This window comes from Alosa pseudoharengus, unplaced genomic scaffold, assembly GCF_046254945.1.
Source record: "Alosa pseudoharengus isolate Yale_2024_CS ecotype anadromous, Long Island Sound unplaced genomic scaffold, YU_APseudo_1.1 YU_APseudo_1.1_scf_9, whole genome shotgun sequence".
NCBI lineage: Eukaryota > Metazoa > Chordata > Actinopteri > Clupeiformes > Clupeidae > Alosa > Alosa pseudoharengus.
Genome location: NW_027468881.1, coordinates 15,258,743 through 15,319,690, shown reverse-complemented (window position 1 = coordinate 15,319,690; position 60,948 = coordinate 15,258,743). Strand labels below are relative to the sequence as shown.

The 60,948-nt window shown below is 41.3% G+C and overlaps 1 protein-coding gene across 1 annotated transcript; it reads right to left on the bottom strand.

Moving 5' to 3' along the window:
- Positions 1 to 1,533: 1,533 nt before the first annotated feature.
- ngfa (nerve growth factor a (beta polypeptide)) lies at positions 1,534 to 30,336 on the bottom strand. Its single transcript, XM_076276016.1, has 3 exons — positions 30,142 to 30,336; positions 3,342 to 3,465; positions 1,534 to 2,700 (listed from the first exon to the last, which is right to left on the bottom strand). The coding sequence occupies exon 3, from the start codon at positions 2,687 to 2,689 to the stop codon at positions 1,838 to 1,840; it is 852 nt and encodes a 283-aa protein (XP_076132131.1). The 5' UTR covers positions 2,690 to 2,700; positions 3,342 to 3,465; positions 30,142 to 30,336; the 3' UTR covers positions 1,534 to 1,837.
- Between the last annotated feature and the right edge of the window lie 30,612 nt (positions 30,337 to 60,948).

Genomic DNA, 60,948 nt, shown 5'->3' with positions numbered 1-60,948 from the left:
CATAGAGTCTCAGTTCTGACTCTACATAGACATATGGATTTACATTTTTGTAGTAAGTAATCAATCAGACAATTCAAAAGTCACATACAATCAGCAGAAGTAAATCAGTTACAGAGATTATTTAAGCCAAGACGATTTAAAAGCCAGATGATTGAATATTTATCATTCATTCAGGACCAAGCCATTGACACCAATTTTAGCACTTGCAGAAATTGAGGGCAATAGATCGCTTCTCCATGCACCCTGATCTTGACAGATGTCTTCCTCTTCTCTAAAAACACCCAGTTGTGTCTTGCACTCAACTGTCTTTGGTGAACCTATTTTGTAAACATCTTCATCATTGAGGCCTTTGCTTTGAAACATGGCTTATCAGACACACTTCACAGATCCTCAAACAAGACAGTCCCTTCCCCCAATGTCAACTTCAGACTCCCCCATCCCCTATCTCCACCCAACATTCCCTAAACCCCTTCCTCAGTTTTCCAGATGTTGTCTCCAGTCCCATTCCTGCCGAGTGCACCTGACCCCATTGGCACGGCTGTGGCTTTGGTTTACATATCAGCTCCATGGCGATGGTTTCTCTGCGGATCCATTGCTGGATGATAATCTGTCTCCTTCCTATTGTATATTTTGCCTGGGTGACCTGCCTGACCCCTGCGCTGCCGCAGAGAGGTTCCAACTGGAAGAGCGTCCCTGTCAGATCCTCTGTTCTCACAAGCAACCAGCTGAGTGTTTTTACTATGTACGTTCTGGCTCATTGGTTGGGTTCATTGGCCAAAACAAAATTAATATAACACACACATGCGCACGCAGGCATACAGACATACACACACATAAAGGTTTGTTATGATCCTTGGAATGTGGTTTTGAGATGAATGACTAGATGGGATTGCAGTAAGTCCCTTTATAGGCTCACCCCTTCAATATATTCCACCTTGGTACTTTTGTGGTTTTTGAAAACAGCATGCACAAACACTTTGAAAAAGAGTACTCTAATTTTTTTTTTTTTTATCCAGGCTCTGAATCAATTGTTTTCTGGGGACTAGGAGCGCAGGTAGGATAATTCCACCATATGTTTGTCACTTTCCTACACTAAAGACAAATGTATGATGTGCCGCAACATAAAAAACAAAAAAAACAAAGACAAAAGCTTCGCTTAATGGTCTCGTTTTCACCTTTTATGTCTTGGCAGATGGGACGTTGGCTTGAGTGACCCTGTCAGACATGGGATCCTGGGCCTAATGCTCAAAATGGCTCACTGTATAAGTTTGCAGTCACAGAGACCCATATAAAGGGATAACTGAGTGATGAAGAATGCCTTAATGGACTGCTGCTAGTCTCCATGGCTGAGCCACACTAATGGACCTCTGTTTCACAATGGAAATCCTTCAGCGAACCCTGAAAGTTACAATTCGTCCAGAAAGGAAAGGAACAGGTAACAAAACAGACATAAGGAGATTACCTAATACACATACTGAGGTGTTTAATAAATAACAACATCAATATCATCAACAACACAACAAAAAAGCGGGATTTCTTTTAAGCATACTGTATATACACATATATATATATTTATAATTATATTTATATTTTGACTGTATAAACTATATAAATATGACATGCAGTCCTCATAACTTAAAACGACCAATAATTTACAGTGTGAGGTAGGGTGTGGGGGTAGGGCCTTGGAGGACAGGCGTGTGTTGCTTGATGGGACATGTCCTGGCCAGATTGGCAGTAAAGCTGTGGTGATTGGTAGGTGAGTGAGTGATGGAGGGGGAGGGGAAAGGTCTGGTCTTGGGGAGGGCTGCAGCAGCAGTGGTCAGCTGTCCTGATCTCAGCCCTTCCACGATGTGCGGCTGATGACGCACACGCAGGCTGCGTTGATGCGTATGTACCGCCAGGTGATCTGGTTCTGATAGAGGGTGAGTGCCCGCACGAAGGTGTGCGTGTTGGTGCAGTAGGAGTTCCAGAAGCGGGTGTCGATACCCCGGCAGCCCCCGGAACCTGTCCTGACCCTGCCTTGGTTGCCCTTACCCCCTTTGCCCTTGCCCCCTCCTGCTCCTCCCTTTCCCCCACCCCCGCTGGGCCGGGTGCTGGCGAAGCGGCACGATGTCTCATAAAAGAGCTGCTTCTTCACCTGGTTGTTGATGCGCACGTCTGGCAGCACCGTCACCTCGTTGCCCGCCATGTCCGTGGCGCGGGTCTTATTGCTCACCCAGTGGTTCATGCTGTCACACACCGAGTACTCGCCGCGGTGCATGATTTGCTCGGCGGCCCCCCGTCGGACGCGGGGGTCCCGGTCCCACCCCAGCCCTTGCCCCTGGCCCATGCCGGCGGCCAGCCCGACTGACTCGCTGTCCGGCGGCACCACGTCGCTGAACAGCACGCGGGGCGAGTGGTAGCGGCGCTTCTTGAACAGTTTAGGGTCCACTGTGGGGATGAGTTCAGGCCTGGAGTCTGGGGAGCGGTGCTGGCTGCCACCACCGTGCTTTGAGTGGGAGTTTGAGTTTGAGTGGGAGTGGGACTGGGAGTGTGACTGCTGGGCCGTCTTGTGGCGTTGCTGCTGCTGCTGTTGGTGGTGTGTGTGGTGCGGGTGATGCATCGGCGGCGTCGGGGCGTCCTCTCCCATGTTCAGTGCAGCCTGGACGCTGATCAGGAAGAGCAGGACCAGCGTCAACGACCTCATGGGCACACGTCCTGAGCAGAGTCAGAATTAAAAAAAGAAAAAAAATTACATTTAATTCACATAAGGATTAGTACTAGATAAATCTGTTATCAAAAATTAGAATGACTTTATGACTTTTATTCATCCTAACAGAGTGCTTTCACCATTAGAGTCCCTCAAGCGTACTATGCCAGTCATTAAAGGCTGTCTGCTTAGGCCTGTATGAGATGCATGAGTGGCTATGTTTATAATGGACAACAATATTAACCTGATTAAAGCACAGAGGCAGGCTATATGTGGGGGAGTGCATTTCTTCTTTATGATTAAAGCACAATTTAATTCTGATTCATTGGGCAATTGGGCATTGTGATTTTAATTTGCATAAAATAATGTCCTTCAGTTTATATGCGGCTAATACACAGGAATACACAGGAAGATTACTGCACACCTTAATGCTATTGGAATTTTCACATTATTTTGTGACACATGGCAGTTGCCAACTAGAGACTATGCTCTTTAACATGCGAACAGGAATATGAATTGAATATTACATAAGCAACTGATGTAAACACCATGAGTGAAAAACTGTCTCATTTAGATCAGATTATTGCAGACAGTCCATGTTAACATAGTTAATGTTGTGTTGTGGTTGTGGCACATGTGGCTGGAGCACCTGTGGAATGTCTTCAGGTGAAGAGGGACCCTGAGGGCTCCTAGAGCCAGTATCCGGAACAGGCGACTCCCCAAGCGCCAGCCATCAGGACCACCCCTGCTCCTCCAATCTTTACCCCGCACCTCTGTAAGACACACACACACACACACACACACACACACACACACACACATAAATCCACAGCCACATGCACACACACGGACATACACACACACACACACACACACACACACACACACACACACACACACACACACACACACACACAGAATGTGTGATATTTAGCACATCATAAGATAATGTCAGCAGTGGCATGTAGACTTAAATATGTTTCATTCCAGTGAGGTAGTTTAACTGGCCAACTACAAATATGAAACGCTGGCTCTGAACAGAACAATACCATCTGTATGGTTCCAGTGACTGGAACAAACAATAACAAAAGCCAAAATCTGATTGAAAACATAAGAAATCGATTTTCCAAAACAGCCTCTCAAAATTATGAGTAGAATAACTTTGCTCTAATCTAGTCGTATGATGACAATATTGGATCACTGAAACATCTTTGGCCAAATTACAAACTGAAAACCTAACTGGAAACTGATGCATTCGTTGTAGGTCTTTCACTGTTCCAGTCTGGGTTAGATGCAGAAAGAGAACCTCTGGAAATAATGAATTTTACAGTACTGATCAAAGTCTCTCAGTCTCTCTCAGACAAGGCAAGATCAGAGCTTTTGTTAAATGCGTGAGGATTTCTCTCCAAAATGACAGATATATTTTTCACAATAATCCCTTGTGAGTACCATAAGTACTATAGTGAATACTGTAATAGCCATTTCTTTAGGGAGTTTTATTGTAAATCGGAATCTATAGCAGTTCTACACTGACTGCCTCAATCTCACTCATGTCTGCATGAGCACAAAACTTCTTCTGAAGACTTGAGGCATTTTCTATGAATCAGAATGACCTTTGAAGCAAGTTTGAATTATGTCATTCTTTTGTGGAGATCAGCTCTAAAAGATATGTATTGTGGCCTAAAAGTGACTTGGCTAGTAAAGTGTCAAAATGTACTAGCCAAGTATGTAAATTAGGGCTGTCAATCGATTAAAATTTGTAATCAAATTAATTACATACTCTGTGATTAATTAATCTAAATTAATCGCATATATAATTTTTGCTGTGAAAGTATTTTAAATATTTAAATTCAAATGAATCTTTGAATAATCAGCATTAGTGACATTAAAGTTCAAAAACTCTTTTATTATTATTTTCACTGTACAAATAATGACCATAATAATCTATGATATGACCTAATATGCTGAGAAAATAAATTCAAAAGTGCTTCGGGAAGAAGTTTTTTTTCACATACAAGGCATTTCAGGCCACAGATATAACCTAGGGGGACACAATGAAAATAAATGAACACTCCCCTCAATGTCAACACTATTTCTTTGCATTGATGTGCGACTTTAGAGTTGACAAACTCCGGTGATATGCAAATTCCTTGCTGCAGACATTGTAGAGGACTTTATTTTAATCAACACTTTATTTTTATCAACACCATCAGGCCGTTAAGTAAATGTTCCAATCAATGATCTAGGAATGCATTTTTCTTCCCTCTACTTCATTTTACAGTCTAATGGTTACTGACTAGAACGGCTCGGGGTCAAAGGTCATACGGAATCAATTAATCTGCACTATTTTTTTAATCAGTTATTTTTTCTCAAATGAATTAATCGAAATGAATCAGTTATTTTGACAGCCCTAATGTAAATATGTTTTGATGCAAATAAAATGCTATATGTTATCTGTCTGGCCATTAGCCAGTGCTGTGTTCTTATAACAATGCTTGCATTCTCTAGTAGCAGAGCTACTTTTATTGTTTTTCTATCTTGAGGTAGCAGTACTTTCATTGCAATCAAGATACTACATTGTGTCTTGTTTTTCAGTGAGAGTTGGAAATACAGAGATGATTTGAGATAATTGAGAAACCTCTCTGGGCCGAAAAAATACCTTCTACCTCGCTCAAGTGTGTGAAGGCCTGTTCATAGTCACAGCCTAAACCATTCCAATGTCTGGGCACCGCTTGCTGTTTATCGCCTCTTTCACCAAGAATGGGAAATGTGCATTTACTTCAAACTACCTCAAGTGCTTCACATTGTTAAAGAAATGCATCCTCTTTTGATAGACTACAGTGACATACTCTCCTTATAGGTTCTTGAACAGTTCTGTAACTCCTAGTAACTGTTTACTTGAATTTCAAAGGTGAAACAAAGTATGCAATATAACCTTCAACACATGAGTTACTCTTAGGTTGAAAGTTATAAACTTCTGTACCACCACTCTACAGAATCCTTACACACAAATGCACATAAGCTGTTGCCCCTTTTACCATATTCTATTGTATTTGAAATGATTTATTTTTTATTTGTTTTCATCCAATACATTTTGCTTCATGGATACATACCAAAAATATGATCTGCAGACGTGCAGTAGTACTTCTGATATGAAAACAGAAATGTCCATGAACACAGGGTAAAACATGGCTGATTACCCTTCCTGAACAAAAGCAGTACTTACTCAACATGTTCCATCTGTTCAACTTAGAGTCAAAGACAGAGAAATGATTAAACCTATATGGTTTCACATGGTTATAGCCAATGAAGGCTATAACAGTCTAAATCAAACAATAGATTGGATTTAAATTTAGGCAAGTTGACTTAACTGATTGTGGCACTTACGTATAATCACATTGAAAGATGAAAAAATAGTGGGACTTAAAAGCATAATGGTTCAGACTTTTGAACCTCCCATTCAATCCCTGGGAATATGTCAAAGACAGTTTAAAGAGAGAGTTTATGAGTTTTAAAGTGATATGTGTGATAAGAATGGACTCCTTAGGGGACACAGGCATTGAGATTAACTACACCCAACAATCCATCATCCACCCATCTGAGACTCCTCTTGTGTTGGACCATGACTTTATTCTCTCACAAGCTGAGCAAAAATGTGCACGGCCCTCTGTGTAGTATTTTGGATAGCCTCCTGCAAGTTTATTACCCTGTTGCTATCATTCTTTACGTTGCCTGGGAGAACACGTGCATTTCATCTTCTTCCATTCATCATTTAGAGCCCTTGGACACAGTTATGGGTGAACAGAGGCTCCCTCTAGATAAAGAAGATCTTCCTCGCCCTCCGAGACTTTTTTTAATTCATGGCCTTTGCCTTTTGCACACAGAGTACAAAATATGGGGGTCCTGGCTTGAAATATTGCCAGTAGCGCAATCCTGGCCACCCACAGGCAGTGACCCTGACCTCATTAGTTCTAATGGGCCTGGTTCGCTGAATGCCATCTGCCAAGACTGACAGCCAACCCCAAGTGACACAAAGACGCTATACGCCGGTCCCCAAACGGTTCCCCGAAAGACCTGCGCCACATTCATATGGTAAACCTCACACACAATCGCAACGCTGCGAGTAACCCAAGCCATGTTCTCTCCTCTGACCCCCAACTCCCCCCCCCCTCCCCTTTGAAGAGGCTTGGGCCCGAGGGTCAGCGTTATCGGTGGGCCACTGGCGGGTTTTAAATGTCAAAGTGCAAGCCGCTTACCTCCTCCCCGAAAGCCAGGCCCTATTCATGGTTACCTTCCTTTGGGGAGATGAAAGCGGCACACTGAACAAGCGTCCGAGGCACAGAGAGATTGCGTGCTGTTGCATCGAGATCTTTGGCTTCACGCTGACTGGGAAATCCCCAGAAGTTTGATATGTGTCAAGGTATCAAGGTGACGAGCTGAGCTTGCATGCGCTGTATGTGTAACCCAAACACTTCCCTCAGTCTTGCTGTAGGTGCCTGAGAATGCATATCCCAGCAGTGTTTTTCCGTTCTCCTGAGTAGAAAAACAGAGTAGAGGGAATGCTTCTTTTATGCGTTCTTGTGCTGGTGATCTGCCCCTGAGTCTGGAGATGTTGTGGGTGAGGGTGTCTCAGTGTGTGAATGTATGCATGTTCCACTGGTGGATCATTTAATGTATGGGGTTGTATTATACTTAAGAGGATAAAATAAATAGAAACAAGTCTGCCAATAGAGGGCAATGTCGACCTGAATTCCTTGAATACCTCAAGTTTAGTTGTGAAGTTCATTGCTATTCTCTATCTAATTGAAGGAACGTGTGTGTGTGTGTGTGTGCTGCATACCTGTCGAACCGTGGCCCCGATTGATGTGAAACTTGGCAGGTGTCTCGATGCGGGCACGAGTAAGTGCAGCGCCAAGTTTGACTTTGTTGTAAGATATTGGTAAACATATCAGTAAAATAGGCACACATTTGCTTTCGACACCCTATCATCCTATTTTTAAGGCAGGCGTACCTGCAGGCATGTAGTTGGGCTACGTTTTTTCTACAGGAAGGGCATGTTTGAACGGGCACTGCACTAGTAATCACAAATGAGAAGATTTATGAAATACCAATGCTCCTATGGATCCAGCCGGGTTCTTCCTCTCTGACAGGAAATCCATAATCCAGTTCAGAGTTTCTTTTGTTTTACAGACTCTTTGCAGACAAAATATTAATTTCAGCACTGATATCTTTCCAGAGACATTCGGAAATCAAGAAATTGGATACAGTTTGTATGTTTTGAACAGATTGATTTGATCTTGTTTCTTATTAGGGTGATCTGACACAGATGCCAGACTGGCTGAAAATGTTCAAAGCACTTATACTGGGAAATATATAAGATTCTGACATTGCAGTGAATAGCTAACATATGGAAATGAAAAATGTAATATTTTCTATGCTAATAACATTGTCTTTATAGTCCACATGTTTACAACACATGTGTCATCGGTATCAGAAAGACTATGAAGTATAGTGATCGTATAACTGACAGACTTGCTGTGCACCACATGTTGCGCCACACTCTGTAATTGCATAAGCTGTTTTGAGAATAAAATGAATAGCAGACACCATCACTTAATAACATATTCATCCTTCACATAACAATATTAAGGATATTCATCGGAAGCTTGGAAGGGAACAATGTTTCACTTTCCATACAGTATGGTGTTACATGTCAATATGACATTTTTTGAGAGATGTGAAAGTAGTTAATTTTTACAATTCCCAGTGGTTAGGTTTTAGTTTATTTAGTTATTGTTTTTCTATCTTAAGGTAGCAGTATTTTCATTGGAATCAAGATACTACATTTTGTCTTGTTTTTCAGTGAGAGTTGGGAAATACAGAGATGATCTGAGATACAGTAACTGAGAATCCCTCTGGGCAGAAAAAAGGCCTTCCCCTCCCTCAAGAGTGTGAAGGCCTGTTCATAGTCACATCCTAAATCATACCCAAGCGCTGCTTGCTGTTTATCGCCTCTATGTCACCAAGAATGGGAAATGTGCATTAACTTCAAACTTTACCCCAAGTGCTTCACATTTGTTAAATAAATCCATCCTCTTTTGATAGTTTACAGTGACATACTCTACTCGTAGGTTCTTGGACCGTTCTGTAACTCTTCGTAACTGTTCACTTGAATTTCAAAACAATGACCAGATTCGATGTCAGTTCTGGTCATGCAAGTAAGTAAGTAAATAAGTCATATTTTTAAAATTTTATTTATATATCTTTCTCTTCACTGGTGTCGAGTCATATTTTAGGTGCTTGTTAAAAGGTGTGTTGTGAAGGTGTTGTACCAATAGACTTTGCCAGTGCTCAAGGTGGTACAAGCTCAAGTGTACAAGCCAAGTGTGGAATGTAACCCCATATTTGATTCTCTCCCTCACACTTCAACTTTGCTTTTTTTTGCCAGAGTTTCACATCGACCCTCACGAAACGAGGAAGAGCCCCATGCTGTTTCGATTATAGGTTTCAGCAAGCGCTGCAGGATCAGCAGGTATGTGGTACAATCAAATGCCTCAGCGATCAAACAGCGCCAGAGCCCATGCCGGAGACAGACAGCCGAGTTACAACAGGGGTGCAACTCAAGCGTTCCGTTCGAAGTGCATTTGCTGCAACAATTAGCTTCTATTGTAATCACTTAAACTGGCTACACCAGACGTGACAGCGCATTGCACGTTAAAAAAAAGGTAGACCAGTCTTCTAAAACCAATTGTTACGCTTGGCGAATGGGACGCTTCAGTTGTATGCTCGGTGTATCCCTACTGTGAGTCTGCCTGTCCATGGCCCAGTTAGGTAAGGACCTGAACCCACCCTCTCTCTGATGTTATGTGGTCAAGTCTCCACCCAGAGCTGTAGTGCAGAGGAGCTCCCCTCCACATGTGCGCCTGATGTAAACACACACTCACTTGATTGATACAGGATGACGAAGGGGACCTGCTATTTACATTGCCTGGAGTGCGCTTTGTATTTTAATGCTAAAAATATGTGGTCTATGCGCTCCAGTGGGTCGCCTGTGTAAACACTGCCCAACGTGAACACTTAAGGTCAGAGAGGTTGAGCGGAGCAGGTTTTGACTTAGTGTTAATGGCGCTTTCTTGGTATCTGCCCGTTCCAGTGCCTGGGATAGAGCCTTGAGGCTTATGTTTTTAGTGTTTTTTTAGATGTGAAAAGAGTAAAATGAGTCAGTCTATCCTCAACACACACACACGCACACACACACACACACACAGAGAATATATTTAGACGTAAAAGTCACAATGTTTCCCTTTCTATGTGCTAAGGAAAACATGGGTAGGGCAAGCTGGCGGTGTTGTGGCTAACACTCTTATCCAGTTTCATCAGTGTTTATGCTTCCTGACATCAAGACCACCCTCTTTGAAATCTCCCAGTTACCATGTTTCAGCTCACCTTGGCATAACAAAAGGGTGTTAAGTCTGTTAGATATCTGCTGGTTTGTCACACATTTCAGATATTGACAAATGAGGACATCACAGCTCCAAGTTAAGCTGAAATTAGTATATACTTTTTTTTTATCACACTGGAGATGTCAAATGCAACAAGTTGGTCAAATAGGGCAAATTGAAACACTTTAATGGAAATACACCTTTCCTTAAAAAAATTATGCCAATTACATATTGATATATTGACAAATTAGGTTATCTGACCATAAAGTTAAACACAAGCATTTAGTGGTCTTTAATAATGCTAACAAGAGTTTTCATCACAGGGCACAAGAGTGTCAAATAAAAAAGTGAATGGACATACAACTTCCTTATAATCAAAGGACATCTCAGATTTGTATATTTCTAGAAATTGAATGTTCATATAATTTTATCATGTGAATTTCTGAAAATAAAAATAATGCAGTCAATGGAGAAGAATAGGTTTCGCGGTTAGATTGAAATGGGGGAAATGCCCTGGATAGATTATCATTGTTTAGCATCAGCGTGCAGTATGGAATCTTGCAGCCCCCTAGGGCCTCTCACTGTAAATGAGAGTTTGATTTGGGATGTTTGCAGAACTGCCTTTCATGGTTTTAAAATCATGCTTTCTTCTGTGGAAGATGACAATCAACTGAGCCATATGGTCCATGTTTACTCCCTCTATTTACAGCACGCAGTAAATCCATGGTCACAGTGAGTTCAAATTAACAGAACTGAGGAACTTGTAAAGCAGAATATTAGATGAGAATTGTACTGGGAATCTGGTGATGCACGGAAAGATTGTGTCAGTGTTTGCTTTTGTGAATGTGTGTGTGTCTGTGTCTCTGTGTGTTTCATGTACATGTGTTTGCATTTGTGCTCAGTGGAGTCCACACTATGCATACAGTTAGGCCTAGATAAATCATATTCCACTTCCTAAAGGAAACATGGCAAGGGTGCCATGATGTATTTTATAATGGCAACAACAGCCTGTTAAAAGATTTGGCCGCATATGTCAACAGTATGTTTTACAAAAGTACACACCTCTTCACTGGTGTTGACAGAGGGAGGGAGATTATGAAGCAAAGAGGTGGATGGCTACTTCCTTATCACCAGGTGATTGGGGGGGGGGCAGTTAGGGAACTACAGAGAGAGAGACAGCAGGAGAGAAACACATGGCCCTTCTACCATGCTAACAATAACTACGCTCTACCTTATAAGAATGACATCGTCCTAATTGTACACCACCCGTACAACGACTACATGAACAATATCTTTGGGTATCACTTTCAGAGAGAGTTTGTCAATAGTAGAAATGCTGATAGCCAACCAGACTCCACTGAATTGAAAACATTACATTAATGAACATGAAGAATATTCCTGAGAAGGACATTCATATCATTAAAGTTACAGGTTTATTTATAGTTGTCATTAGGATGGCCAAGACCAGACCAGATAGTTGGTCAGTGTGGACTACCATATCTTTACCATATCTTTATAGTTTCAGTCTTGTGTAGTTTAGTTTATCGTTTAAATAGCTGCACAAAGAGAGTAGGGCAGACAGACAGACACAAACAGTAAGACAGCAAAACAGAGAGAGAGAGAGAGAGAGACAGATATACAGACAGAGTGAGACCGACAGATAAAGAGATGTGGAATGAAAGAGAGGGATAAAGAGATAGATAGATAGATGCCATCCCTTTCTCTCTCCTTGCCTGAGGGAAAGCCCCGAGGGCAGAGGGCGCAGCTCTGAGCACACTGCTGTTTTCTTCGCCCCACTCATCAGGAGTAATTACTTGACCGTGTCGGCCACAGGGACCCTTCCTCACACAACAGTGCTGCTCTGTGGAGTGCTGCTCTGCAAACCTACTGTACTCCGCCGGACAATAGCCACTCTCATCCAGCAGCGCAATGAGATGAAGTTTCCCATTGTGTGTTTTGGGGGGACAAGGGGTGCGCATGGACCCCTGTCCGGAGCGGGGATGGTTATGTACGCCCCGGCAGACATTTGCGGACGTGTCACGCATGACACAATGTCTCAAGCATCGCCTCGGGATTCGCCACGCCAGAAGTTGTTCCGCACGGGCCCCTGATCAAAGGGGCCAAGTCAAAAGACGGAGTGCCCACAAATGTTCCTAACAGTGGCTCGTATGTCTGGATGCTCAATGACGATGAATCAAATGAGTTATCCTCCATATGCAGTTTACATTTGACATTTGAGAGGGCTGATTCTTCAGACTCCTCCATAGGGAACTAAAGTACTGCACGCCCAGTGACATTTCAATTTCTTGCACTGTATATTATGACCTGAATGCGTGCAATGCACACAAATGATAAATGATTTTCAGTCAGTGAGTTCCTCTGCATGAGGTCATGTGCAAACATGTGAAGTGTTCACTTTTCAAGACGCCTCTAATCTTTCTTTGTTGTCTTTCTTATTTACTTATTTACTTACATTGTCATTTCTGTGCTTTCAAGATTAGAACATTTCTGAACAACCCTGTACATAAACTTGGGATTGCCTGATATTGTCAGTACAGTTTAGATGTGGAGTTGTTTAAGGTCGTAGACAAACTTGCAATAGTCATACAGGGTGTGTGCCTAAGACTTTTTAAAGGTGCCATACCTGAAAAAACTCCTGCAGATGATTTGATAATGATATCTCTAAATCTCTGTGTTGGTGGTGTTGATCTGGAGCATAACTACAAATGTTATCAGCACAGTTCAATTACTGATTTTTATAGCAATTATTTATGGTTGAAAATGATTTCCACCATAAAACTAAGCAGTGATCCAGCCCTAAATTGCAGAATATGTGTATTTCCGGTACAGTAAATGATGCGTGCAGTTCACTCTCATGGTACTAAGCTCATTGTTCTCTTTGGCTATGCAGGCCACCATATGGTGTTTGCATAAACGACTACTTGAATATATTACATTTATTCAGTGAAAACTGTTATTTAATTGGCAACTAAATAACAGAGTTAAATTGAAGTAAACTAAAAATGTGTTTGTTCAGTTGCAGATTGTCAGCTATTAGTTTGATCTCTGACATAGATGTAAACTGAAGAGCTGTGGGTTTGGAATACAGTTGGAATACAGAATGCAGTGTTTGTCAACATGACTCATGTGTTTACAAGACGAGTCACAATGAAATATCCCCTTCACTGCATTCTCTCCTCCTTGTTGTATGCTGGTGATGCCCGCACTCATAGGAAGAAATCACAGGAAATTACTGATGGGTTTCCAGCAGACTGAGCTGAGTAAACTGCCTCTGGAAGCTTGTTAGCTGATGTTCATTATGAATCTGATGTAATACGAAGCTGGACTTTTTCACGGATAATATGTTTTCAATTTCCAAAAGCAAATTATCTCTGATGAGGGTTCAGCCCTTAATCAAGTCTTTTCACAAGGTAACGGATCAGTGAAGATCTTCTTGGATAGGCTAAATGAGGAGGAACAGATATTTCCCTCAGTTGCAGACGTGTCAAATCCTTATCACCGCTTGTGCCATTGTTAAATGATTACCAGACCTCCGCGTTCAAAGTCAAATACCAACAACAGCTCTAGAGCTCTGAGTCCCTCTCCGAACACAATAGCATGCCAAGGCAACACTGCCCAGCCAAGTAGTCGAAGATATTTCAGTAATAGCACTATAGGTCTCCTCCAAGTTAACCATTTCCTCAAAAGTGCAGTGCCAATTTTCATTTTAAGAAATGACAAGATTGGAAACTATGATACATCACATGGGTATAAGCTAACAATGAACTCATATTATAGAGGTCAGAAATTTAGAAAGAAACTCTTGTCATGACATAATTTGTGTTCAGCTGTCACACAAATTATATATAATCATTTTGTCAAGTCTTGCTAAAAGCCACATAATGTAGTGTAAGGCTTCCTGTTTTCCATGGGTGCTGAACCCCAGAGGCAGGACCTCCTATACGGCCCTATTCAGTGACGGACTGGGATTAAAAAACGGCCCTGGCATTTTCACCAACCAGCGGCCCACACGGGGACGCGCATGCACGCGCATGCATGTGCTCGAAACACATATAACTTCACATGCACAGACATAACACGTTTGTAGCCCCATTGGTGATGAACTCTAACATGGATATATTAATGCACAACTCCAAAAAAAATGAATGCAATATGAAATATGAAAATGAAAAAAGAATAGCCTAGAATACATGGATTTCTATGTAACGTCACGAAAACATGCGTGCGCAAGAGGCAGAAAGCAGCATAGAACAGTGCTCTCCATGAAAAGAACACAATAAGTTTTTGTGTTGAAAATTGCACCAATTCGAAATCACGATGGTTAGAGAATGTTCAATATGTTCAATATCCCTAAAGGAATGCATGTCTTCGCCAAAAATGACAAAATACGATGTTAATGCAAATGAATGGCAAACTCTGAAATATAGCCTGAAATGAGATGCTATTATCATTGAGACAAAAGGGGACCAGGGGTATATAAAAAATTACGATTGTAACTTACAGAAGCCGACTATTTAAGTCAAGTTTATAACGTTGTGGCACCAGGCGTCTTCTGCCCCACGGCTGCGCGCGAATGTAGTTTTGTTGATTAACGGGAAAACCATCAGAGCAGCCGCTCCACAAACGTGTCTTAATTAACGTCATGCATTATAGGACCTCTTTCTCTGTCGCCATCCGCATAAAGGCCTCCAAATTATCCTGTGACAATCGTGTCCTTAGGCGATTCTTGATGAATTTAAGAGTGGAAAAACTCCGTTTGCATGCCACTTGAGTGTAGTAGGAATTAATTGAACCATATATAGTTGTAGGCACAGGTAAAGAGGTCTAACTGCCACAGAAGGAAATAGCAACAGCTTGCACAATTCTTGCAGGTAGCACATTTCTTGCTCACCAGGTTTATTTCTGTATCTTCCTATATCTCTGCGGCATCATCAAAGTCCGACGCTTTGACTGTATAGGCCTACTCGTTTAGAGGAGACTTTTTCAGGCTGTCCCAGTGCGTGGCGAGATGTGTCAATTCCGACTGTAGATTTTCAACCGTAACACCTTCATTAAATTTAAGCAGACATTTTCTTATGTTTCGAAGTGCATTTGGGGGCAGTTTATTAGCTTTTATAAGGGGAAAATTCCGAGGATCAAGGCATGCTAGATTGGTAATTCCCCGTGCTAGTAGACGCATTCGGTTTTGAAATTCCCAGAAGTCCTTGCTTCATGTAGCCTAACTTTTGTAAACCAATAATAAAATAAAAGATACAGGCAGCATATTTATTGTATTCCAATTTCAAACGATGCACTTTTAAATCATATGATTGAATAAGGTTACAAAAGAATGTAGACTGATGTAAATATTGAGGGTCACCATGACTGTAGTGTAGAGACTCATGTCTGGTATAAATACTGATCAGTTTCCGATTGGGGAAGAAAAGGGAGTTGGAGATAAATGGCTTAATCGAAGCCATGTAACACTATTGATCCTTGATAGTGGGCCGAGAGATAAAACCGATAAGACGGAGTAAAACCGTCTTTACGATAAATGGGCAAACCCGACAAACATGCCGCTTCGTGATTGGCCGGCCCAAACGGCCCACGAGGGTCCGCGGCCCTTCTGGCATTGCCCAAATGCCCTATTCATAGCGGTCCAAACAAAACAGCTTACCAATCACACAGATGTCAATTGACAGGAAATGCTTGAAACCTTTTGCTGGCTATAAATCATTTTATCACCCAGTTCCAAGCTCTACTGTCAGTGGATTGCTCTAGAATATTTTCCTCACTCCTTACCGGTCGAGCACTGTTAAAAGCTAAAGGACAGCTTCCTGGATGAGTAGACTGTTAATATCATTGAGATGTTTGCTTAACAATGAAAGCAGATGGGTTACAGCAGACTGTCCATTCCCTGTCTTGGCCAGGTCCTCTGCCGCGGTCCATTGAGGATAATTCATCTCAGTCAAAGTTCCAGATACCATAGTGGACATTGCACGTGTTGTCCCCAATCAAATCATTGCATTATGTGTATGTCATGATGTGTTTAATTTAATGTGTATTAAATACACTGTATTTAAATGTTGTATCAGCGATTTCAGGCCCAAAAAAGGCCCAAACATAAACAATCACATTCATCTAATCTTTCCAAACAATCCGCTAGTTGCCTGCTCCATAAGCAGGCCGTCAAAAAAACCTGTCTTTGTAGGCAGCTTAGGCTCTGAGATCTGTACACAAAAACAATTGCTACCAACAAGGGTTGGCAACCCCTCAAAGGCAAAATAAAGTATTTCAACCAATAACTGACGAGATGCGCGTTTAGGAGAGTTTTAATTGCACAGGAGGGAGGGGGAGGGAGTAGCGAGCTTGCTCTCTGTTTTGTTTGAACATCAACAGAAGTGACGTATCCCCACTATCGCTGATACAACCTTTAATGTGTATAGAACGTAAACAGAGAGAGATGCTTTTTGTCCTCACATGCAGCAGGGTAGCTGCAAAATAGTGTCATGAAATGATCTGCTAACCTTACAAATAAAGCCAATAGTCTCTTAGTTAAATTGCTCAAAAAATTACAATTATCAGGAGATTCGTCATTCTTTGTTTGATTATCCAATTCATTGGAAGCATATTATTTTTCCTTCTGAAATCATCAGTGATTTGCTTGTGGTTCAATAGAGCCTTCATCGGAACAGGAGAAGGCAGTATGGGTTACGATAATAGCTCTTATGAGGACAATCTTGTTTCATTCTTAGGAAATGCATTGCATTGCATAACTTCATATGATAAAGAAGCTGATAACAGGATGTTCTATTGACCTACAACATATGCACAGTATGTAAGTGCATAGCTTAGAACACTTTATAGAATAGAAAAAAGTGCTCACACCCACACATATATGCTTTTTTGTACCCACTTGCAACCACATCAATATTTATGCAGGCACACACACACCCCTATCCCCTTGTCACCCCTGAGTCGAAACCATGACCTCGAACTCAAAGTTTGGAATGACAAATGGTGGTGCAGCCAGCCGCCTCTTTGTGTCTGAGGAGTTTTGTTTATCTAACACACACACACACACACACACTCTCTCTCTCTCAAACACACACACACACACACACACACAGACACACACACACACACACACACACACTCTCTCTCAAACACACACACACACACACACACACACACACACACACAAACACAAACACAAACACAAAGGCATGCACACGGATGGGTGCACACACAAACGCACACACACACACACACACACACACTCCTTGTAGGAATTCTTGTTAAAGTGAAATTCACATCTCCTGACAAAAATCATTTTTATTTTCATTTCTGGCTTGCTATTGTTGGGAAAGCAGCCAATACTACATGACTTATTCAAAATACGGCCCCATAGAGTGTATCAGTTTTCAAACAAACAACAAAATTTGACTGCTATTACAGTTTTTTTCTGAATGCTTAAACACAACTGTGATTCTTATAGCACAATTTCTAAAACTATTAATACTTATAGCAAAACTACTCACTGAGTTCGCAAAACTAAAAGCACAAACACTGCTTTGCACTCAGTTTGCAATTTTGTAACACACACTTTGCACAACTGTAGGCACAATTCACTGCACTTACACTATTTTGCCAACTCTCTGGCACACTTTCTCATGTGAAAACTGTTTTAGATAATTAGTTCACTTTGCAATCAGCCTAAGCACTATAAATAAGCCACAGGTAATGTACAATGGGTACAATGGAGGGAACAGGAAGAGTGAGAAGAGAAAGAAATAGCCCTTTTACAGCAAAAAAAAACAGTCTCATGTGGGGATATTGTCATGTCAGGCCAGGATACGTCATTCCAGAATATATTTTTCCCGGTGCCTTGGACTAGGACATTGCATGTGATGTAGACGGAATTTTGAGAGACGACCCGAGACTGATTTGTTTTGTCTCAGTGAAATTGCTATTTTGTGTTTTGACTTGGAAAAACAGACGTGTGTTTGTTTTGATGAATGTAAATAAACACCAATACTTACAGTAAAGTTTGGATCCCTGTATGTTTACAGAACTATGACAAAAGTATGACCTCAAACTGACATAGTCTACCTTGTGCACAGAGAAAGCAAAAGCCAGATGTGTTTTTTATTCAGACCATCAGTGTGTAGTTGGCACATTGTGTGCTTATTATTGTGATGGCTTGTGTTTACTGTTTGATACGAAAACACAATTTTTACGAAGGTGTGAAGAGTTAAGCAAGGTGTGTTGGCTTTTGCAAGAGAACTACGATGTTTTGCTGATTGGGTGAGAGGTTTTGCCATTTGTGTGTAGAGTTTTGCAAAAAAAGCCATAGTTACAAAAAATGTGCTTAAGCAATCAGAAAAAACTGTAGAGTGCATGACTGGAAAAGTAGACTTTTGCAGGAAAGAACACAAATCATGTAGGTTGTTTGAAAAGGACAGGATGCCAATACAATTCAGTCTTGTTACTGTAGGCTGTATCAAAGCAGGGCTGCAGTGAGCTATTTGAGTATTCTGAGTGGAATTGCTACAATTCATGCTATACTGTGAGAAAATGACAGATCAGATAAGATGATGCTAAGGTTACATCTGAAGTCTGGTGTGTAGACTAGCCTGTCAACAGATTATTTGTGTTACTGTAAATTAATCACTCACAAATATTTAAATGCTGGCTAGCGTTAGTTTTGGTGGTCTTTTGGCTGAGCTTGAAACATAAATCTTGCCCATAAAAATCAGTAGTGACACATGAGCAGCCTAATGTAACAACGTGCATTTTGAAATGGTACTTCCCAAGTAAGGGTACGTTCAGACATGGCGTCTTTTTCTAACAAGTCATGCAGACTACTTTTCCAGTTTAAAAAAAAAATCTGCCATTAGTTTTTTTTTCCACTAAAAGTTGAAAATTTCTCAACTTTAAAAACAGCTCCAAGCTGCAGAAAACGTCGCCGTGATCACATTTTAAAAGAAGCCGAGGATTGTTTTGAAAACACGGTCTACTCCATATAATTATAATGCAAAATGGACGCCAATATACTAACACATATCATATGATTTGTTGTGTGTTGACAAAGTCCACAAAACATATTACACATGTTTACTGAAAGAAAACTTCAGCTGCTTTCATTAGTATTTGCATGGCATCCATTGTATCCCTCTGTGTTGACAAGGGCATTTCACAAGGGCATTTAGCATAACATCCACAGCACAGGTGTTTTATGTTTTGATGATATCTTTCATCTTACTAATTGAATGTTATTGATTAATATATAATTCATTAACAGAATCCTCTTACTGATGCTTTAGATATGACTGCCTACACAGGTTTCCTTTAGTATCTTTATTTAGTGAGCAAATTGAAGGTTGTTCAAAACAATTTACCACTTAAATGAATGGCAACTATCAAATTTATAGACTTGATTTATTTGGTTGTGACATTAACATGTGTCTTTCAAACCATCCATAACTTGGGAGATAGGCTTTATTACAGAGTTATTAATTGATGAAACCATTATCGAAATATAATTTAATATCATCTATCCTCTAACAATAGATACGCTTATTGATTTAAAGATAAATTCTACGTCCACCTCAGCAAGAGGGACCTTGATATGGGGAGAGTGAAGAAAAAATGCTTTTGTTAAATCACACATAAATACTGGAAGTTCATAGATGCCTTATGTCATTTAAAATAAAGACTTGTTCTCTTGTACTGATAAGCTTAGAGATGTGCAGTTCACTGCAGTTTAGAATGTTTTAGATTTTTATATGAATTTATACATGTTTACATCTTTAATCAGAAACAAAGCCAATGACAATAACATCAAAAACAAAATAATTTTCAATGCTGCTGTATTGCTAGAAACAGCTGTCTCTGCATAGAGAAAAATACTCGGCTGGGAAATGCAACATTGGATAATTACTCTTGTATTTGGCATCTTTTTCTGTTGAAGTGCTTGCATATACGTTGTTAATAGATATTTAAGTGACTGCAATGCAGTCTGTTTTCTGAATTTCTGGGGAAAAAAAGTTTAACTTTTTTGGCTAAAGACAGCTGAAATGTTCTCAATAAAGTATTCATTAAACTGCATTTGCCGACTATTTCCAGAAATCTTGATTATCAAATGTATTCTCTAAATACTTGAGAAAAATCAGTAAAAAAAAACAAAGACAACGAAACAAACAAAAAACAAAATAGCAAAAGCTCAACTTCCCTCTTTTAGCCAGAACAGAGGCCACGCATTGGCTTGCTTCTCCCTACTGAGACATTGCTCAATAGCCTGTGAATTTCAGAAGTGTGACCGTGTTTAATGTTCTCTTAACAAACTCTCCCAGAGCATATCACAAGCCCTGAAACATAACCCAAAGGATGCCAGAGGCTGCTTTGGAACGGTTGAATCGTGCTCTTTTAGAGGTTCTTACAACATACCCCTCACCCCCACCCGTGCCCCCACTCAAAACGCTTTGTGGGTGGTGGGACCTTGAGAGCCTGTTGAACATCTTTTCCAGACTGCTGCCATTTCACGACCTTGACATTGAGCAATGTTCTCATGACAAGCGTGTTCGTTTTTTGGCAGTAGCTCTGCCATAATTCCCTGTAGCTGGTGAGAATTTTATCTTTCACAGTGGAATTGGGAGAGCGACATGTAGACAAGCATGCTCCCTGTGCACACTGTGAATGAGAGAGGAAGAGTGAGAAAAAAGAGAGAGAGAGAGAGAGAGAGAGAGAGAGAGAGAGAGACGAATGGTACCCTATACCTTCACTCAGAAGTATCTAACTTCTCCCACAATTGACTATTTGCCTTTTTTGGAGTTTTTAGCCTTTCACAGTGTAGCTAATTGAAACCAGTGGCCCTAGCACTCAGTCTCACCTTAACCACAATGCCCAACTTTACCATCACTACAATACATGCATACTAGAACTTCTCTGAACATGAAAATCCTCTGAGATTTGTGCTGCAGTGAATTCATTTCTGATCATTCTGATCCTAACATGCAAAGCATTTGCAGAGCCTATACTACTGCAATAACTTGATGTGATGTGACTCAAAATGTTATTATTATTATTTTCTTCTGTATTATTGTGTTAAAATGTCTCAAATGTAAAGCATGTTGAGCTGCATTCTGTGCTATACAAGGTGCTATACAAATAAAGCTTATTATTACTATACAAACTAGATGTACCGCAGAGCGGTACAAAATATGACGCCGCCCAGTCCAGCACATTTTTTCCACATAAAGAAATCACGCTGAAAGGCCTATATGATTCTGTCTCACTAAATTGCATTATCCACACTCAATTCTCACTGGTATCTGCTAGACAACAAGTACCAAAACATACATGTAAAATTAATTTTATACAACCCCACCTCCATCTTGCCTGTTCATAATTCTGAGAAATTCTTGATTGTTTGTGTTATGTTTATGTTATGTGTGTGGGTGTGAGTGTGTGTGTGTGTGCGTGCTTGTGTGTGTGCCTGCGTATGTGCCTGTGCATGCAAGCGTACATATGTCTACTGTGTGAGTATGTGTCATACGTATGATTACTGTGAATGTATGTGTGTGTGTGTGTGTATCTGTTTGTGCACATGTGTGCACATGAAATGGGTTAACATGACCCCTGGAGGCAAACATACGGAAAAAAATGGTCATCCTAGGCCCTACAGTTCTCAAGATATTCACAGAGAACTGTGTCTGCCCTACCCTCCTTTCGGGGGGTCCAGTCCAGCGGGGGGGCTACAGATCAAAACGAAAAATGACGGTTCCATGCTATCCATGTGGGGGTACATGCCCACCCAGTTTTGTGTACCCCGGTCTTTCAGTGTCCCGGGAATCCTTGTTGGTGTACGTCACTAAATGTACACATAAATTATTTTATTGTAAGGCCCCCCATGAACGAAAGTACACAAAACTTGGCATGCATTCGGAGGGTGTCATAATGATCCTACACTTTTAATCTCGTGCAGTTTTGACCTTGTCAGCCAGAGATATTGTGATGAAAACACCTAATTTTTTGCTTTTTAATTTTTAACTAGGTGGCGCTATACATGAAATAAGTGGTAATGGGATGGGTTGACATGCCCCCTTAAGACCAACATACATAAAAAAGGTGGACCTCCTAGGCCCTACGGTTCTCGAGATATTCACAGAAAACTGTCTCCGGCCACCTACAGGCCAGTTAGTGTATAGTAACATAAATTAATTTATTGTGTGGCCCCCCATGAACGGAATTCCACAAAATTTGGCGTGCATACAGAGGGTGTCATAATGATCCTACACTTCCAATTTCGTGCAGTTTTGACTATGTTAGGTCACAGATACCTTCAATTACAACACCTCATTTTTACTTTTTTGTGTTTAACTAGGTGGCGCTATACATGAAATGAGTGGTTATGGAATGGGCTGTGCGGCGGTCATAATAAAGCGTATTATTATGCTAGTGGTATGTTAAAGGAGTGGCTTTTATTTGCTGGTCCAAGTTTCTTACAAGCTTCTACAAACTACAGTATATTGCATTAGATGATTAACTAGATGTACCGCATAGCGGTACAAAATATGACCGCCGCTCAGTCCTGTACATCCGTTCCGCGAACATAAATCACACTAAGCAATTTGTATCCATCTTCTACTCCACACCCAGTCTTGAAACTTTGGTGTATGCTTGTTTGGCATGCCTGTGTGTGTGTGTGCGGACCGCACAGCAAGTAGCCTGCTGGCACTGCGAAGGTGAATAGATTTGTAGCACTAGCCAAAAAAACATTGTTATAAAACCTTTAAAATCTCTAAACAATCACAAGTAGGGCAGTTCATCACAGTTCATCCATTGCAACTGGACTGATGAAAGGTCATGTACACCTGTAGGCTACATTGTATTTAGGGAAAGCAGAAGGTATCAGTTTTACATTTATTTATTTATTTATTAACAAACAAAACAATCCCTGTCATTTCCATGCAGTTTTCAACAGCTATCAAGAAGAGAGGTCATGCCATGGATTTTTGTGAATGTTTCTTCTTCTACATATGCACGATTTTAGTCATCTTTAGTTCATATGATATTCAACTTTATTGTCAATGCACAAATTAAATACCAATAGTCTAAAACGAAATGCAGTTTTACATCTAACCAGTGGTACAAATAACTGACATGTCCAAAAGGGCCTTAATGAAATGCGTCGCTAGACTGTTCACATTTTAATAGGCCAAGTTGAGAGCTACGTCCGTTATTGTTCATGGGAAAAATACTGATGGCCGCGGACCACTGGTTGAAAACACCTGGCTTACAGTATCAAGCGGACTTAAGCTGCCACCTCTTGGTGAAAAGTTGTAATACATTTCACCCAGCTGCATGAATCACAGAAAGTGCGAATGAAGTGGCTACTTCACTGGGACCCACTGTACAGTAGCTGAAGGTCTGTGGCTAAAGCAGCCATAATGAAAGTGTTATCATTGTTTGGATACTTCCCCGCTTTTTAATCGCATAGACTGCAACTACCAAGCTGGAATCAAAGCACATCGATTTACCTCTCACAGTCACACCCTAAACAAACACTTCAAACAAACAAACAATCGTCTCAGTCTCACGCATGTATAGCCATAGGCAAAACTGTATCAGACGTAACGTTAGTAAATCATCCATCGCACAGAATGATTTTTGTAGCACGTGCAATAGGTACAGCCCTGCCCTGGATACATCTCTCAAAGTGCGCTCTAAAACATTTGGTTTAAATGGAGATCATCACTGGTGCGTTAATAAATCTACATTGTGATGAGTTGACACAAATGATTCACTTTGACGGATTTATGTAGTCTAGTCAATTACGTCGGTTCAGCCCTATGTTACTTTACTTTGAAACTTTCCAACCCACTTTAGATTAACTTCCAACAAAATTACGTCTCACTGCAATGATGCGCCATCTGGTGGACAAACGACTAAGTAACGCCAATACTGGAAATGCTGCCAAATGATGATGAATATTTGTTTTTCCTTTAATCCTACTGAATTTGTAATTATGTATCGGCCGTTCTAATTGCCGATACCGATAGTATGTGGGTGCCTGTGTGTGTGTGCGTGTGTATGAGTGTGCACCACCATCTACAGGCCAATGAATGTACAGTCACTAAATGTACATATTAACTTGACCCCCCCCATGGATGAAATTCTACGAAACTTGGCATACCCCCAGAGAATGTCAGGATAATCATACACATAAAATTTGGTGCAGTTCTGAACATCTTAACTGAAGAGAGGGGCGATTAAAGCAGAATGATATTGCATTTTCATTTTTTACCGGGGGGGTGCAAATCACAAATGAGTGATTATGGGCTAGGTTGATGTGGGCCCTTGAGACCAACATACCATAAAAATGTATTCATCCTCGGTGCCACGGTTCAGGTAGTTATTTAGGAAAAATTGCATTTTTTGGGTTTTGGGGGGCCCAGCGCGGGGGGGGGGGGGGGGGGGGGGGGGGAGTGGCCCCCAGGGACCAAACAAAAATTTTCCGTAAAAGTCTAGGGGGGCTACATACCCACCAAATTTCATGTGCCCCGGTGTTTCGGTGTCCCGGGTATCGTTGACCAAAAATTCAGGAAGTAGATGACAGAAGAAAAAAAACTTTGACAATCCCTATACCCTATATGACCGCTTTGCTAGCTGGTTAAATGAGCGGACATGCTTAGTCAGTGGAGACACGGTTGAGTCAGTCGAGACACAGTTGAGTCAGCAAAGCCTTGCTCACGTGAGCTGCTCTCAAAGGAGTGAGAGAGGGAGACCTGCTGTTTTATAACCCTGTAATAATACCTAATTAGACCTGGGTGGATGGAATCCATGATGTGTGGTTGGCTGCAAGCGCAAAAAGGTCACGCCATTTGAACAGTTACATATTTTTCGTACTGCAAAGAAATGTAAAGATCATTGCCATATGTTTGCAGTCAAAGATTCACACAAAGGGCCTTGTGCATTGTGAGGAAATGTTGTTGAAAAGGGTATGGTTTTTATATCAGGACATCCTCAGTTGTCAGAGTCAGGTCTCAGGGCTGCATGATGGGCTATGCAGGTCTCTCAGGAAGAGATTCGTTTATATTGTGTAATATCTGCTGGATAAGAATACAACTGTTGTATTGATGCATGCTGGGTTAAAGCCCAGGACCTGTTTTTTAGAAGTCTAAACACAATCTGGTTCTCAAGTGGAATAGAGTCAGTGTAATGCATTTGGCTCCGAAAAATGCTTTGGCTTTGTGGTGCACGTAACTAGACTGTGTAAATATTTGTAGACATAATAAATGTATACTGTATTAATAGCAAAAAAAAATCTTGTTTAAAACACAGAAAGACTAACTGTGGAGTGTACCCAATGCATTGGACTACTTTATTGCAGTGCATTTGGGAAAATATCTTTTTACGGTTTTCTAGCGGATCCTGTAGAAGCTACACATAATATGCTGTCTGTTGCGTCTGAGGATCTGCAATGCTCACAGAGAGAGAGAGAGAGAGAGAGAGAGAGAGAGTGAGAGAGAGAGAGCGAGAGAGACAGAGAGAGAGAGTGAGTGAGACAGCAAGCGAGAGCGAGCGAGAACGCGGGTGTCCTCTGATCCTTCTGACTCTGACTCACCTCACCACAGTTTTGCTTTCCCTGAAATGACAAGTCTGTGCATTGGCCCTCCATATCGGCCAAAGCCAGTCAACAGGAAAGGAGCGGCAGACTCAAAGCAATGGGCGTGTATACACGTGTGGGTACATTTGTTTGTGTTTATGTGTGTATGTGTGTGTGTGTGCTTGTGGGTGTATCGTTTGCATGGAATGTGTGTGCACCTACAGTATGTTGTGTGTGTGTCTGCGGTATGTTTGTGTGTTTGTGTGCATTGTGCACTTCATGTACAGGCAAGCAATACACAAGGTGTCATCATGAAACCGTGGCAAAGCAGATGGCTTGCTCAGACCACCGTTATGCGTCTGTGGTCACCATTCCATTTTGCATACACACACACACACACACACACACACACACACACACACACACACACACACACACACACACACACACACACCACACACACACACCCCTGCACACACACACACACACACACACACACACACACACACACACACACACACCACACACACACACCCCTGCACACACACACACACACACACACACACAAACACATCAGTGTTAAGTCAACACTCTTTCGTCTGAGGATTGTTATGATACCAGTCGTGCCAGACCAAATGATTTACCACTAATCAGTGGCTGGTGATGGGACACAGAAAGAGGACACCCCTGGGCTGTTGAAACAGACTGTATCAGACGTAACGTTAGTAAATCATCCATCGCACAGAATGATTTTTGTAGCACGTGCAATAGGTACAGCCCTGCCCTGGATACATCTCTCAAAGTGCGCTCTAAAACATTTGGTTTAAATGGAGATCATCACTGGTGCGTTAATAAATCTACATTGTGATGAGTTGACACAAATGATTCACTTTGACGGATTTATGTAGTCTAGTCAATTACGTCGGTTCAGCCCTATGTTACTTTACTTTGAAACTTTCCAACCCACTTTAGATTAACTTCCAACAAAATTACGTCTCACTGCAATGATGCGCCATCTGGTGGACAAACGACTAAGTAACGCCAATACTGGAAATGCTGCCAAATGATGATGAATATTCGTTTGCATGGAATGTGTGTGCACCTACAGTATGTTGTGTGTGTGTCTGCGGTATGTTTGTGTGTTTGTGTGCATTGTGCACTTCATGTACAGGCAAGCAATACACAAGGTGTCATCATGAAACCGTGGCAAAGCAGATGGCTTGCTCAGACCACCGTTATGCGTCTGTGGTCACCATTCCATTTTGCATACACACACACACACACACACACACACACACACACACACACACACACACACACACACACACACACACACACCACACACACACACCCCTGCACACACACACACACACACACACACACACACACACACACACACACACACCACACACACACACCCCTGCACACACACACACACACACACACACACAAACACATCAGTGTTAAGTCAACACTCTTTCGTCTGAGGATTGTTATGATACCAGTCGTGCCAGACCAAATGATTTACCACTAATCAGTGGCTGGTGATGGGACACAGAAAGAGGACACCCCTGGGCTGTTGAAACAGACCTAATAGTGATGAGACATACTGTTCGCAGGCCGAGTGATGTGGATGGCTTCCAAAGAAGGTTGTACAAAAGAATGAATGAAATGTGGGATTAAGAAAGTACAGTGATGTGCATCGGTATTTTTACAGGGATTAGGTTTTGAGGGAAGATGAAATTGTTCCCTTATTCAAACTATAAGACAGGTGATGTAGCATGCAGCATGATGGAGCAGCTTTGGAATGATAAAAAATGATGACAGATGAAACAGAATAAAGCAAAACATTATTTGAAGCTGTCTGCCCATGTAACAGTGCTCTAAATGCTCAGAATATTAGAGCGAAATGTACCATGTCAAAGAGCAGGTGTTTGTGCTTAAAAAAGACAATTGAGTTGTTGACTTTGTTAATGAGACACACTTTCTGAAAGAGAGCAGAATGTTTCTGAAAGCCTGTACAGATGGCTTACTTACGACAACACTACAACTCAGATTTATTATTTTTCACCTGACTTAATATCAAATGCATTTAATCTGAAATGCATTCAATCTGATGATAAATACATATTTATAGAAATACGTTTTGATTTAGAAAATAATGATAAGATAGCAGATACAACAATACAAATATGTAACACAAATATTTTTTAAGAGGACAATACTACAAATTTAAAACATGGATCTTCAAATTTCCGTAACACCTCATGACTGTCACATCCAGTAAATTGAATAGAGTGACAACTTCAGTCTTCGTCTGAATTCTTTTGTCATCCATAAGGCAGGCAGACCGGCAGGGAGGAACAAAAAATGTCCCAAAGAAGAGTAACATGTCTGGTAGTATTTCATTAGCTTTTCCCAGCCAGCGGTCCAGTGATCATCGCAGGGAGGGTTTCTCTGGCTTTCCCTCCCTGTTGACAGCCCCAAAGGCTCATGTATTCTCAGAGCCTTGACCTCTGTCTCAGGTCACCCCTCTTGACAAACACAAAGGAAGCTCTTTCCAAAAGGGAGTTTTTCTCAAAAGGGTTCAACATAAAAAATATTTTCCCTCTGTTTCCCATACATTTATCATTGTCTCTTTCTCTCTTTCTCTCTCTCTGTGCATACATTGTATTTAAAGTTGAGTGCGGATGGAAAGGGACATCTGATATCTTTGTCGCTCTGTCCACTGTAACTCTGAAGCCAGCACTGGTGCTCCCAGGTGCTTTTAGCTGAAGAGCGTTTGGCTGTAGTCCACGCGTGCCGGTGAAGACCTCATTAACACTCATTACTACATCCAGCATCGATTGTGCTCAGATAACCGCTCACCGCAGAACTGACCCAGCTCTGCTCTGGAGTTATACGCTGCCCATTTAGCACCGGAGCGGGGCTGGACGCGTGTACAGGTTGGGCAGCAGCAGTGCGGGATGGTACCAGAGCACTACAAAGGGAAAGCTTTAATTCAGGCTCAATGGGAAACCAAAGCTGGCTCATAAATAATAATTGCAGAGATCATTGTATGAAGGGGAAAAGGGCCACTGCCCATCTGCTGTGGATGAGGGGTGAGAGATGAGGTCTGCTTGGCCCTGATGACTTCAACATGTTCAGGCTCTGGGAAGGATGAGCTCAATGACTTAATAGGAGACTCATAATAATATTAACTTTCACTTGCAGTCTTTGAATTTGAATTTGTTAATTTTCAAATTGTTTTTATAGTTTTTAACGTTTTTTTCTCTTACAATGTTGCTAAATTCAAAAGGGCTGGGAAATGTAAACAAAAATATATAGCTGTACATAAGATCCAGTGACATAATTCATAGAAAATGTTTCAGAACAATTTAGAACATTTAGAAAGAGGCTCCAAAATGGCAGAAGAAAAGTTTGATATCTGGCTCCCCAGAGGCGTCTATTCCATTAAACTTAAGCACCGTTCTTAGTGGTAATCTAAAATGGATTTAGTTGTTTTTTCCTTTCCTCGTAAAAAGCTCTGTAACTCGCGGGAGCTGATGTTTCCCCCCGTTTCAATGCATGTGCAGTATTCCCTAGTGTGAATACCAGCTATGAAGCCGACTGACACGCTAACAACTGCCCCCGCCCAGATGAGTATGATAAAGACTGAAACGTGTTCCATGTCTGTGCTGTGCTTGGAGCAAGGCTGTGGCTCTGAGAGAGAGAGAAGAGAGAGAGAGAAGAGAGAGAGAGAGAGAGAGAGTGGCGGGTTGTGTAATATGAGGAGGCTGACGGTAAGATGTACAGCGAGAGAGAGAGAGAGAGAGAGGGAGAGAAAGAAGGAGAAAAGTAACCTGATGTCCCAGAGGTCTATCCCTTGAGAAGAATGGGTATAGGCAGGGGGTGGGGGGTCCATTGAACTCTACAGAATTGCCCCAAACAGCCACCAACCCCACTACCCTCCCCACCCTCCTCTCCAGCGCAGTGCAAGCACTTCCCAACCAGTAGCTTCTGGTGCACAGTTAAGGAGAAAGTCTATAAATTACTTGACTGTTTCCTCTCTTTTTAATGTCCAGTCCAGACTTCACTGCACTCTTAACTAACTAAAGAACAGAGAAAATGCAGTGTTCTACAACTCTTCCTCTATCTCTCTCTCTCTCTCACTCCCGTTCACACTGTTCACTGTCTCAGAAAGCTTGTCTCAGAACAGTTCCTATTCTGTTTTACCTATTAAAGAACTTTCTTCAGCACTGAGCTACAGGTATAAATACACAGACCGGGAAATTATAACTGGAAAAACACATTCGCTCAACTGACAGGTATACTGTACGTAAACCCTCTCTCCAACACAACTTTTCCCCTCACAAGCAAAAGTATTCCAAGAGCGAGATAGCATCAGTCACTCTTACCTCAGGTCTATTTTCAACTCTCGGGTGGGTCAAAGTCAAGTCCCAGGCAAAGTTTGGCAGTATATTCCACCTTCCACTAGTCCAGGCAGTGTATCCGTTCAACCCCAAAGCCCAAAGTCCAGCAGCTGACTCTTCTTCTACAAATGACCATCCAGGTAGAGTGCCATTCACGCAGGCTCTGCTCTCTGCTCCCACTCTCTGTGGGGAGATTGATTGTTCTGAAAGTTAGAGGAGAGGAGTCCCAGCACCCAGTCATCCACCTCCTCTGAGAAACTCCAACAGGTCCTAGTGCCTACCACTCCCTGACAGTGCCTCACACTCTCTCTCTCTCTCCCTCTCTCTGCTTCTCTCTCTATCTGTCTCGACCTCTCACACTAAAAAATAACATTGATGGAGACTCTTACCACTTTAGTCCATCTCCCTGTGAGTGTGTGTATGTGAAACTGAGTGAATATTTGTGCATGTGTATGTGAGTGTATATCTGTGTGCATGCCTGTGTGTGTGTGAGTGTATATTTGTGTGCATGCCTGTGTGTGTCTGTTTTTGTGTGTGTTGGGGGTGGGGGGGTGTAGCACATATCCATGGCTTTGTGAGGGTCCTCCTGTGTCAGTGATTCATGAGTGGTCGGCCTGACCCGCGTTAACAGCCCCACTCCTCTGACATTTCCTGTGGAGAGAGCTAACCTTAGTCATGGGCGCTTTACTTTGACTTGACACAGTTTGAGATTACAGGAGCTGAACCACATCCACCACCAGTACTGCTGCCAGGGATCTTTTTTCATGTGTGTGTGTGTGTGCAATACTGTATGTTATTGACAGATCTGATTTTGATTGAACTAATTTTGGAAGCACTAAGAAAATGTCAATCCCGTGAAGTATTTGATTTTTGCAGTTCAGTTGCGATCAGACAGGACACTGTTTTTGCAGTGAAAGGCGTCTTTTTTCCGTTCTTTTGTATTAGCAGTAAGCGTGTTGGCGGCTGCTTATGTACACTGGGTGCCTCACATTTTGTGGGCCTGCTGCACTTAGCGCTTTGGCAGAGGCGCCCTGAGCGTGTTTATAAAAACACAATACACCTCACATTTAACAAGTGGCAAACAGCCTCCTGTCTAATCCCGCTCTTAAACAGTATTACAGTGAGAATGTATAACATCACTTCAGTGAATTACTGTAGGCATTGATAAAAAGGCCGTATGACCGTCTTGGAGCTAATGAAATTAAATTTTGTGTTAAACCTAACACTGTATCACATTCAGAAGTTGTGGATTATGTCGAAGGAAGTGAAAAGCAGCATACCTCTGGAAGACTTTCTCACAGATGGATCAAAATCTGGTTTTAATAACGCTGGACGGGAAATTCCCATAAACACCCCCACTAACATACACTTTCCCTATGACCAATGAAATTGCAGCGTTCCCAATGCTTCTTTAATTATAAGATTACGTTAGGGTATTCAGCATAGGCAATGTTTGACACTCAACACCTGCTCTTGCCAAACACACTCTATATAACTTCAGTCTGTGGTTTTTGAGGGGGTAATTTAATTTCGAATAACCCCAGAATAGTCTACCTGAAGAATGCTGACGGCACACAGTGTAGTCTAATAGGTCTAGACCATAATGACCATACATACTGTGTGAACTTTGCCACACCCAGTATTGAACTGGGACGTGGTGCTTTCGTATCACAACACAAGGGTCTCAGAGTACATTTTTCACTTCACAGACTTGACTGTTTCACTCCCATCTAAAGGATATCCATTTTTTAGCCCCTGGCCCTTTGGACATCCACTCAAGGCAATGCAGAGAAATGGTGAAGAGGACACTTTTTCCTGTTATCTGCATATTTCATTTGTCAAACACTGATGGTGTGTCTAAAGTCACACTGGACATGACATTGATGTCATGGATGAATTTGACCAATAACCAATCTATTTAATTAATAAATTGTCATGTTGTCATGATGTGGCTGACAAAATAATATTTTCATTTGGTGATGGCATTTAAAAAGTAATTGAGTTTCTCTGTTGTTCTCTATTCTACTGAGCTTAAGTATAATGACAAAGATGTAGCCCTCCATATTTCATCCCGGTCTGCAAAATGTGTCAGCTCAATTAGGGTGTATGTAATTCTTAAAATCATAATATACTTGGCCATTAGATGTGACACCAATATAAGTGCCGCACACACTTTGCCTGCGGTAGGAAGCCTAAATGCTGGAGTCAAATGCTGTCATTTTGGATAGTTCATTCAAGTCACGTTCATTTGATAGCGCTGTCAGTGCTCTGGAACAGAGGCAGCATTTCAGTAAGGGTGGAACCGTCAGTGAACCGTGTAAACCTGGGTCAGAGAACCATGACATATGTTATGAGGGACATCTCACACTTACCTCACAGGTGTTGAGGTCTATTCCGTACAACACAGCCATTTGTGCCTGATGTTTTGACTAGTCTGACACAATGATTGTTTTTTGACTATGATGTGTTCCTGCTGGGTGTTCAGAAAAACGCTGTTTGAGCGTGCTCTGTGAGGACATTTGACCAGTGAAAATCACACATAAATAAATCACCAGATGAAGTTCATGACCATGTGTTTTATCTTGCATGCATTTCCAGAGGGTCTGCATTGCTCTGAAGCCATGCTAAAATGCCATGTGAACTGAGTGAAAATGTCAGGTGCATTTAAGACAGTCACACCTGACAATCAGTCAAGTTTTTTTTTTGATTGACTTAACCACATACATGTCCTCAGCAGGACATTGTGAAAACATTTGGTTGCTAGTAGCAATGGGGCGTGGCAGGCTCTGCTCTGTGCCCCGGAGCTTTGGGTTGTTCTGGTTGCGTTTTTTGAGTGATGCCCCATATCGCTGTGCCCCGTTTAGGTGTGTTTTCAACTCTTGTGCACCTGGCCCGCTGCCCAGAACGCCTCAGGGTGAGAAAGGGAGAGTCTTCAAAGCGGAATTTAGCGGACTGTCGGTTTCATTCTTCATAATGTCATCAGTCTGTGCTACATGTGTGGAATTTCTACATTTGTCTATGCACACTGACATGTGGTTGAATATTGTTGTCACTAGTAGTTTCTTGTTGGAAATGGAGATGTTGAAATTTTGAATGATTTTCATAGCAATCTGATATCCATATGGTAACAATGGGCAGAGTACACAGTGAGTCTTCATGTTACATGAATTACATGTAAACACTCTTATTAGAAATTCCCTTTAACTTTTTATGGAGGCCATGTTTTCCTCATTATCTATAACTTGGATTTACTAAACGTCAGTTACGAGGCTGACACATCCTGGGCACAAAGCCCACAGCCCACACCACAGAGATAACAGCTCGGCACCACAAGTCTATTCAGCATTCAACACCATATACACATGTCCTCATTATCTTCAGTGACTCACTGTACAGTAGCTGCTTTCCATTTCAACCCTTCAACCCCTCAACCAGCACTATTTGTCCAGCAGTCCATCTCAGTGAAGGACAGTATGGCTTCTCGTGGTGTGTATTGTTCAGGCGGCAATGCCGCCCACGCGCAAGCACACTTTCTCTCCGGCTCCATAAGGCTGAGAGATGACATATCCCAGCAGCCTCTTCACTCCTCACTCATCGTCTCGTCTTGTTTGTGCCTCCCACGTCGTACAGGCGAGCGAGCGACCAACGAGAATCCGGCCCATTGTCCTGCCAAGGCCGCCTATGCCAAGCAAACATCCAAGTCATCCAGTGTGAGCTGCCACAGAACACAAGGCCCTCACGAGGAACAGACTGCACAGAGTAAACATGGAGAGGTAGGACAGAACAAGAGAGAGAGCGATAGAGACAGACAAAGGGAGAGCAAGAAGGAGCAAGAGAGAAAGGGGGAGGAAAAGAAAGAGAGAAAAGAAAGACACATGGAGAGAAAGAAAGAGACAGTAAGGCACAGCAAAAGAGAGAGACACAGCAGGGATAGAAAGATGGAGAGAAAGTGAGATGAGAGATAGATGTGTGCAAACTCATTGTTTAATGTCACATTTGTTTGTTTGCTTCGCCATGTCACCAGAGCAGGATGTCACAAATGCAGTAGGTTCCGGAATTCATACAAGAGGACTTCATGTGTTCTTTACAGAAAATAAATTACGTTTCAAGCCTTCTGGTTTGGTGGCCTTGCAACACATCAGTATTTAATTATATGTAGATGCAGAGTATCCATTTCAGACTAAACTTTTAAAATAACCAGCAAAATCCAGTGTCAAGAGAAGAGCATTACCTGGGTTTCTTATACCCCTCGAAGACAAAGGCAATTGCAGTTGACGGACAACTTTTCCCATTAACCTTATACCATCAGTACTGTACATTGCAGGTTGCCAACTGTCATTATATAACCCACGCAGCACAGCAGTCTGGATCTTTTCCACACAGTTCTGCATTCTCAAACGACCATGGCACTTACTGTACTCCTCCAGGCTTCAGAGAAGAGACACAGTGGCCTCTCACAACGGCTCATTGCTTTCACTGTTGTCAGTTCATCAGCATTTTTCATAAACACAAGTAGGGTATTAACCTCTCAAAGATTTCATTAAGACAGCTGCCCAATGAGTTATAGCCATGTGGAATCATGCACTGTTCAGTCAACACATGTTTTACAAATGGGCAAAGTAGTAGAGTGTACCTGTACATACTGTATATTTCAGAACAACAGCTCAGTACAGTTACTCATACATGAAAGGACATTTTTGCACTGGCTGACCACATTAGTGTATCTGTTTACAAATAGGCAGAAGACATGTCCATAGATCCTGTGTGGTCCTGCCTATCTATGCCTGTAGAGGGCAATTGTAAATGAAAGAATAAACAGGGTGCTGGACAAATTTGTTTGTATCCATAAACACACAAAACACATTTGTTAAACAAATGAGTTCATGAGATGTGTTAGTTTGTGTAACTAACAGTTCAGAAAGGAGAGGAAATGCTTTGCTCCAATGGCCAATGCTCAGCTTTCCTTTGTTAATGAAAAAAAAACAAATAATTTCTCTCAGCAGCCTGTTCTCATTGTTCAAAGTTTCAAAGAAAGTGTCTCTCCTGCTGATTCGTTTTTATGAAGAAACGTTTTTTTTTTTACTTTTAGTTGAGCTCCATATTAACTGAGCTCCAGATTTTGTGTTGACTTATTCTAATTGTCTTGACGTGGAAGTTGATGACTAAATATGAGCAGAATTCATGTCTGCAGAGAAATGACATAGTTCCGATCACCATAACTGGAGAAATCCTCCAGCAAAAACACATTTTCTCTTAATTGGATAACCTGACTGTCACATTGGCATTCCCGTATTCATCAGTGCGTCCCAAAGAAAACAAAACTTGGCCTTTTTTTCTGTGTGTGTGTGTGTGTGTGTGTGAGAGAGAGAGAGAGCCTGGGAAAAAGAACAACTCCATCCAACTGTTGGTTCGGCTTAAGCAAATTTGAGGGTTTGGAGAACAAGAGTCTGTAATCACGGACTCCCAAGTTGAATATTGGCACGACAGACAGCTTGCCATTCTCAGGGGTAATGATACTAAGATCTGCAGTGATGACATGTGTGCTCTGTGTCAGGGGAAGCCTCCCTTTGTGACAGCACGGAAAATCCAAACAGCACATCATACCAGTGACGTCTAAAAGTGAGCAGGCGAACTTACTAGGCTGACTAATTCTCTTATTTTACGGACCAAAGGAATGTTTCTCTAACCTTTGAATGGAAATTCTTTCTTTGATTACTCCCTTTTTGTGTCAGTCAGTCAGGTAATTGAAGAGGTGACTAAGTCTTTGGAAAGAAGAGTTACCAGAATTGTGAGTCAACATTTCAGACACCTACATGCCTCAGCTTCATGAAGGAATAAGTGAACAGTGAGGGAATCAGTCAGGACTGGTGTCTTCATCTGAACTAAATTGTCCTCCGAGTGAAAAACTCTGGCTATTAGTAGCACCACTACCTTTACTTATCAAAACAGATGCTAACAATGCACAAACAAAATGAACTCACTCACAAAGTTTCCTCACTACAGTAATTTCCCAACTATTAGCCACGGTTTATACATTGATTTTGCAAAATTTCTTCAGCTATGAGGTTAATACACGGGTGCAGCTAATATGGTATTAATGGTTTCTGAGACGCCAGCTGGAGCTCAGAACCCAGAAGGCCCAGTCAAGTGAATGGAGCATTCTGCAGCATTATGAAGATGAGCCGTTTAACAATGTTCTGTACAAACAGACCAATATGACAACATACCGGTACCTTGATGAAATTGTGAGTTAGTGTTTCTTGTTTTCCTGTAAAACACCTAATATCCCTTAGAGGGATATCTTTGGTGCCTGTTACTCTGCCTCTGAGAACAGGGAAACATACACAGAGGTTTACACGCAAATTTACAGAGAGGTTAGGTCCAAGACCTGCAGCTGAGATTTTAATGAGTTTCTTGGTTCAGCTTTGAGTTCTTATGTCTGCATGTGTACAGTATGACTGATCACATTGTGTTTCAACTGCATTCTTGAAACATGATGTTTGCTGTGAATGTCTGTCTCAATATTAAACAGACAGTTGTGCAGTTGATTAAAATATGGCATATAGGCATGTAAGGTCATGTGTGCTGCTCAGTTGTCTGTGAAAATAATTATACACCGAGAGACAGAGCTCAACTCAAGCTCAAGCATCCTTTTGGCAGAATGCAAGTCCAATAAGCTTCATATTGTTGTTAAGTGACTGATCCTAACTTTTTCCTCTGCAAAATATGTGATCTTATCAGGAGACCTGATGTACTGTACATACCATGCCATGTTTTTGTGTGCACGTTGCAAGGAAATTACGCCTCAAGTGGGTGCAAAGGTGTTAGTACATCTAGCACAGACTATGTTGTTGACAATAGGTGTACATGCCATATGTTGTTCTTCAGGAAAAACATTGTTCATTAATATTTGTTTAACTCTTTATAATGTAGGGAGAAACATAAACAAAAATGTACATGTCAGTCAACATCGCACATCTGAGTGCTGCAACTGTGTATCCTGTACTGTAGAAGAATTGAATATTAGGCAGCAACAGGTACAGGATGTCAAAATGAGACAGACATGAGCAATCACAGACAAGCAGAGCAGGACTGGATGGTGCTGTAATTCAAGCATAGCTATCAAATGAGTGTGTTGGTATGAACATCAGGGGCTAGTTTCTAGAAAAGTTAGCTTTGCTCAGCCACCGTGGTACGACGCAACAACGACATTGTTACACCTGTTTCCAGGAAGCATCGTACCTGTGTCGCAATTCGCTACCTTTGGCGTTCGAACACTGTAGTTCCAACAACGTTGTTGATGATGCAGTGATACATATCATTGGTGGAAACAGTGGCAACGTGTAATACCCCATCCCCTAGAAATTCTCTGCCATGGCCTATGTCGACATTTTTCTCATTTAAATTTCAGCAAAAACCTAAACCTATTGCAAGCATATAAAGCAGTTAACTTAAGCCGACCAATGTGTCATTATTTGTGTTAAATATCTATGTTGGAGAAAATATATAGCCTACACGAATTTCCGGGTATTGCTAGTTTTGTTGACTATCTCATGGCTTAATGGCAGCGCGTCGGCGCTCTGCATGCTCGACTGGAGTTCGCATCCTATCTCTCCTTTTCACTTCTGAGTAAGAGTAGGTTAGGCCTACAATACACAACAATAGGTTTTGACCATAAATATTTATGCATATAGTTACTCTACATCGAGAGACCAATAGGTACATGACGTCAGTCAAAAACAATTGAATCCACATGTCACACTAGTTCACCAGCAGGTAGTGAGAAGCAAGAGGACAATCTCACTCCATAAGACAATCAAACCTACAACGCTGGGACAAGAAGTCACATGCTTTAGCCGCTAGACCAATTTATCACTGTGCTGATTTTAAGAGTCTGTGAAGATTATGGTTATGGTTATGGTTATGGTTATGGGATTTGGCAGACGCCTTTGTCCAAAGTGAATTATAAGATTATAATACTAGCCTATCAAAAAGAAAGTCAATACTCGAATTAACATAAATAGCAAGAATGAGCCAAGTAAGGGAGTCAGTCTCTTAATCAAAATTAAGCTACAGGATAGATTAATCATTGAGTCACAAGATAAACATCCACTTTGTATTTTTTGGTTAGGCGGTTGTGATTTTTGGTTAGGCGCTCCGGACACTAACTGGAACTACCAAGGAACGACACAAGTGCGACTGCCCAGGGGCAGTAGTTCAAACGACCAAAATGTGCGTCCTTGTTTGCGATTGAGAGTTCTAACTACCTTTTCTAGAAACACCAAATCCAAGAACGACAAAGCGACTAGCGAACTAAGGTTGCGACGCAAGTTAGCCAACTACGCTTTCTAGAAATGAGCCCTAGGATAGTTGGTGTATGTGTTTTGCTGTATCATTATCTGAACAAACATCGGTATTCTTTTTGAGTTCATCGCCATTGAACCATTTGGTATATGCAGATAAAATGCATTACTCTACTCACTCTACTCCCTGGAATAATTACTATAAAGCTTTAGTAAGAGAGCAGGGTCATTCTGACAGTGACTGGATTTTGGGTTGGGGGACCACATGGTCATGGACAGGTTACTAATTTCCAGATGGTGCTCAGATACTAAATCACTTACCTGTAACATAAATGATACACCTGGTCCTGGCCATGGTCAGCTCACATGACGGATTTGGTCACAGTCCGGTTTTCCCCTCACATTCTGGTGTCATGGCGTGACTGAAATGTTGCACACTCTTAAAGGAGAATTCCGGTGTGATATTGACCTAAAGTGTATTGAAACATGATACCGAGTGTGAACGTATGTCTCATAGCCCATCTCGGCTTGTCCCCTGCACTCCAAAATCTGGCGCTAGTTAGCCGATGCTACCAACAGCTTTTTCAATTGTGGTGCTTCGGCATCGGGCTAGCCTTACAAATAAATCACTGTTTTACACCATTTACGAGGCTCAATGTATCTCCACACTTCATTGGTAGACTTCCGAGGGCCCTGACATTTAAAACGAGACATTGAGAACTTTGAAAAAGCACTGGTAGTTTACTTACAAGACGATTTATACAGACAGTATCTTCACGAAGTTTAGCGTTTGCAGCCATCTTGAATTTAGTCACGATAAGTCGAGCGACGAGTAAGAATGAACAGGTATGATAAGGGATCAGATTCCAAAAATAATTCAGTGGAAATGCATGGATTCCAGTTGCTGCTACTGGAAGAACTCGGTTCACACTCGGTATCATGTTTCAATACACTTTAGGTCAATATCACACCGGAATTCTCCTTTAACCTTGTGTGAGTCAGTGCTATTTGAATTACCAGCCAATAAAACTTAATTAGATACAGTAACTTAGTTACTTTTATTTGTATGTAGGCTATAACATATGTTCAGTTCAAAAACAACCCTTGATTGTTACTCTCACAGCTCCAAAATCAATTTGGGGGAAAAAGGCTCCAAATAATAACAAAAGGCAGGTACTCCGCTGTGAGCAGGGATGGGCAGTAGCTTACTACAGTACTTGAAGCAAAGCTACTAGCTTAACTACATTACTCAGTAGCTTGGTGGTAGCATACACTGAATCAGACTCTGATTAGTGGCAACCTGGCAATCCGGAGCAGATAGCTACTGACGCAGCCATGCAGAACAGTGAAACACTGCAAAGTCATAATATTCCCGCTTATCTCTAAATACAGTCACACACAGATATACACAGGGACAGTACAGATATCATACAGTCATTACATAGAATCATACTTTTAGTATCAAAGTGACCCACTAATGAGAAATGCAGAACATTAGACCACATATTGGAATATTGGACATAATGTTCTACTCCACTTTCTCTCAATACTTAATGACCCTCCCTTTATGCGAGCAAAGCATTTTACAAGTATCAGTTACTTTACTTTTTGCCTTTGTAGCCTAAACCATGCTCTTCCTTACTTGAAACACCTTTGTTGAAATGCAAGAAATTGAAGACTGAAACTAGGGAGTAGTCTAGTGGGTGTTTGGGAATGAACGTTAGCTCAGATGCTCACATTTATTTTGTGTAGACTTTTTGTGGTTTTAATACAACATTTTACAAAGCACTGACAGGGCCACCAAGGACTGTGAGCGAGTCAACAGCAGAAAAACCTATTTAGCAAGCAGAAGTGTCCCAGCTCGATGTTTAGGATGCATCGTAGACAGGTATCTAAGTAGGAGGAGTACAGGAGCCTGGTGAAGGACTTTGTGCAATGGTGTAAACTCAACCACCTACAACTCAACACTGCTAAGACCAAGGAGATGGTGATGAACTTCCGTAGGTCTAAGCCCGCTCTACTGCCAGTCTCCGTTGAGGGGGTCAATGTGGAGTTGATAAACAAGTATCTGGGGATACACCTGGACAATAAACTGGACTGGTCAGCCAACACTGAAGCACTTTACAAGAAAGGGCAGAGCCGGCTGTACTTCCTGAGGAGGCTTCGGTCCTTTAATGTCTGCAGCAAGCTCTTCTGAATGTTTACCAGTCTGTTGTTGCCAGCGTCCTCTTCTATGTAGTGGTATGCTGGGAACACTAAGAAGAGGGATGCTGCTGGGCGACTGGAAAGGCTGGTAATTAAAGCTGGCTCTGTCCTGGGAGCTGAACTGGGGTGCATCACTTCAATATCAGATAAAAGGACCCTGAACAAACTGATCAACATTTTGGACAATGACTGTCATCCACTCCACAGCACTATTATAAAGCAAAAGAGCTTGATCAGCTCAAGACTATGCACACTGCCATGCACAACTGACAGACTGAGGAAGTCATTTGTCCCCAGTGCCATACAACTCTTCAATACTTCACAAAAGAGAAGAAGAGAGATAAACTTATCTGCATAGTCTGTCTGCCTCTCCACTACTTTCACTACCTCCTATAACAATGGCCCACTGTGTACACTGTTTACTGGCTATATTAGCCCATATGCACAACCCCTCCCTTCTTCCCCCAGCCTGGACTGAAGCCTAACTTAATACTTGACAAATGGCTGTAACCATTACCCTAACCTATCCTTGCACTGCTATAGTTTTTATATTACTATGTCAACATTATTCTCTTATAATGTCCATATTTAATGCTGGTCTCTAGACTTTATCCTTGCACTGTTGGACTTATTTGCACTACCACCATGACACACACTCTCATAGAGCACCTTACCATGCATAATGAATCACAGGGTCAGTCCCTGCCCTGTCACTGCAAGCGCCTCATGGTTATACATCTCTTAGTATATTCATGTGGATCTTTGATTTAGTATCTTTTCTGTCAATATTATTCATGTGGATTTGTTATTTTACCATACCGGTACTGTTTATGTTGTGTGTTGTATGTCTTTAAGTTACTGCGTCCTTGAATTTATCCTTGGAGATCAATAAAATATCTACAGTACCCTCCAGAATTATTAGCACCTTTGGTAATGTTGACTAAAAACAGGTATAAAAAATAATATTTTGATGATTCATTGTACTCTCACAATGAAAACAACAAGGAAAAATCCACCCTTGAAGGGAAATTAACATAGAGAAAAAAGAAAATCTCATTAAGAAATAAATATTTTTAACGAAAACGCGTTGCTCAAAATTATTGGCACCCCCAGAAAATCTTATATACAAAACCTAACAGAAGCATTTCCCTATCTAATTTCAACTTTAATAAGTTAATCAGAGTGTCTGTGAACTTTCAGAGGTAGTTCATTATTTTGTTTTTCACACAGGTATGAAGCTAAAGTGACACAGAGGCTAAACACCCTTATCATTTTTCAACATCAGAAAGACAATACACTATATTTAAATAAAAATAAAGTGTGTTGACATTTGTAAGTCAGGGAATGTCTATAAAAACGATGCACTTTGTTGAAAATGCCTATATTTACAGTTAAAACAATGATCAAAAGGTTTTAATCAACTGGAAATGTAACAAACATGTTTGGACAAAGACACATGGTTATCTTGCCCCCAGTATGGAGGATGATAAGATAGGCAAAAAATTCCATAAGGACCACTATTGGAGAGTTACAGACAAAGGTGTCATCTTGGGGTCACCAAGTCCCCCAAACAATCTTCAAAAGTGACCTCACTGCTAATAGCTTATTTAGAGGGCATGCCAGGTAAACGCCTGTCTAGTCATTTAATTACCAATGTAAACGGCAGCAGTCCTGGATGGTACAGTGACTTTGTCTGGAAGTGTGGTCTATTGTCAGATGAAATTAAAATTGCGCTCTTCGGCTAGGAACACTTTAGGCGTGTTTGGCGTACATAGAAGAATGACTATACTGAAAAGAACCCCATACCTATTGAGAATTATGGTGGAGAGGCTGTGCTATTGTGGGGCTGTTTTTATTCTCAGGGGCCTTGTAATTATGGTGCATGGCATCACAAACAACAACGAAAACATGAATATTTTCAAAAGAAATCTGTCAATCTCTGCCAAGATACTAAACGTTGGTCATGATTGGATCATTCATCAGGTCAATGACCCACAACAAATGTCCAGATCAAAATAAATATGGTTTACTGAACGCAAAATCAAGCTTCGGCCATTGCCATCTCAGTCCCCTGGTTAAAACTCCATAGAAAAACAGTGGGGTGAGTCAAAGAGGAGAATGCACAAGTGTGGACCTAGGAATCTGGACGATCTAGGGAGATTTTGTAAAGATGAACAATCTTAAATCTCTTGCTTTGTGTTCTCCAACTTTATGGGGTGTCATAAGTGAATATTACAAGCTGTTTTATTGGCAAAGGGAGGCTTAAGAAGGTATAATACAGTAAGCAGGGGTGCCAATAATTGTGAGCAACGTGTTTTTGTTAGAAAATATTTCTTTCTTTATGATATTTTCCTTTTTCTCAAAACAAATTGGCTTCCCTTCAAAGTTGGATTTTTCCTCTTTGTTTTCATTGTGAGATTACAATAAATCACCAACAGATTATTTTTTTATACCAGATTTTAGTCAATTTTAGCATGAGGTGCCAATAATTCTGGAGGGTTTTATCTATCTATCTATCTATCTATCTATCTATCTATTTATCTATCTATCTATCTAACAAACCAGCACATAAAGTTAGCGTTGTGGGGGGACCTAACAAAAAAAATCCTTAAAAGTCTAGTGGGGCTACATGCCCACCAAGTTTCATGTGCCGCAGTGTTTCGGTGTCCCGGGAATCGTTGACCAAAAATTCAGGAAGTTGATGACAAAAAAAAAAAAATGCTAGCTACATAATACTGTCATATTACTGTATGTAGGGTTCTGGAATCTCAAGTGTGAGCTCTTCCCATCCCATCCCATCCCATTCCATTCCATTCCATCCCTCACCCTGCCTCCGTGGCCCACTCAGAAAGGCGTGAGTCACTGGGAACAATGAGAAAGCTTGCTCTTGATTAACATCAGTCCTAGAGGCCCTCAAGCAGGCAACTCAGCTTTTTATGAGACATTACTGTATACTACTAGTTACCAGTGGCCTTGTGGAGATGACACTGCATAAAGAGCTGATGCTGTACATCCTTCTTGATTTCTTCACTGACTTAAATGATTATACTATGTGATCAAATGTGGTTTCAAAAGAAATGGAGCAATTTTCCAAGCGTGGGCTATTTGTCTCGTGCATTTCCCTCTTTACAGTCCTTCAGTATAAACAGTGCCAGGCAAAGGCACTTCACGTGACCAGACCAGATTGCACTAAAACACGCTGTATAGTTGAGGTTAAGATTCCTTGTAAGGATTTATTGGCAAATTGATTTACACATTGTCTACAAAAGAAAGCATGTTAACTACGAGGAATGTACTCAGCCCTATTCTCCTGCTGAACCTGTGCCACCCAAGCTGAAGGTCTGGTTTACTGGAAGGTTTACATTTGAAATTATTTGGGAGACTGTTGGTAGGAACCAAAACAGACGCTTTATAGGAAGACTTTACACCTAGATATAGCTACTTTCCGCATTGCCGTTAAGGGCAAAAAAGACAATTAATCAGATGCATGAACAAAGCACTCTGATCAGATCCAGGTTTAACAGATGGGCATGCTTAATCCTTCAAAACCCAGTGATGTAAAAGCTATTTAGTTAGTGACCCACAGTTAAAGAAATCAAAGGTTCTGTGATGATTGGGAAAGCGTGTCGACATGCTCACCCACCCATACACACAAGCCAAGACACAATCATTCACACTTGTATATGTTTGTATGCTCAGACACAACACGTGCAAAGTGAAATTAGAACTTAGAGCCAATGTTAAAGGGGAACTTGGCAACTATTTCAACGTAATAAACCCGTTTAGAAATCATTTAGATGGTTAAATGACCTGTTCCGGTGAAAATGGTGACTTTCCCCGCTGCGCCTTGCGTCCCCAGGCGGAAAACCAACTTTGCAACATTGAGACTACCGTCCCGGAAAGAGAAGTGAGAAACAAGAAACTCGTTTTAAATCGTGTTTCTTACCTTGTAACATCCACATAGTTCTACCAAACTTATGCTAACCGTTCGCTAGCTTGTAAACAAATCCATGTGCTTTATCATTACCTTTTCCCAGTTTGAAATTTGCATAATGCACAATTTCTCCAGCAGAGGGGGAAATCCTGAGATTCAACAAATCGTTGAGAGTTACAAATATGGACTTTTGAGAACTGTTGGCGATTATCAAATATGACAAGATGTTTTATAGGCTCTGATGTAAATGTCTACAAAACACATAGGAGTATGAAACCAATGGTATATTAATGTTAGCATCACAAAAAGAGGACAGATAAATTAAAGATAAACAGGAAATCATATTGTGACCCTGCAAGGCGAAATCAGTCGCTTTAGTAAAATTTACAAAATTAATGTATTGTACTCACACGAACGGCCATAAACTAAGCTTTCCAACGATATGTATATCGAGGGTATTGCAAAAAGTATTGCTAAGATAACCTCATCCAAAGTTGGCATGGTTCTCCTGTCACGATACGCCAGAAGAGGAGAAAATCACCTTTTTAAGTAAATTGTCACGTGCGATAGTGTGAGGGCACAGCTATGATTAGCCTTATAGTGTGACTTTGAAGCGGATGACTGACTATGCAGTTTCAACCGTGCAACGAGTCTTTTTCTGCCCCCTAGTTAATACCTGGGACGGTCATAAGGTGTCACTATGGAATATAATTAATGTATTTCGGGGGAAGTAAAGGGAGAGGAAGTTCTGTGTACACAGATTGTGTATAGCCTACTCCACTTTTAAAATGCGCTAGCCTAGCCTACTTCAATGGAAAACTTCTCCTGGTCCCTAAAATGAAGCCAGGATATTTCTAAAAGTTCGTGCTTTGAAAGTCTTTCACATTCATATTGGGTTACATCCGCCAAGAACGATATAGAGCTGACACATTGAGTAACGAGTAATGAGTAGCCTAATGAGTAAATTAGCTCTACCGTATACCTTACCGTCAAACCTTATAGCGGCAAGGACAAAGGGAATGACTGCTAATGTGTTGAATCTTCACCTAAATAAAGTAAGGGTTTAACAGTCAAAATGTATGTTTATCTGTGAAATTTGTTCACAATATGAAAGTGTAGACTATATACTGTCGAATTATGTGAAAACGTGAAATTTGACATTTTAACCTGTACGTTTGTTTATCATGGATTTTCTCAAAATAGCACTGTGCGCAAAACGTCTGGTTTCGCCTTGCAGGGTCACATATCGATCATGCCATAGTAAGTCAACCATCAGCAAAAGTCCTTTTATTGCCTTTTATTATACTGATACCATCTTTAACACTAACTGGATCCAAGTGCTGATGCACAGGAAATCTTTAAATACTTTCCCTGATAACCCAAATCCCCAACTCAACTTGGGGAGGCCTATTCGCAATGTAATCATCCTCCCGTTGGACGCAGTGTATTGATTCTGACAGACAGTAATAGGAGCAAACCATGCGGTGCTTTGCAAGCTCCCTAAAATATGAGGTACACAACCACAGCATGGCATCTGTTTTAGCTATCAGGACAGGGAGTTGACTTCAAATAAAAGAGTGCAGGAAGAGGAGCAGAGGGAGTGCAGGCTGTGGGGAGGGGGAGGAAGAGGAGAGGAAAGAGGGGCTGGTTTGGTTTGCTGCCGTGTCTGTTTGTAACCCCTTTCCAGGATATCACCGTTAACCAAAACGTTTCCCCTTTTCTGTCCTTCCTTCGCACTGTCTCCCTGTCTCTATTACTCTCTCTAACCCATATAGCACACACACACACACACACACACACACACACACACACACACACACACACAATGCAGTAAACCATCCCCTATAGACTTCAAAAGAGCGGTGCTGGTGAGTTGAATTGGAAGGAGAGGGCAGATGTCTTTTGTTTGTTTCTAGGTGGCGTCATGGAATAGGTCTGCGAGTGTGAGTGTGATTCCTCAGGCTGCCTCTGGAAAATGAGCCTTGGCACTGCTCTACCACATCAGAGAAAGTTGGAGGTGTAGCACACTCGTAAGCTGAGCTCCGGCCGGATGCTTCAAGGAATTCACTTCCTACAGCTGTGGCTTCCTTGACACGAGTGAGTGTTCAATGTGTCTGCAAAGGGTTAGGAACTTTGACACTTTAATTGTCCTCTTGAAACTATTGCAGTTGGCCTCTGAACACATTCTACAAGTGCTTAGTATGCAAATGTTAATTTGTATGACAAATAACCTGGACAAATAACCTTTGGTAATTGTGATGGGTGTGGCTCTTGGGGTAGTTTGCCCTTTCAAACAGAAAATAGACTCTCATCTCAAAAAGCTTCAGCTTATCCAATGTAGACATAGGTGAACAGGTCACATTTGCAGTTTTTAATTCCACTTGAAATGATACTGTTTTCCCCTGTGAGGTGTCCAGAAGGCCAAAAACCACTCAGACAGTTTTCTGTCCAGGAACAAGCGTCTATCTTTTATCATCTGATAATTGTATATAAAAAGAAAATTTTTCGTCTGGTCAGTCAGAGCCGGCCCTGCATTTGAACTCAAGGGTGGCATATGGAACCAATCTAAATGGATAATCTCTGTGTCGAATCGGTGGCAAATTTGATATTAACCAAAGCTTTCATAGAATTGCAAAGAACTTCTCAGTTTGAGCAAATGTACTTGTCATCATTGGCATGCCTCTTAACAGGATAATTGGGACCTCTTTCTGTGTCCAACAAGCGAACCTCTCACAGTGGACCACTCAATCCAGGCGAGCATTTTTGGATGCTCGTCACAGCGGCGTACTGTTGGACAGTTTAAGCTATCTAAATGCACTTGGCATTCATGAGGCTTTCCATCTGGAATATATGAGAAACTGGGAACTGCCGGGCAATGTTTCACAAGAAAAAAAAGTTAAACTTTGAGAGGTTAAGTGTCATAAGCAATTTTGTGAGTCTATCAAGAACCCATCTCTAGATGATATTTTATTACACTGTTGTGTTAGGGATACTGGCACTTCCAAAGACTATGAGGAGGATAGACAGAAACCAGACTCTTTAATTTCTTTATTTAATTTGAGGGTGTGGTAAAGCAAATGATTCAGAGAACATTGTATTGCCCCTGAGTCTCTACTGCTTTACAGCAGTTAATACAGTACCTACTGTATGACAACTCTTCATGGCCAACCTAAATGGCCACAGGCTATTTTATCGGAAAAGGAATGAAATGCGGCTTAATGCCTTTTACCATCAAAACTGGCACCCCTCTCAGGGGCCTCCACCTAGCCCACACTCTCTCGTCCTCTCTCTCTCTCTCTCTCTCTCTCTCTGAGCACAATCTCATTCCTTGTTCAGGAGGTGATGACAGATCTCTTCCCTTTCATCCCTCTAATGGGCTCATTTTGTCTAATGTGTGTGGGGCACGTCTCCATATTTGATTAATGACACTGATTAATGAGATTTGTGCTTTTGTGAGTCCTTTTTTTAATACTGACATACTGTGCACATCGTGACAGGAGACCTAATGCATCATGGGACAAATGTCAGCCTCAGGCACAGGTGGGTGGAAATGGCCTTGTAGTCCTTTGACACATAGAAAATTCACTTGGGTATATTTCTATGAATAAGCAACTGGCCCTGTGTTCTGTTGGGAGAATCAGTCATCCAAGGGTGGCTGATACCTCAGAGTACACTGAGCACCTGGTACAGAAGTAGAGAAGATCAACAAATACCCAGTGGTTTGATTCTAAGTCATCCCGTCTGAGAGACGTGGGCAGGAGAGTTGCATGATACATGGCAGGTTATCATTTTACACCATCATGCCAAGTCATGTTTTTCCCAGAAAGTGTATGACTATTTGATGAATGAAAGGGAAATCATCACAAGGCTGTTTTATTTGTGAGAACCAGTGGTGACGGTCAAAACAACAAATCCACTCCAGACTTTCCATCTGGGCTTCTCCACGCCCACAGACCTGATTCATGACTAATGACGGCTCCTGCTTGGTTTGATCTCTGGATGACTTAAGTATAAGTATAAGTATAAATACTCTTTTGATCCCGTGAGGGAAATTTGGTCTCTGCATTTATCCCAATCCGTGAATTAGTGAAACACACTGCACACAGTGAACACACAGTGAGGTGAAGCACACACTAATCCCGGCGCAGTGAGCTGCCTGCAACAACAGCGGCGCTCGGGGAGCAGTGAGGGGTTAGGTGCCTTGCTCAAGGGCACTTGTATAAATGACTCAGTTTGAGCCCAGAGATCCCCTACTTAAGCTTATAGCAATGGATTGTATAATCACTTCAGTTTGTACCAATATTATTATTGCTGTGCAATCAAGATAAATGTTGCTTATAGATTTGAATAATTATGAACAATTTCCTTGTGTTGTTCTTCACTGTCTCTCTCTCTCTCTTACTCTTAGACACTGAAAACTGACAATATTCCTCAACTTTGAAGGGTTTCAGTTCATTAAATATGACATGTCTGACTGCTAGAACAGCCACTTCTACTTATATAAAGTTTGTGGGCAGAAGAAAATATGAAGTTCAAAAGAGCGAGATTATGAAATAACATCATGGCTATGATCTTGGCTATGGTTAAAGCCATGAGCTAAAGCTTAGTCTGATTAGTTCTGCCTTGTGTGGTTTAGGCATTTGTAAGGCTAATGCAAGCCAACAGTTTACATGTGGTAGACGAACGGCCAGCATTTGCCAATATTTTCACGGGCAGGATAAACACATAGACAGGGCTGGCAGTTGAGTGGCGAGCGCAGAGCCTCCAGGGAAAAGGAAATAAGCATAATGGTGGTCGTGGTGGTGGGCCTTGTCTTTAAGTGGTCACATGTGTGACCTACATCTCAAACAGTGGTAGTTGTTCTTGTGACGTTCAAATAGCCGCAGCACCTACAGTACAGCACAGTAGCACAGCAGCACAGCATCTGGACTAGACTGGACTAGCCCCATTAAGAATGGTGCACCTTTAAAACTAATGTGTTAGAAACAACACAAACTGTGTTGTCCCTATCTGGACATAGAGATTTGTTAAAAAAAAAAACCAGCACAATGTGTGTTATTTTCAACACATTCGTCTTAAGAGTGTGAGGAGCTTGAATGTTCCATGTGCGTCATTCAATTATAAATGGGGAATAAGTTACAGTTATCTCACTATAGTTCTTTTTCATCATGAAGCATTTTTAATGTCGTATTACATTGTGATTAGTGCTAACATTTATCATAGCAGTTATCATAGGGAGGGTGTACTGTATGTTAGCACATTTTAACAATTTGTCTTTGTAATGAGACCCATTGCTCATTCTACACTTATTCTTCAAATACAGCTCAAGACACACAGTGGGGACACATTATGTGTGTACATGTAAACTGTTTGTCTGTGTAATCATCTAAGCACCATCATCAATTGTAAAGGTGACAGGAAATAACACAGAGATGGCAGTACATGGCATGAGATTTTCGTTTCACTAGACCACTTCACATGGCACTGAAGCATGCTTGCCAGAGGAAGTCAGATGGTGTTGTTCGCTGCAGGTTACGGTGGTGTCTGCCCACTCACTACCCTCCTGTCAGTCTCCAAAAGTCTCGGAGCACATCACAATGCCTGGGTGTCCTCCAGCGAACCTTTACCATTCAGTTTGTATTTGAGTTGTTCAAATTCAAAATGACTGGTTCCTGTCTGTTGAAGCATGACCTGGCAATCTTTTTAATACTGGATCATATGTGTGTGAGAGTGTTTTTCCTGTCTTTTACTCTTTCAGAAAAAAACAGAACGTAAATAAATAAAGATTTGAAAATGCTTGAGGTACCGTTAGATTTCATGGTTGCAAATGAATGATGGTTGTTTCAGACTTTTTCTGCTGTACACAAACAAAATGTGTGGTGGATGTTATTACCAATGCATTACCACAAATTAAAAAATGGAAATTTCAATTTAAAACATTACTTTACAGCTATCCACAACTTGAGAAGTAGTATCTGGTTTGGGGAGCAAAGTGACTGTAGTCAGTGTTTTTGACATTGGTAAATTATACCTCTGTATGTATCTACAGTTCCTCGAACACAAGTAATGCTTTCTAGTCAGGCAAATGTTCTTTTCACTCACAGGAAGATAAGCCTGGGCAAAACAGACTCCTTCCATAGAATCAGTGTATGTTCTCCTCCGTCAGAGCTAAACAAAAGCCATGTCAGACACAGACTGATGTTTCATCAGGGTTGGACAAAAGCATGTGAAGTGCTGAGCGTTGGCAGCTGTGATGGATTTCCTTTGCCGACTAAAACACAGGAAACCTGAATGTTCGATCTAAATTCCACCACTCAAACTGATCCCCTGGCTCCGGTGAAAAACAGGAGATGAACGTGACCTTAACACTGCATTACTGTAACTGCAATAGCCCCCATTTTTGCTTCCTTCGGGTCTTTTACCTGCATTTTCAAAGACGTCAAAGAAAAATGTCTTCCCTTGTGTAAAGTTACTGTTGGCATGGCAGTCACATCACATTATCACTGACATACATGGAGAAGGGGAGAATGAAAAGGAAGGTTTCTGAGCCTTAACATAATGATCAGTAAATATCAGAATCAAAGACTACAGTAGGTGTATCCCATAAGAAGCAATGTTATGTTATGCTTTATGTATGTTTGGGCTAGAGATACATCTTCAGTTTCAGAAGTAAAGCCTTTACTTTTACACAGAAAATGACAATATGAAAAAACAAGACCTCCAGCCGTGTGTTGCTTTGGGTGCCTTACCCAGAGGAGCCACCAGTGCAGTACGGCTAGACTGAACTCTGGCCTCAGACTTAATTGCACACACACAAACGCCCTTTTCAGTTTTTGCCAGCTTGCAGTGCAGTGATGCCCAGCTGTGGAAACTGGCCCCAGTAGGGTAAGAAACCACAGAATGATCTTAACCCCTGGCCCAGGGAGTGTGGCTCCAGATGGGGCTGCAGAGCCTCACCCTAGACCACCGCTGCCTCAGCCTGAGACCTGCCCTGTGCCTGTTCCCTACACCTGCATGACCATGGTCGCTATATATACTCAAACTCAGTTCAAAACAAACACCTCTACCTGCATTTCTGCTCACACGAAGGTAGGAAATATTCCCTGCTTGCATGCCGACGTATATCAACTGAAACTCAAAACAAAACAAACAATTCAAAACATGTTCATCATGTTCAAAACAAAAAATTCTACCTACAGTAGTACCTTCAGTTCAAAGCAAGCAGCTCTTGTCTGCTTTGACATGGGCCGGAAAGTGCAGGGGACACACAGATGTCCTTGTATATGCTGTCTTATATGGGACGCCTTTATGTGTACGCATGCATATCCAGAGTACTACTGATATTTACATTTACTGTCTTTGTTATTAGTACAACTGTACTTGTGATGGAAGGTGTAGGAATATTACACTGAACTCCTACTCTTATACTGTGACACACTTTCTGGTGTACCAAAATACTACAAAGCCTGATTATTGTTTGGAGGGTCCTGTCATACCTTGCAGGCAGATGGATAAATGACCTTAAATAGGAAATAATCGCTCTTTTGTGATTTAAATAAATAATGTTGGGGTCATTACAACAAAGGAATCCGACCAGACGCATCTGTGTTTTGTCCAACTACTCGCCTGTGATGCGTGTTTGACAGGGATATTTAGTCATAATGAAAGAAACATTCCTGTTTGTAAAAACCATGAAGCGCATATGTGTGAAAAGAGAGATAGCCTACACTTATTTAATCATTTTCCTTTTGACAGAAGCATAAACACAAACCAAGGTGAGAGGAGTAGATAAGATCGCCATCAATTTCAAAGTAGCTGTGCTCACAGCTACTTCTCTGTTTAAGCGCCATCAACAGCGCCCAACCTGTTTCGAATTTGCCTCAGCTCCTGAGCGGAGTGCATTCACCAGCTGCTCAGCGCACACAGAGGGGGAAATAATAAACAGGCCGGCATTGCACGCGCTTGGGCAACTGTATGGAAAACAAACAGAGCTCGGTGACAAATTACAAGTTTGTCTAGAGCTGAAAAGCAGCCCTATGCACGCTGCCCTGCTGTGTTGCTAGTTTGCTGCTAATAGGATAAACTGCTTACCAGAAACATCATATGTGAAAAAAGGGGGGAGGGCATTGTAAAGCTTGTAAAATTCCTTGGCAAAGACCCGCCTGAGGAGAACGTTTCTCATTATACATCCAGTCGTTTTTTTAAGGCAATTGTAAAATGTACCGGATTAAAACTTCCATGGGGGTTCTGTGGCTCAATCTGTACCTGCCTGGAGAGATTTCATGGGGCCAGCCATTGACATCTCATCAAAATGACATCGCTAATAAGCAGAGTGGACACCACAAGGCCCACCGGCTGATTGCTGCAACCGAACCCGCCTTCCTCTCATGCGCTTGCAAGATCCGTGCCACTGCACAGTCATAAGTAATTAATGCCTTGCCATGGAGTTGGCCATAGGAGGGCTTATGTTCACTGCCTTGTTAGCTATCCCATTTCTTTGGTAATTGTTGCTGTAATGAGGGTCAAAACATCAGCATGACTCTAAATGGTTTAACCTCGCTCACCTATCATTTAGCACAGGGCCTCCGGTTTATAGTGAGAAACTCGTGGGTGGGCTTTTTCACTGCGGATGACTCATCATAGATTTTGCATATGCAAAAATGTAAGGCAAGTATGAAAGTTGTGCCTTAGTAGGCCTACTGAATTAGACCACATAGCTATTATTATTAATTTTAAGATATTTAGTTTCATATTTGTGACATGTTTTAAAAGTGATCTGTAGCCTATCTGGGAATTGAAACCACAGAGATAAAACCGCCCACACAAAATGTTGACTGAGGATACACTCTAAGAGATCCCCTTGTTTACAGATCCATGAGCAAAGTTTACCTAAATGCCCTTCTTCATATTCATAGGACATTACATTTGTGTTTGGATTGAATAATAAACCCAAACTGCATCACCACATCACAACATTTCATGGGTATAATTACACACATAAATACAAACTCTTTCACTTGTATCAGTCCTCTGTATGTGTGGTAGAGGTTGTATGCGTCCGAGAGTATATAAAAGCTTTTGAAGATTGCATTAAGTGCTCTGTGGTTGAAAAGTAAAGAATACATACTACTGTGGTCAGTTACCATACTTCATATCATCCCAGGAATCAGGATTCCTTTACAATCAACTGTTAAACTTCTGGAATTTACATAAGCCCTGACTTGAATGCGTCGTTTGGCCTTGTTTAATGTTAGCACTGGTATTCCCCAAATTTTCTGGAACAGGTTAAAAACTGTTTCGTTCATGGTTCAGTTTCTTTTCAAAGTAATTTCTCATGTGTGTCATGGCATATCAGTAGAAGTTTTAGCTGTGGCTAGTTGAGTTTGAGCGAGCCATGTCACATCTGCTGTTTGAGCAATGGTCCTCCTTTTTTTGGGACATGTTTGTTTCTTCTTAATGCAGAACACGGGAAAACACCCTTACCAATTGAGCGGCAAAAAGATCTGATTATAACAAGATTTTAGAACATAGACCTTCCTCTCCTTATCACAGTTGCTTGAAGGCTATGTGTGCAGAATTAAGTCCTCAGTGAAATAAGGTAACAACATTTTACTATCAAAAACATAGCCTGAAAAATGCAACACTTATCCCAATAATCGTCGGATGACTGAATAAAATTCCTAAGAATATTTATCCTGCAGAGGAGTTACTGCTTACATCTTGTGACAGTGCTTCTTCAGCTGTGCTTTATATATGCATCTTTAGTTATAGACCAGATTTTTCTTTGTCGTATGATTTTGTGGCGTAATGATTTTTAGAGGGTGTAAGATGCACCAGACCACACTTTATGTCGTTAATTGCCACTCCCCTGGGCGCAAGTGGAGCATGCGCAAAAGGCGAAAAATGTCTCACTTTATTGAGTGTAAGATAAGAATAAGCCTTGTGTCACGCTTTGTGCTACCTTGCACCGGGTGCACAATAGGGTCCCACAAGTTTTATCATTGTGAATAAACATATTCCTTAACCTCTCAAAATTACATGTAATCAAAGTACATTTCGCTTGTTTGTTTTTTGTAATCATTTTCACTCAAACATGTTCTTTTGAATTTAAGTAAGAGACTAAAGTATCTCCACATGCAGGAGGCTAGAGCCACAGGGATAGCTCACACCCGCAAACCATTAGAGCCACTGATTGTTCTTAGGGGAGAGAAGGTTCATAAACTTCACACCCGCAGTGGTTTAAGGACATATGGCGTTTGACCCGGGCCTCTTGCTCAGAAAACCATGCACCTGGCAACCATAACAATTTGAGGATGTCCATAAATATTCATAAACATCCACATAATCCTTTTTTTAGGGTGGTCCTTGAAGTCGTATGATCCCAACTCAGAAACCCCATCAAGATGTTCTTGTGGAATCTTGTGGAAACACTGCCAGTATAGCAGCCTCAGGACAAATTAATGGCAATGCCACCAGACATTCAGAGATATTGCCAATGGAAATGGATCATGTAAAAGCACACTCTTCATTTACCAGTAATCTTTACCACGGCATGTCCAAAAATCAGCCAAACCTCTAAAACTGTGATGAGGTAAATTATACCTGCATGTATTTACATCCAACACAAATATTTTGTTCTGGTCAGGTGCATGTTCTTCTCACTTGCAGGAAGATAAGCCTCCTTCCACAGAATCAGTTCATGTTCTCCTCTGGTAGAGCACAAACCATGTCAGCCAACCCTCTAAAACTGTGATGAAGTACTCAGCAGTGCTCTGAATAATTAGTTAAAGGGTAAAGAACAGCAGTGTTAAGTAAAACTCTTGCACCTATCTTGCCAGAATTATACATGGCACTTGTTTTTTTTGTGAAGCTGTCAGTGTATCAGTTTGGTCATAATGATCTTCCATGTTCACCTCTTGTTTGTGTAGCTATAGAGCTGAGATGAAAAAAATAAGATGAAAGGGGTAGCCAATGTACATTTGTGGTTGCCATTGTTCATTCACTTTTAAACACTTGTGATTGCAATCAGGAAATACTTTCTTCTATGTCTCTTAGCACTAATGGGTTATATTCGAAATCCCACACATTTGTTATTCATGAAGGAACACCCCCACACAATGTTCTAAGTGTTTTCATCCTTTATTGGCTTCAGTCTAAATTGATCTGAGAGCCTTTAATGTTCTAACATGTATTTTTGGCATGAGTTCAATGCACAATGTCCAGATCATCTCACATAATGAAATTGTAGTATTAGTTGACCAATAAAGACAAAAAAGAGCTTTTAAAAATGGCTGCTGTACAACTGCAATCGATACCTCATAATGTTGAGGTTTCTGTTTTGCTGGCAGTCATCGTTATGCATTGTTTATTACGTTTTTTGAATCTCTCCTCTGGTGTCTGAAATTTAAATATTTGTCAAGTGACTGAATCTTTCCTCCTATTAGAAGAATTCAATAGCTCAGCTGTAATGCATGCCAATTCATGCATTTGGCAGGGACAAACGTTTGGTCAGAGCTGATTTAAAATTGAGCTCCCACAAACAGTTTAACAGTTTGTCTTCATTTCCATTAATAGATACAGGAAGCAGCACACAAGTTTACATTGACAAAAACAATAACCCATTAGTATCCAAGATATTAAGCCTACAATAAACTTACCAGGAGTTTATCAAATGCTTAGACAACCACTTGAACAGTCCTTGACCTCCCTGAAATGGCACGCAACATTTTCCCTTCAGAAAACATTTTCACTTCAGAAAAACAGGCCCCATTTACACTTTGTCTGACTATATCATCTGCTTGTGAACATCAGTATCTGATTACTAAATTATCTGATCTTGTTTTTGCATTGATGCATTTGCATACACTCTCATGGAGTGCCTTTTTTGTGCATTATAATCAAAGCCCACGACTTTCATGAGAAAATGAGCCATCAATGTCTATCCATCAAATCAACTCATCAAAGTCACAGAGTGTGTGGATTGTGTTTACACATGCAAAGACATGAAAGTGAGGCTTCCTCAGGGCGTCACTAGACCAATGAACTGATCAATTGTATTTTCCAATAGATGGCATTTTACCGGCCAGGTGTGTGGATAGCTCATTGTTTTCCCAATGATAGTGTCAGTGACAGTGAGTTATAATGCTTTGCATATTGATATGGTGGAAGTTCCCAGATCATTCTTCAGCTGTCAGTCAGTGCTGACTGTTGATCTTCCCTCACCTCCTCTCTTCACCTCTCCTCTCAGCTCTGCCCAAATTATCATCAATGCTTTATGCTGCCATGCCTACGTGGCTGCCTGAGGTTCTGTCAGTAACGTCTGTAAGTACACGGTATGGATAGAGTGGCATTAACATTACATATTACAGAAGGGGCTGGAGAGCTATCCAGAGACAACAGCCTTGCACTCAGATGGAACTAAGCCTGGCGCCGATTGTCAAATCCCATGCCTTACTGGCCGCCGACAAAGAATGCAGCCTACTGTATGGCTCATGCTCAACTCAAAAAGCACTTGCTGTTTTTTTTTTCTTTCTCTTTTTTGCTTTAGAGAGAGAGGGAGAGAGAGAGACAGAGAGAGAGAGAGAGAGAAAGAGAGATGAATGACAGATTGCAGGATCAGCCAAATGCTGGTGTTTCACAACCGCTCAGGAATAGTAGAATTTATGACCTTGAACCAATGGTTGTTGGTTTAAAACAGCTGTCGCTTGTTTGGTAGTTGTGTTTGACGGGTGAATCTCAAAGGAATTGTTGGTATTACCTCTTATGGTTAATGTGTGAGAGGGAGATCAGGTTTCAGAGGGAATGACCAGAATGGGCTTATGTTTGCGAGGGACAAATATGGACATGCTTTTTTAAAAATTGTGGTGTCTTCCATATGGCAGAACTGTTGTAATTTCATGAATTCAGAAGTCAGACAACACTCATATTTTTGAGTTTATTTTACTCCAACATACAGTTTTGGTCTTAGGAGTCTTTCTGGTCTCTTTTGTAGACCCATTTAGCCTGTGTGAACCCAGCAAACCTATTAGAAAGTTTGAATTTGCTCAGCAGGTCCGTTTTTCCGGAAGGGAGCATGCTTTATGTGATGGCAGATATAGAAGTACAGTTAACAGGAATGTTCCAAACAACCAGTGGCTATGCTATTGGCATCAGTGTTAACAACATGGATGTGTGTTGTCTTTGTAATTGACACAACTACACTTTAAGACATTTGTTTACAAGAAAGATGTGCTTGCTGTACTTTCAGAAAGATTTGGTAAGAGTTTAATGTACTAATTTAAATTGAATTTTCCCTTGGGGATCAATAAAGTATCTATCTATCTATCTATCTATCTATCTATCTATCTATCTATCTATCTACCTATCTATCTAAGTTTAATTTTGCTGTTGTTTTATGGCCTTTGGAATTCAGAAGTGAATAGAAGGTCCAGACACATTCTTAATCTCAGTCTAGATTTGTGAATCAACAGTCTAAAAGTGATTAAGAAATTGCATTTCAGTATTTTGTTTGGTGATGTTCATTATATATATATATTATATCACACAGAGGTGTGAAAATCCCTTGAATGAATTCCTGAATAAAGTTTTTCTCAGTCGCTTTGGTGCTTTTCTCACATCACTATTAACATTTGCACAGCAGTTAGTGCATTTCTCAAAACAATTAGTGCAAACTGCAAAACCTAGTTGATAACCTGCAAAACCACGTCACTTGCTCAAAATGGATAGTCCATTCCTCAAAAGCAAGTATTTATGTCAATGAAAGTGCCAGTGTCATCAAAATGAGAAGTCTTGTCGCCATCGTTTATGAACAAGATAGTCAAATGGCTTTGTCATGTTTTCATTACGACAGTTTATGCTCTCAGTGTTTTCCCATGCAAAAAAAGGTCAGAACTCGGTGACACTACCTGAAAATGCTCAAGACAGCACTATACAGTACTTGTACAGCCATTTGAAAACTACAGTAAAGTTACAAATTGCTGTAGTTAGGGGAGTAAGTGAGCACAAGACACTGAATATGTACGTTTCACATTTTTACTGTATATGCTCTTTGCAATTCTACAGCATTGTGACAGAATTTGATAACTAGTTCACCAATTTTGTATGTAATGACTCAAGCAATGAAATGAAGACTATTAGTTTTATTGGGAACGACTATTCAGCATCCATATATACTGTAGTTCATTTTGACTGACATGACAAAGCAACTGATACATGTTCAAAAGCATTTGCAATTTGTTCAGAGGAAGAAGAAATTGCTACTATGATGTGCACAAATTACTAAATGTTGTGGAGGTTGAACTAATAGTTATGAGAATTTTCATTCTGATCTGAGAAAAGCACCAAAGCGACTGAGAAAAACTGTAAAAGCATCTTCAAATTTAGATGACTGTGTCTGATGACCCATTGAACTCAAATTGGTGCAGTGAGTGGACCAACTCTGCTTACATTATAGGTCTGCTGTGCTTACTAACAGTGCGTTTGCAGGATCAACACACTTACTGGGGGTAAATAAGGTAGCTCAAGAGAAATTCTCTGGAGCTGCTTACACAAAGGCTCTGTTATGCTTTTGTGCCTGCACTTGGCATCTGAAATCAGTACAATTTACACTCACGTCTATGCGTTAGTGTAGCTGACCCTCTTGAAATAATCCAAAGTGCTGGCTACTGTTTTATAGTTCCAGAGTACGATAACAGTTTGCCATGGTTTGTATGAGGAAATAGGACAACACAGGATGAGGACTAAACAAACTATTCCTGCCAAACTTGTATTTGTTGTTTGAACTCATTTATCTGATTATATTTATCAATCTGACCTCATTGTATATCATCTAATCGTTGCTCTAGGTTACTCTAAATCCACTGCAGAAACAATGTTGTGCTGTCTGAACAGCGTTGTGATGCTGAAAAATGGATTAGTACCACTGTGCTGTGGGGAAACTTATCCTGCTCCACCTGCTGTTGTGTGATCAGAGCGATGAGATAATTAATTAAGTATCAGAATCAGACTTGACATCAAGAGGATCAGGAAGATCAAAGCGGCCAATCCCCAAAGATGGCCAGTAGATAACCTCGGCTCATGCTAAAGAAAGCTCACTTTTCCCTTTTAAACGCCTCACCCCAGTAACCCCGCCGGCCCCCAGCTTTTACCTCACCTCTCCGACTCTACCTGGCTCTTGAAACACTATACAGGTATTACATAGCATGTTAACTCAAGCAAGGGAGAGGCCAGGCAGGTATTTGTGCCAAAGCCCCTCCGCCCTTCTCTCACCCTCCATCTCCAACCCCCACCTTTCTCCACCCCGCCACCACATTCACTCCCCTATCAGTGTTTGGGATGGACAGAGACACCTCAATGCCCCCCCCCCCCGCCTCTCTACCAGGCAGCTTCGGTGCAGATCGGATGTCTCGCTTTGAAATCCAGGATGACATCAAACAGGCCACAGCCACTTAGGAGGACAGCTCCGCTGGTCCTGTGTCCCCTAATGAGGCCTGTGTTGGCTGGGATTGGGGCCAAGCTGTGTGAGAGCCACCGTGAGGGAATTGAGCAGAATTTAACAGAATTGTCGAAATGATGCCAATGTTTGCTTGGGCAGCTCTAAAATGGTAAAAAAATTTTTAAAGTTCTCATTGCTTTTGACAGATATCATTGGAAAGATGCACGAAGAAGAAGCTGTTCACACACAAATTTGAAAGGACAAGAAGTTCCATACAGATGTTGATGTGGCATAGTTTATCTAAGGGCAGCTGCAGGAGAATCCCCAACAGTACATCTGGATCCTGAACATGTGGCGATGAGCACTTTCAGACATTGACATTGTGCAGATGCAGAATTGGTCTGTATTGAATCCAGCTGAGGTGTATGTGCTGAAGCAGAGCACTGCCTTTATTCCCAGGTTGCTGGATAAGGAGGCTTTGATCAGATTCTTTGCAACTAAGTTGGCTGCCTAAGGGTGCGAATAGAGAGACATTGAGCTTATAATCCTATTTCCTTTCATAACATTCCTTTGTAATGGGGCTGTGAAAGACACAGAGTTTTGGATTTAATAGTTTAAGACACCCTGGATATTTTCTCCATCAGTTTTGAAAAACAATGCAACAATTTGCGGTTTTCCTGGCCTCTCCCTTGCTCCCTCTGTTTCCCGCACACAGAAGTCACTGGGCAGGCGTTTCAGAATGTCCTCACTCAACCCAGTAGAGTGAGTCAACATTTTTTTTTTAAAGTGTGTGTCAATTATAGTAACTTTGGTGCTGTAGTACTCACAGACCAAGCCAGGGCAGGGTGAGTGAAGCATAAGTTTGCAATGGACACTTCCCTGTAATAACAAGCCAAACGCCTCCTCACAGCTTGTGA

Excerpts from the sequence above, each read along its gene's own strand:
- ngfa (XM_076276016.1), bottom strand. The coding sequence starts at position 2,689 with ATGAGGTCGTTGACGCTGGTCCTGCTCTTCCTGATCAGCGTCCAGGCT.